The sequence below is a fragment of the Athalia rosae genome, chromosome 8, assembly GCF_917208135.1.
Source record: "Athalia rosae chromosome 8, iyAthRosa1.1, whole genome shotgun sequence".
NCBI lineage: Eukaryota > Metazoa > Arthropoda > Insecta > Hymenoptera > Athaliidae > Athalia > Athalia rosae.
This window is the reverse complement of record NC_064033.1, coordinates 3619273-3691361: the sequence shown is the minus strand read 5'-3', so window position 1 is coordinate 3691361 and position 72089 is coordinate 3619273. Positions and strand designations below refer to the sequence as shown.

Below are 72089 nucleotides of genomic sequence, written 5' to 3'. Positions count from 1 at the left end.
GTCTGACACCGGCGTGAAGAACTTTCTAAAAAATAGCAGTTGAGACGAAGTTTTGAAGAATTTTCACACCTGCGAAAGCGCAATTAATTCTGTATACGAGAATCGGAAAATTGCCCTGCGGTGCCCATTTGCGAAAATTAATACCAGTGTAATTAAACAATGTTATACCGTAATAATTCACTAATATGAACGATTTCAATTCGAGAATACAGATTGATATTGTATGAAGTTACTCACTGTAATCGCTAATCCATAGGTATATGCACGGATTGCGTACAAGGGTAATCAAAACTTTGCGAATTAATCCCTTTTCCCTTGATCATATACTACAATATGGGGTATATAATTGCGATCCACTCTCCTCCCCTTCCCTTCATACTCATTTCATCTCATTTTTGTCTCTTTTATTTTCTATGCGTTTATTTATTCATTCACCCGCGCTATATGTATATTATATGTGTATATTATTATCCGGTAAATAAAAAGTCTGAGTCGCTTGAGCGTATCTTCTTTATCGCACGTATAAGCTACCTGCCTGCGTGCGGACGACGATTATGGGTGGTCCTCATCTCGGAGCACAATTGAAAGGGAAAGTGTAATTACATGGCTCTGAAAATATGAAGATCGTTGCGCCAAAATGAGGTTTCGAGACCATCAGCTGCTGCTTGCTCGCTGGCCGAGTCTTCTTCAGAATTCTCAAGTTGAGTGTTTTCGTAAAAAACATAATTCAAAACTCCGCGGCTTTTGTTGAAAATTTTTCAGACGTAATTTACAATATCATCCGCGGATTATATATGCCCATAAAATTAAAAAAATAATACTAAGGTGCGCGAGTTTTATGTGATTTCAATATAGTATATAAAATATCATTGAAAAACTGATATATTCGATTAAAACTTTCGATTGAAACTTTCACTATGAATTTGCAAAGAAAAAAAAAAAAAGGAACCGATCATTAGAAATTTGTACCAAAGAGGATGTACGCCGATTAATTGCGTTTTATTTTTCATAAGACAAAATTGTGTTTCGAGAAAAAGTACGGCTCATTAACTCATTAATTTTTCATTCACTTCCGCGCCAATTAATTAATCGAGCGAAAAATGTGAATATTTCTCTTGAACCGTATGATTACACGTAGATTTCGGATGATTTAATTACAATAATATACGTTCACCCCTCGCTCGATCTCATACGATGTTGAAAAACATAATTTACGTATTTCCAAGCAGCACCCGACGCTCTGATTATAATAACCATATTATCGTCTTGATCAACTACCGAAACGGTGAAAATAATCAAGGACTGCTTATTAATTAAAACGGCGTTCGGTGCCTAATTAAGGGATTACGAAAAGGGGCCTCAGTTTAATTGCAAGTGCGTAAGGTACGGAATTTCGGCAACTGCGTAGGTATTTTCGCCGCACGAACGACCTACTTCGGAAAAGGGGAGTAAATAACCTCATATTACAGTTACATCATTGACGGACGATGTGATCGGATCACCAAAGCTACGTGAAAAAAATAAATCCAAGTGAAGAAAAAAAAAAAAAAAAAAAAAAAAACCGTGGGAGTGGCTCACATCGATAAAATAAAAGAGATAAAAAAAAAATCTGACACAGTCGCATCAGCTCGCACGATTACGTAACGCGCAGGTGAACGTACCGAACTCCGAATCTGCACCTTTTTTTTTTTTCTACGTACGCATTCGACGAAAAAAAAAATAGGACAATAAATTTTAATGCATAATTGATATAAAATTACGCGCAAATGAGGGCAACCGTGTGCATACGAGGTTGTATACATCGGCTGTAAAATCGTGACTAGTTGCATACGAAAAGTTGGTATATGAAGCATATCTAAAGTACAACTCTGGAACTGCCCTGCACTCCGACGCTTATCTTTCGATGATACAACGAGCAGTGCACCGGTTCGTCTGTGTAGTATAAAGTCTATCTACGTCAGGTTCTAAAGACGAGTGACGTGTCTGCAGGGTTCGTCCAGAAAAGAGAAACGAAGAGAAAAGAAGAACCACGTACTGCACCACCACCACCACCTGCACCGTTACGTACAAAATAATACTTCACTGTACGATGCAGTTCGCAATGGAGGAGGAAGAAAAAAAGATGAGAAAAAGGAGGAGGAGGGGTAGGAAGAGAGTAAAGTTGAGAGCGAACTTTGAACGCGTGTGTTTGAGCTACACGGGCAACCTGCAGTATATAGGTAGTCGAAATGGTCAGAAAGTTGCCCGTGAGAGAGAGAGAGAGTAAAATGAACTCTCCACGGAGTTCTCTTTGAGCCTTCGATACCATCAGGGGTAAATATATATATAAAAAAGAAAAAAAAAAAAAAACGGAAGAAAGAGAAAAACGAAGCATGAGCGGATGGGAAATTGGATTTTTTTTCCCTCTATCCACTTCTTTTTTCTTCATTCATTTTTCCTCTCCTATATCAACAGCTAGTTACAACGCCTAAAAATTACTTCTCCGTTTAGAGGGATGAAATTTTTTAAGCGTACGATAGATGCGGATGGTCGATGTACGTTACAGATAAATAAACAAACGGAAGACAATTCCGCATATAACAATGGCCGCGCGTTCTCCACTTTTTCGAGACTCAGTTTTAGCTCAGCTCCATTCATATTATACTTCCCGACAAAAGAAACTCAGGGTAATGCGAGAAAAGAAAAGAAAAGTAAAGAAAATAAAATAAAATAAAGTAAAAGAACGAAAGATTCTCCTGTAAGCTCAACTTCTCCAATGGCTTGAGAGTTGAACAAAAAAGAACAAATTCAGAAGAGCTTATCTAAGCAAACTCGCGACTCTACCTATATAATACACACGTTTAACCACCATGTGATCAAAACCGTTCCCCCTCGTGCAAAAATCCTCTGCAATTTTCATCCCCTTTCCCATATTTCTCTCTACCCTCGTCTCCTTCCCGTACAGCGAATTTATGAAATTTTTTTGTCATATACTTTTGAACCGCGAAAAAATTAGTGGAAGGGCAATCTTCATTTTCTTTTTTTTCCATTCGGTTTTGCATATCGAAACGTTACCCGCGTTTCTCGTTTTTATTTTTCGTCCGAAGAAACACGTTGGAAAAAAGAGAATCAATTTTTTTTTTTTTTTTCTTTTCATTCTTGCGTACATGCGAAACTGTAAAGTATATTCGCACGACGTAAAGATAATGCAGAGAAAGATTTATTTTCACAAGAGTTGCGAGGATATCCGACCGTTGCGCAGAATTTTATTTCAATTTTTCTTTTTTTCTCCATTGTTTTTAAGCTCTTTTATTTCAATTATAATATGTAGTTTCTTTTGCCGGGACTTTTTAAAATTATTCTTCATGTTATACCCCGGAGCTTTCTTATGTGCATATTGACCTCACCCCCATACTCAGCGTATACCATTTCAACGTCGCTATGTGCACATTATAACAAATATTTGCGAAAGCTGGCTGAAACAGAACAGACTGAATATACAAAAATTCTTTTCTTTTTTTTTCTAGCTCTTGCTTATACACTTTTCCCGCGAACTTCTGCAATTCCGTGTGCAAATTTCTGCTATCGTTGCTGCAGCGGTGCGTCTGTACACACCTCGTGCAACGAACGGGATGAGTCGATAAGGAACTAGAAGAAAAAAAAAAAAAAACCGAAAGGAAACGGCCCGGGAAATATCTTAACGCACGATGCCGGATAGAAAATCTGCAAAGCGTTCGCGGAGCTGAAATTTCAACATTTTTCGGCACGCGGAAATACGTTTGTAAAAGAAATGAGAAGAAAAAAATGTATAAATGAATGGAAGCAAAAGAGATACAGAAGCGGAGGGAAGATGGAAAGAAAAAGTAATGAATATACGTCTACAGAACTGAGATCAGTTAAGGAAGAGAACGTATACTTTTACTAATGGCGAGACCCTGTCTCCACAATGCGTAATCAGAGGCACATTGTCGCCGTGCAGACAGCGTGTCATGTGTACGTGTGAAGTTATTTTACGCGTGTTCGTGTGCAAGTCTGAATAAAAGTGAAGCGCCGCGTGCAAGAGGGTGTGGAAAGGGGATCTATGCGCGGGTGTTGGTACTCCGAGCGCGAGAGGAGCCCACGAACACCTAGCATGCACGTATACGTACGTACATACGTATACGTGCATGCACGTACCGCACCTACATTCATAGATAGCGCGGATAAAAGTGAATACTTTTTACGCGGATGAACGAGAGACCGCTCTCGGAGTAGGAAGGTATTTACTTATACTTCTCTTTTTCACTTCCCTTATACTGCGGAGAAAATTCTGCGCTTGCGTTCGACACTCGTAACGTACAGCGCACCTGTATTTCGAACGCATGCAAATAATCCCATGCAATGTCAAAACCGCAGTTATATATATATAGATGTCCATGTACCTACTCGAGGGATTCCCGATTTATTTCCAACTTATTATCGCGCTCATCTGATGGATGGATCGTTTTTTTCGTTGTACGCATTTTTTAGGGGTAGTCGCGTGGGGGGGGGCGGGGCGGATGTGGAAGTAGCATGTGTAACGGGACGTGTGTATAGTGCAAGGAAATTGAACATTTCCGAAAATTGTGCAGCCCGTTAAACCCGACGGCGAAATTTCTCCCTCACGTTAGATTATGTCAGTTCCAACACCCGCTCCTCCCCCCTGCCTGCCCATCGCCCCGAGGTGATCCACTTCCGCGACGTAATAATTCCACACGCGCGCACAGAAATACGTACGAGTATGCACGTAGATATGTTATATGTAAGTAGGATAGGTATGCGCGAAACTGAACTTCCGGCACCTCGCATTAATCCATATTATGTTATATGTATATACCTACAGTCGTTATGTGAGAAAACTAATTTTGAACGAAAGATATCACGAAGATTCAATGCATCGGCTGCAGGTCGAACTTCCGGCATAGAAAACTGGTACACGTTGCCGATAAATCGGGATCAATGATCGCGTGAAATTTCTATAATAACTTCTCCGGTTTCAAACGCATTAGAGGAATGCAATAAAAAGAAGTGCAACAGCAGTTTCTACGCACTGAATTAATCCGATTCGATCTTTTTTTCCATTCAAATTTCACGTCTCGACGGATACCATTGATGGATCGGAGGAAATTTTCGCCATGGATTTTTGTCGATGGTTGGGAAAATTTGCCGAAAGAGCTTAGGTAACACGCAAAAAATATCGAGGATGACGGTACGAGGGTCTGTCCCACAAATGTCAAAATTATCAATATTACATGATTCGTACCAAATTCCACTCAAATTGGTGCTTCTGTTTTTTTTTTTTTTTATTTTCCTCCATAGAAACGGACACGATTTTTCAGCATCTGATATCTCGAAAGAGGAGAAAATAATTAGCTACGGAGAAAATAACGTCAAGCGGAATCTTAAAGAGACGTTAGAAAAAAAATTTTGTTTTCCTGCCCTGAGCATCTGTAGCATCTTTAGTCGACTTTCTGTGTGTCGTACTTTATGTCGTGAATATTGTACTTATGCACAAATTTTTTTAACGGGTCCCCGAGAATTAAGAAGATTTTTAATTAAAGGACTACGTTACGCTTCTTCTGATTTCATCGTCTGGTGCTCGCCGAGTCTTACATTAACGTTATACCTATGTATCCTAATAAAACCGGAAAACCAACAACATTCGTTTCTCATTTCCTATTTAATTCTTTTATTCCTTACAGTCTCGTCTCGACTGATGTAACATCGTGTAGGAACAATTGAAAGAAAACGGGCGAATGGATTTACAAACAACTGTAGAGCGGATAAAGATCGACCCCATCCTCCCCCGACTATATAGCACAAACCTTTTCAATATAAAAAGATTTTTGTCGACGCTAACGAGTTGCAAAAAAAAAAAAAATTAATAAAATAAAAAATATTCATACACATATACGTCTATATTCGTGTGATACGGTTAATCTTTCACGGAGACACAAAAGATGGATCTTTTATTTTTGTCAGCAGCAACGCACAATTATCTTCAAGTCGTTGTTTGAATGAAAAAGAATGAGAAAAAAAGGGCAAAAAAAAAAGTTACAAATTTCAACTACAGAAAATCATACGAAAAGTGGAGATGCTGTGGTTACTCTTTATAGCTAGCGCTAGATGAAGGTGGATTACTGAATGTCGAGTCGATCCATGTAACGCGAGAACTAAATTTTCACTCGTACGTACGTATACCCGTACCCAACACCATATGCCTTTTCCGTTCGCAGTCATATATTTTTTATTTTTTTTTATGGTCTTGTAATTTTTTTATTTTCATTTTTTTATCCACCTACCCTCCAGGCAGAGCTTTGAATATGCTACTAATTAGCAACTGCATGCAACGAAACGACGCGCGATAGCTGCAGATGTTATCATGGTGGTGGTGCAGCAGAATCACAGCTCGTTCTCATTATCGCTTCACGTCAAATTTCTTTTTTTTTTTTTTTTTCTTTTCTCTTCATTCTTTCTGACAGAGAGAAAAAAAAAAACTCATCTCGCTCGGTACCGAACTCTGAATTCACGCAATTCGGTTCACTTTTCTCTCTTTTTTTATCGCTCATTTTAAGGGGAAGAATTTTTTGGAAACGGTTAAATTTCTGGAGTGACTCTGCAACGAGTTGCATATAATCACTCGTGCGCCATCCGACCCGATCTTTTAATAGGTTGTTTAGAGATTTTTGGAAAACGCGATAAGGATCGACATGGTCAAACTGTGCACGGTGAAGACAGGGTGAGAACTTCGGTGAAGGACCTCATCCTTCATCATCAATGGTGACAGCTTTTTGAGCGATATTATCAAAGATCTGACGACGAACGTACTCAATTTTATGTATGACAACAGGATACGCGGTGCAACAATTTTCATCATTTCAGATAATATCGACGAAGGATTATATGATTGATGAAGAATGAAAACTACATGGAACGTTCTATCGATTTTGAAAATACTTCGTTTCGAGCCCGAAAATCGAAAACATCCAAAGAATAACGAACTGGATAATTTCAAGTGAAAGTACGGAAAAGAACCTATCAAATACGTAATGTTAGCAAAGGAAATAATATCTAGGGAATAATAAAATTTCACCGAGAAATTTACTTATATTTTTTGATTCTCAAATTTGTTGATACTAATAAATGCAGGACTCGGCTAAACTTATCGTATCAAACGTTTTGAAGTTCGTTACGCGATTAATGGATCCCGTAAAAAAAGCGCAAAATTCAGCGAACGTATAAAAGAGCATAGCTAACTTGGTCATCTGATGAAAAAATAAAGTACGGAATTGGGGTGAAGAATTTTACGGGAAATGTCCCATACCGGTATATAGGCATGTATACCGTATAATATCTGCACACAGCGGAGTCCTGAGGGAACTGAACACATGTATACATAGTAGAAGCTAAGAGAAGGGCAGCGACACTAAAGTTGTTGTATTATATGGGTTTATCTGTATATAAATTCGACTATATCCCGAAGACCCGTGGAAATCCCTTGGAAGTAACGGGCGTTTGTAGGATCGCCGACGAAAACCCGAAGGTACTGTCGGTAGTATATGGTGTCCCGAAACAACCTAGGTAACCTGCGGGTACTAGTTGAATCGTATATAGAAGGAAGCTCGCGTGAGTATTAACGCACGAGAAATCGGATTACGTCGTAACCTACGCTAAACTAACTCTAGCATTAGCCCATGCTAATTACATTTGGCCATTACATAAGGTGATCTCGTCGAAATATTCAACGAGACTTTAGGACGCGTATAACGTAACGTGGTTCGGTGTGCGTGTGTACCTATATATCCTGAATTATTTGGCCGATTTATATAGTCCTTGGAATACGTCATTCGCTATTTGATTTAATTTATTATAACTCATACCGTTTTGCACCATTCGATTAATATAATAAACGCTCGTAATAGGCTTAAAAATTTCGCTTCATAACTCAGGAAATTTACCACGGAATGTATTTTACGTTACGGAAATTATCTGTTAAATTCGCTTTTCTTTTATAGTTTATCATCCCTCGCGGTATACTTTTTATTTTAAAGTTACCTTCGCCTCGTAGACGTCACTATCGATTCCCCGTTTGAACGTTTTTGCAAGTTCTCTCAATTCACCCTTTTATTCGTACAACGCTTTGCTGCATGATGCAGGTTTGTTTCATCTTTGCACGTTATCCGTTGAAAAATTGTTCAGATCCATCGAAAATCACGAGAATTTATTCGCCACGTTTTAAAATAATCCAAATTCGACACACGATATTTTTTATAATCAATCGTTAAGCATCGCGAAATCGTAAAGAGTAATATATTTTTAACGTCGCTTGGAATGCATATTGATCCTAAAGCTCTGCAGCCTCGCTCCGAGGAAGAGAAAGAAACTTAGTTCGAGTGGGTATGGGGAGAGTGTAGCGAATAGTTTTTTTTTTTGTTTTTTACTAATTAGTTCCGCCATATTCAGACAAGCTATCGCAATTCAACGAAAAATTTTCGAACACTGATTACAATAAATGACTTCATTCGACCAACGGAGCTTTAGTGAAATGGATATGCGTATAATTGCATTTCGCTATCCACGAGTCCTTCAAAATCTATCGAGTTCGATTGGGGATGAATTTTGCAAGAAAGCAGCTAATCGAGAATATCATACGCCAATAAACCGATATCGACGTACACGAAATATACGACTGACTCCTACGCAAACAATCTTCTCTTTCTACCGCATTTTCGAGGATGATAAATGATAGAAATTATCCCGAATTTCTGCACGAATCTTCTTGTGGAACCGACTAAATATCCTTCTATCCCTAATGTTCGATTTTGCAACCATACTTTTTTTTTTAGATGCTCAAAGAATAATGCATCCAATTTAAACTCACTTGCAGTTAATGCGTTCTGAATCCATTACTTGATCGCCAGCAGCACTTTCGTCATTTTCGATTTGGTTTCTATCCTCGAAGTCTTTTCTAACGTTGGTCATGATACGTTGGTACCATGAAGTAGAAAACCTAGAACATTTAGGCACCTTTAATCACAAAGAAAGACTGCTCTCCGGGCATCCATCAAGTTCGAGGTATTCTCAGAACACCTCGCTCTCTGCGGTGACCTGAAACCAACAGAAGATCATATTAGTGTTGGAATAAAAACGAGGAAAAAATTTGTCTTATCCGAGGACTTCTTCGACAAAGACCCCGCTCACTGGTAGACCTGAAACAGACAGCAATTCAGATTAGTTTCAGAATTCCATGTAATCCAAGTATTTTCTAATTGAAGACTCTGGTAGGCTAAATCCTCTCACTTGAAGATCTGAAACATTTAGCAAGGTGATGTGAGTACATGTTCACAAATATGCAAAGTTCGAGTCCGAGCTCTATTGGCACACTAGCTTCAAGACTCTCAACTACCACACACAGAAGATAAGAAGAGCATTCAAGAATTGAAAAATAGAGAAAGAAGAAAAGGAAAAATAGAAGCAGAGAAAATTGGTAGCATGGCGGTCGGCGATCCTCTTCGGCACGATGGCTTCAGGCTCAGCATCCCATCTTATTCTGTGCCCCACGTTAGCACAGAGATAAGGGGAAGCATATTGCCTAGTCAAACAATCACTTGGCTTTATTTTTTATTTTTCCTTTAAGAGGTCTATGAAAGAAAAGACTAGACTTTTCTCAACAGGAATTGAAGTTTGTTGGATAACTGAGCAAGTTTTATTATTCATAAGACTGAATGTTTGAATAAAAATTACTAGATATCATGAATATTAGATTATGAAGAATCGATTTGATTTTGGGAACAATTGACAGAGATGAAAGCAATGGATGCCAAATATATGTGATTGTTAAACGCTGTAAAACGAAAAAACGCACCGCTTATTAACTACCTGCTTATCCGTTCGCGATTCCTCCCTACTCTCGCCTTGGTTTACCCCCCAACCCAACGAACCGATCTAATCAAACCCCAAGATTGAAACTGACGTTCCCAAGCCAGTCTCAACTCAGGGTTTGTATCGCCAATAGCACACATACTATTCGACCCACATACAACACCCGGCCTGCCCATTCCTACCTATTACCCATATTTAATTACGAATCACATTCTCACCAACACACATATTCTATACGCATCAATCATACAACGTGGTTCAGGACTTACTCTGTTGAGTTTCACTGTAGGGAGAGAACGGGTTAATACATCCTATCCAAAGCTTACTAGATTTTTAGTTTATTTCTAAAAGATCTATGGAAAAGACTCGACTGAATTTGTTAGAAAGATATTTTTTAAAAGATTTGTGATTAATGAATTGATAAATTGATTGAATTGACTTTTTTAATAAATAGGACTCTTGAATTGCAAAAAAAATGATAAACTATTTTGAAAGCTGGAATCGATAAATCAAATTACATAATAGTACATAATACATATAAATAAGAACATTGGTACCGCCATGCTACGCGATAGAAAAGATTGAGGAAAGTTAGACAGCAAATTCAACACACACGACTCACAGACTCTGCCGAAGTTGGGTTTCTTCTTCTGCATTCACTGCTACCGTAGCTGCTTCCCAAATCCATCCTCTTCGTACTTGCATTGCTGTTTTCAAGCAAACATTTCACTAGCACTCAAGTCCAAGTTCTCAGTTCTAATGTCTCAACACTCAAGTCACAGTCTCGACACTCGATTAAGTCTCATCTTTAGTCTCAGCACTACACCGCACCACACATGATCTGTAAATTGACAAAAACCCAATTAATCAATTTGAAATACTTTTGTAACAATCGACAGCTATTAGCCGACATCGATGACTCTTGTTTGAAGATGAATGATGGCTACTAACTCACGTAATAGACTAGATCATGAAAAAGTGACTGTTCACTACTTACCACTTTTAGAACACTGATACACCAGCCAGGGGACCAACTTTGCTGCGAGAGTTGATTTTCTTCTGCTGGATTCACCACCTTGTAACGCCGATTCCTACGTCCATCCTTCGTCCTTCCTTCCATTTTTGCACTGCGTCGCACACTATCTATGAATTTTAGAAATATAAACTACTTGAAGATGTATGTAAAATACTAGAATTTTGCTAGCCACCCTACGCGCTTTGACTCAATCTGTATTTTATTGTAGGATCCATCGAGAAACTATCATCAGTGACTAGAATTCATTCATTAGCAGAAAAAAACTATCGAATGCGAACGAAGCCCCGATCTCATACACCAGATTAATATTTGCAACGCAAATTTGGATTTATTCTCAGCATGGCGATTACCCACGCCAGCAAGGAATTCCGTATATCAAGTTTTCACTTACTTAAACAATACTAGTAGGCCCCCACCCATGACTATTTGATGATAACACTTTCAGGTCGACAATTGTCAACAATTCAGCGTCTATGAATTAATATTTCAACTATACAATTGTAAATATTTGGAGTAACCTTGCTAATTGCGACGTCTCGATCTATCCCCTGGAATTTTGACGATCGCGCGACCGGCGTATGCTTCTCCCTCTCCCACCGCAGCCTAGCAACCGATAAACAACTACGGAAAATCATGACCGTCAACCGTCCTTCGAGACCTATTATTACCCAATGCTCACCAATAGAACGTATAAAGCGAGCGGAAATACATATTATTCCCAAACGAGATGAAATTTCTTGCACTAGATGATTATTCGCGACGAGAATTAAAACTTATTTTCGCACCCGACCGGCTCGGAGCTCGGCATGGCGGCACGGCATGGCGATACCCACGCCAATACGAGCAATGACGAATATCAAGTTTTTACTTACTTAAACGTTGTTGGCAGGCCCACACTCGTCACAATTTGATAATCACACTTTTAGGTCGACAATTAATAACAATTCAGCGTCTGCCAATAAATATTTCAACACTAAAACTGTAAATATATTCGGAGCGAAGTCGCCGTGCGTCGTCTCGTGTAGCCCCCTGAAGATTTGAGGCTCGCGCGATCGTCGTATGTCTCCCCCCTGCCCGGCTCATCTTAGCAACCGGCCTAGCAACCGATAAATAACTACTGAAAATTATGACCCTTATTCCTACAATGAACCATTTATTACCCAATTTTTACCCAATTATCACCAATGGAATGTAGAAGAAGAATCGAAAAATGATATTATTCCGAATCGAGATCTCAATCTGTTGCACTAGATTGATATTTTTTTACGAAAATTCAAATTTATTTTCGCACCCGGCCGACTCGGCGTTGGGCATGGCGACTACCCACGCCAATACGAGCAATTACGAATATCAAGTTTTTACTTACCCAAACATTGCTGGGAGGCCCACTGTTATCGCGATTTGATGTTAGCACTTTTAGGTAGACAATTATTAACAATTTAGCGTCTATCAATAAATATTTCCACAATAAAACTGTAAATATATTCGGAGCGAAGTCGTCGTGCGTCGTCTCGCGTGGTCCCCAGAAGATTCGAGATCGCGCGATCGTCATTTATCCCTGGGCCAATCGCTGAGCGGGACACCCCGTAATCCATTTTGAAATTAAATAAATAAATTATGGCAATTAAATTACGATCGATGTTATAGAACGCCAAAATATAAAAAATCGCCCGTCATATTCGAACCTGACTATAATTTAGATAATTATTCCCACGAGATAAAGCAAACCAAAAGAATCTCAGTTCATTGAAAATTATGATTTTAATTTATAGCCGTCCGTTGTACAGGATACATCCAAAACCAACATTATTTACGACTATCAGCTGAGGGATGGTGTAATGAAAGTAAACGACTTCCCGATACTTACGAGGAAGAAAAAAAGTTCAATGATTTTCCAGGTTGAAAATAGAAAACAGAAGCTTGTTAATGGGGTTGATTATGCGCCCTAGAAACGCTTCGCTTTACTGCGACCGCAAGAGACGTTCTTCGATGCATAAAGTGTGTTACAAAGCCTAGGGCTGGTTTATCATGCAACTCATATTTACCACGCGGGTAATCAACCCTGAACGCTTGTTCAGGACTAACGTAGGGCTGCAGAAAGTTTCCTCAGGTCCAAGTATATATTCTGATCCTACACCCTCCAGAATAAGGGCTATTTCGGCGCCGGTTGCCCTATAAAACATAAACCACCAAATATTCGAGGCAAATGCATCACCTCTACGATAGTTTGGTACATATTTACATTCACCCCCACTTTATTCATACGGGGATATTTTGGTGGATTGATCACACCAATATTTAGCTTTCGCACGCACTCGTGGTGCAGATGTAATCGAATCATGTATTCATAGAGTGATAATGATTGCGGTGAATTAATTCATGGAATCAAGAGAATGATTTAGATCAAGATGGCCTGATTTTTGCTTTAAAATTTTGCTATATTGTCAACTAATTATAATCAAAATCAGAGATTCAGACTATAGTATCAGGTGCAGAACCTCGAGGCATATTTACTTAACCCTGGCAAGAGGGTTTCGTTAATTAAGGTAACAGATTTTGTCGAGAAAATCCTTTCGTTAGCTTGAACAAAAACAAAATAAAAATAAGGAAGAAAAAAAAATTGTGAGTTTGAAGCACCGGCCCTTTTATTATTACCTAACAAATTGGCTCAACTGGCTCGATTTTAACAGCTGTAGCAATCGGGCGATGCCCGTTTACTCGCAATTACTATTAACAGCTGCGCGGCATAAATTCCGCCTGTACACACCTACATGTATACAGTGTAATCACATAAATTAATTAAACAGATAGATAACGCAACGGTTACCGAAAACCAGTGAGTTTCTAACTAATTCACGTAATCTTCTATTCCTTGTGTTATCCATTTATTTTTATTTTTATTCGGCAATGTATCTTTTTTTCCTTTATTTCGATTGCGAGTGGCGTACCATTTTGCCTGCGGGATTTTGATTTCATTTTGATAAAGAGCTTCTAATTTGGAATGTAATTTCCAGGAAAACTGGCGTGGGTGGTATTTTATCGATTGATATGCTGCGGGGTCAGCTGAATACCCCGGGCGAGTAATAATCGCGAGTAGTGATCATTGCGGGAGTACGAGGATGAGGGGTGAACATATATCGGCGAGTGTTGGTACTCGAGGGTTATTATCAATTGGAAATATTGCCGGATCTCTCGAGGTTTTAATTATTCGTTAGGAACAAATAAGTCGATTGGCAGGCGATATTACGCCCCGAGTATACTCCACAATATCGGACGATGGGGGTCATTCCTCGACGCTTTATTACCATTCGAAGAACTATACGCCAGTAGAAAACTGAGGGATTAAAATTTCATGTAAAAGTTATTATGTATAACTCCCCGTCGAAAATATTGGGTGCATTTATATCGGAAGTGGGCGAAATGTCCCTTGGCTGAAAAAGCCACGTGAAAGGAATAGACGACGATTGTTAGAAAAAGAATACCCGTACATCGTCATTTTTACAATCATTTAATTCAATGACAAAATATTTGCTGTAAAAGAATATTAAAACTCCAAATGCAAGACTCATAGGTAATCACAATCTGTGTACACCTGTATACATATGTATGTGCGAATTATATATAGTACATAAATTGATTGAAAAAAAAAAAAAAATAAATCACGCCGATATCTAGCGGCGTTGATAAACGATGACTAAAAGTATGTAATGAAATATAATCATACGTAACTTCACTGTGCGTAAACTCGATTACTCTTTTCATATCAGCCCATTTTTCCGTCAAATCGTTCGTTCAGTACATTGTGCGATAAGAAATATTTTATAGATTTGCGCTGAATCCCTTAAGTTTTCCAAGTTTGTTGAGTCCCTGGATAAGTTGCTTACCGAGGTCGGCGTCCACCTAGAATTTCGAGAAAAAGTAAAAATGTGGACGGACGTGAAGGATCCGAAGCGTCGAGAGAATAATCTTAACTCGATGAAAAAAATTACCTGGGCGAAGTTCCTGACGGCACGTTCGATGATGAAGTTCGAAGCGTGTTGCAAGTTTCCAACCATATTGGAAACGAGTCGCTGCTTTTCCGCGGGGCTGAGAACGTTCCTCCAGAAAGCAGTCGACTGGGAGAAGTCATCGGAACTGTCGTGGTTGTATCTATCGATGTCTCCGGTGGCGCGCATCCTCGGCACTCTGGCAGCAGGACACTCCTGCGGTCCGCTGAAGCTGTTGGGGAAGTAATTCGGAGCTCCGCTACTGTTGTTCAACGCCATAGCACCGTCTCGTTGGTAATTCTGACTGGAGGTCATCATCTAAAAATCACATTCGACGGATCAGGGAAAGTCCTCCGAGCTCCGACGAGTAGAATGAGCTGAATACAAATGATGCAACTACCTTGTAAGGACAGTTTACGGGAAGTTGAAGGTGGTTCGGTCCGATACGGTAACGATGGGTGTCACCGTAGGCGAATAGACGACCCTGCAACATCTTGTCAGGACTGGGTTCGATACCTGGTGGCATATGGGCGGGATTGAAGCCGATTTGTTCGACTTCGCTGAAGTAGTTGTCCGGGTTACGGTTGAGGACGAATTTTCCAACTGGGATGAGAGGGAACTCCTTCTGCGGCCAAATCTGAAGAACGGCGATACTACCGATTACTCACTCGTTCGATCCGATGGAACGAGCGTGCGAAAATTCGAGAATAATCACCTTGGTCATGTCGAATGGATTCCATCTGAAGGTTTCAGCTTCCGCAGGAGTCATCACCTGGATGTAGAATGACCAAGACGGGAAATTGCCAGTGGCTATAGCGTTGTAAAGATCCCTGATCCCGTAGTCAGGATCTGATCCGCTAAGTTCACCGGCTCGGTCTACGTCAAGATTCTTGATTCCCTGATCGGTCTTGAAATGGTATTTCACGTAAAATATTTCATCGCGATCGTTGATGAATTTAAAAGTATGGGAACCGTAACCGTTCATGTGACGGTAGCCATCGGGAATCCCACGGTCAGAAAATAAGAATAGAGTTTGATGCGTGGACTCAGGACGAAGGCTGATAAAGTCCCAGAACATATCGGCATCCTTTGAACAAACAATAACTTCATCAAAAATGATCTCTTTATTATTATTCAAGTAAAACAAAGACACCGACGTACAATGTGTAATCTGATGTGATGTCTGAGATTATCGATAATAAATCATCGGTATGTCAATACGCGTAATATCTGACGTTATCTATTCAAACGCAGCATTACACAATAATGAAAAGTGAAAGTCCAAAATAGGCATTGGTGATCGTTACGTAAGTGATGAGATTAATGCAATACATTTCTAATTAGTCAAGATAAAACAAAGCCGTCGATACAACGTGTTGACAATGTGCAAACAGACGAAAATACGATAATATTTCAACCGTCGAAGAATATTGAAATTGATCTCGATCGAAGACTGCGGGAAAGCATAAAAAAGTCCTCCGATAATTTCGGTATTAAAGATGATAACATTACAGTCTCTTAGCAATAAATAGTTAATTGACTCCGATAAGATCATCTCACCTTAAGATGGGTCACCGGATTTCTCTTTTGCGTATGAATGAAACTTGGGAATAAAGAAGCATCGCTGATAAAGAATATGGGAGTGTTGTTTCCAACCATATCCCATATACCCTCTTCGGTGTAGAATTTCAACGCAAAACCGCGAGGGTCCCTGAAAAAAGTAAAGAAGAATTTCGGTCGAGGCTTATGGTTCAAAATTACATGCAGCTGTTCGAGAGATTGAGAAAAAAAATTATTCAATCAGATATTGCGACGTAATATCTTGCGGGAGTGAAATACGCATTATCTTTTATCGATTTCTGATGTGATTATCGCTGAAGACTTTGCACACACATACAATATTGATTAATTATTTTATCCCGCGGAGATGAAGACTGAAATCTAAATTCGCAAAATAACTGCGACTCTTTTAATTATGCGACGAGGATCTATTGGATTAGGTTTTTTTTTTTTTTCTTTCTGTTGTTTCAGATCGTATCGATTCTCACCTTACGGTATCAGCGGACCCGCTTTCCCCCCCGACTGTGGAGAACCTAACGGCAACCGGAGTTCTTTTGCCAACGTTGGAGAAAAGCTTCGCCTTCGTATACTTTGTGATATTATGAGTTACTTCGAAGTAACCAGACGCACCTGAAGAAAAATGGAAAAGAAAAAAAATAAAAATCATCAAATTGTTCTCAAATAGCGGAAGAAGACTAAATGGACAATAATTTAGCGATCCGTCCTACCAGCTCCTTTTGCGTGGACCACACGCTCGGGAACCCTCTCTCTGGCGAAGTGAGATATTTCATCGAGGAAAATATGATCCTGAAGAAGTACCGGGCCTCTTTCACCAGCTGTGAGGATTGCACTCTTATTCGGAATCGGGATACCGGCCGCAGTCTGCAGGACGGCTGGATGACCCTGCGAAATGAAAAATTAGCCATCATGCGGATAATTTCTGATAATTTTTATAAATTCATATCGTTAGTTGTATTGTGTAAAAATCGTAAATAAATGACACGAATAACGCGACGATGATGCGACATTAGCGAAAATGAATTAACTTTTCCATTACCATTTTACACGATTCGTTGGCACATAACAAGAGGATGATTGTACAAACAATTATAACGAAGTATAATTTCGTGTAATTTTACCACACACATATCCTGTACTTGTTATGTAGCCACGAAGGCATGTAACAGCGCAAACACTTGAATCGTCCATGTTGAGTCATTCATCGACAAACGTTTGATAATTAGCAGGAGTTTATTAACGAAGTGACTTTCTCAGGTGTTCGAGAGTACGCGATATTTTTTTTTGTTCTTCTCTCTCTCTTTTTCATTAGTTCATTTTGGAAATTCTGCAAGTGAAATGTACAGCTGACAGCTGTATAAAAAAAAAACGATACAATATTGATTCTATCGAAGATCTGCAAGCTCACATTTTATTTCCGCATACTAATTGTAAGAAACACGAGATTTTAACAATCGGCTCGACTAGCTAATTACAATGATGACACGCTTTAGTCTTTGAAGATCGAAAAAGTTTTGGTCTCTTGAGAGATTCTTTTACAAATTATCGTAAGATTTTGTAGATTTTTCGAAACGAAAAAATCAAATATAAATGAAGCAATTATTTTTTAAATAATTGTTATTTTATACTCGATTGCAAATATAATTTCAGTCGAAATTGTTCGAAACCGTGCATGAAAATTGTCAGGTTCATTTATACCAAACAGGTTTGGCAAGATTTGAGAAACGAAAAAAAAGAAAGAAGAGAAAAAGACCCTAAAATATACAAATAAATTAACTAAAAATAAAATACAAAACATCCACTGAAAGCGATCAGTATTGATCCTTGAAGAAAATTTCAAGTGCATATAGTACCGCGCAGTTTGTGGTATAATTATATCTGCCTCATCCGTATGTGCTATGCTTTGATTCGAATCGAATCATTTATGTATTTTATTTTTGTCTGATTCGATCATTTTCAAAGATAACGATAATAATGTTTCGTATCGAGGTTAACGAATGATACGGGTTGTCGGATACGTATAATCAGAGCACCTTATATCTACGTACCCACCATTCATTGCCATTTCAATTTCTTTTACAATCGAATATAATTGATCGTGTTTTTTCTCTCCTCAAGTTCTTTCTACAGAATTAACAGAAAGATTAGCAAAGTACATGCCTTTCTGATAAGTTATCTCTCCATAGCCGGCACCAATACACAGACAAAAATAATAGATCTACGAATATACGTATAAATACACATCCACATATACTTTCACTCTCATAGAAATAAAAATGAAAATAATCGCTTGAGGCTTATTTTATACAGCAATATCATACCTATATGGTCACCTACGATCTGTATATAGTATAATCACATTACGCAATACTTTGGCCTACTCTAATTGCAAATATGAAATATATTAATAGACCTCCAACTATCTCACAATCAGTATAGATCACCTCAAATCCTTAACTGATCGAAATGAGGTGTATGTTAATCAAGATTTATAACTATAAAAAAGAATGTGTTTCTTCATTATTCCGCGGATAGAGTTACTCATAATTGTAATTACGGTATAATATATCCTGTATCATTTCTATCGAAAACATGGTACTTATAAGAAATGATCTATTGCACTGACGTATGTAGAATAATTGCTTTGTATACATCGCATTACATAAACTATGGATGAACAATTAAAAAACTTTACATGAACAATTATACGCCGAGTAAAGGATTTTGAAGTTTTTTCTTTCTCCTGATCTCTCTTTTCTTTCTCGATTCTCCATGAAACCAACAGGTAAATTTCATGTACATTTTGAAGTTCAAAGGTGATGTGTGTCACGTGTTTTATATAAATCTATACTGATAATGCATTTATCTACGTACAACAATCTGCGCGTGTGCGATACGATAGCATACGGAGAGTGAAAGAAAAAAAAAAAAAAGTTATCATTTTCAACACGAAATGATCGTATGTGGGACAAGACTAATAAAAAACATTAAATCGATGACGAATTAAGAGGCTCAACCGAAGTGTGCTGTATTCAAGGACAGCGACAAATTCTTTATCTAAATTTTAAAATAGACGATAACCACTTTACATTTTATTATTATATAATCGCGTTGAATAATAACTAAAGATTCACACCGTGAAAACAAATAAGGGATTGTGAATCCGTGGCCAGCAATTTGAGCAATTCTTTTTCTGTTCATTTATTATTGCTATTATTAATGTCTTATTTTTTATCGAGCGATTATGTAAGCATACGTTCATTGAAAATGCACGAGGAATTAGCAAAGTTATTACAATCCCCTTCCTCCTGCTTTCCGGCGCGATGTTGTTGCACCGTCATTTTTGCAAAATTGCGACGTACGTTTCGTAGTAATATGTGACGATAATTTAACCGCTACTTCATTTACGCGAATCAGAGATAAGTGAGGATATAGATGTTCACACATCTTATCATTTAACGCGATTGAGAAAAAAAAAACCTTAAAACGACGATGATGTTGGTAATGATTATGATAATATTGATTGTATTTGAAATTTGGAGAGTGGTTTTTTTTTTTCACCAAGTGGATTAATATCGTCTCCGTTACATAACTAATACGATAATTTGAAATATCTGAGTATTTTGCATTAGGTACATCAAAATGGCATGCCAATTTTATTTTTAGAATATGTATATTGGGTGTGAATTGAAGGAAGTATTTGCCTGAATATTTATCAGTCCACTTGCTCTATTATACAAAATGAATTGGAAATAAGACTTATTAAAATTTTTCGCGATGTACGCTAACAATAAGCTCACAATAATCATCGAATCCAAAGTATCCTTTTGTATCTACATACTTATACATACTGCCCCATGTGCAAATTCTGACCTATGACTATATATAGATGCAATAACGAGAAATAATTATTTTCCATGTAAATATAAGGAATGAAAAAAAAAAAGTATCTACGTTGGACGTACATAAATTGTGAAATTTATTATGTATTTATCGCAAGAGAAACGGAAACCATTTATTTCGGTTGCCCCATAAGCATAGCATTTCATTATCTGCAGTTCAGTCAGCTGCACGCACAACATTTGTTACCTTATTTCGTTTGACATGCTTTGAATTTTCTCTTTATTATTCATGCTAACTGATCGCAACTTCTCTGATTGCAAATGGGTAACAGAATTTATCTGAAATCTGGAAACAACAAAATACACGCTCGTTAAAGTTGAGAGAATATCAGAAAATTGAATCAATGATCACGATGAAATGTATTGCAACTCGGTATTCGGATCACCGAAGAGACAATCAGTATAATTGTTGTTGCGTATACACATGGGTATACGTGATCTTGAGACGATTGATTGATAGAAAAAAAGGCTTTACTCGTTTATCACGTTGCTCGATTCAACGTGTCAAGTCTCTCATATTATGCGCCTCTTTTCAACGCAGGCGCAACTTTAGCGATGCGATCCGATGTGCAGATGCATTTTGGATTTCGAACAGCGATGCTCATTTCTTACTTGTTACAATACAAGATTCCAGCAATAACAGATTCTGCCTATCCATTTCTACGAGTTTCGAAAGACCCGGCTGTTCGTTTTTATTTTTTCATCTACGATAATGTCATCAACAGATTTAGATGTCATAGATGGATAGCTGAGAAATAAATACCTTGAGATTGTTTTTGTATTGGTTGAGTTGTTCCGCTGCCGGGTCTCTCGCCATGATGATTTTTTTCTCGTCAGATAGATGCAATTTATTCGTTTGAAGAAAATTCAGAAATAAAATTAAATGACGTTCAAACTGAGTTTGAAATGTCTATCGAGTATACGTCGCAGCGTATGACACGAATGGTTCTTGCGTAGTAGAGACAGCCTGTTTTTATTATCTCTGCTTGGTCGGAATTGAAAACAGTCATGGAAGGGGAAATTCTACTTGTAAAATGTCCATGTAAATGTAAATGTTATAATACGTATAGTAATGTAGTATAGGTAAGGTCGGCGATCCCGTTCAACATGCACACAACAGTCGGCACCCGAATGCGTACTTCTCGTACAATTTCCCAATAATTTTTGCAGAATTTCAGGTTTCCCTTCGGTAAATTTTGTTTTTTTCTTTTTTTTTTCACAATGCGATCGATGCGTTTCACACGTTTACAGAAAATCCACAATAATTTTCGCTTATTTCTAGAGTTGTTGCAGCTATTGAACTATTCGTCTATTTCTTCTTATGATAAATTATTATCCCCTTATACAAACAATCTTGAATAATTCGTTGGTCTCCTCTTTTTTTTTTCTTTCCCTTGCTTTCTAATTTTCTTGCCTATGACTAGATTATCATTCACTGCAGGTAACTATGTGGGACGCGCAAAAAAAAAAAATAATAATTTCGATATATTCCATGAGATCATGACTACACATTGAGGAACGAATGAAAATGAATTTTTACTGCAGTTATTATTATTATCATTTATTTTTTTCATTAGCGCCAATCAGCTAGCAGTTCATCTTATATAAATAGGTATAACAAGATTCATTCTAAATGAACTTATTTGAACTTAATCGTTTAGCCCGTGCCTTGAAAGTGACATGATAAGCCAAAAATAATCAAGTGTATCAAATAAAAGTATATATAATTTGCGTGATGGTATAATCTAACATGTATATTTCCTTTCAAGCTTTTTTTTTCGCAAAAGCAAAATTTCATGAAAGCTTCGAATTAAAATCTTTCTTTCCAATATCATTTTCGGTTTTTCGTATCTTTGGTAAGAGAAGAGAGTCAGTTTTTCCATGTTAAATTACTGCATCCGATAATAATGATAATAATAAATAAATATAGATTATTCTGTGGTAGATGTAGTAGTAATAGTAATAATGATAATTATTATAATAATTATAACAACAACAACGTTACAGTATTTACAGAATCGAATCCTTCGCTCGAAATTGGTTCATGACCAGGCTCAGAATTTCATGGGGTAGTGGGAATAATTTAAAAGAATTGTCTATAGGTTCATGTCATTCGTAACCCGATACCGCTTGTATTATTTTGATCATTTCAGGCTATCACTAGCGGCCATATACTACGCACTGTTGAATAAAAAGAATTGTGATTCAATATTATGGAATATTCGGATATCGATAAGCCCATACTATAAATATTTATATCATTAATAATTTCAATAAGGGTTTTACATTTCAAACGCAGTTTTTCTACCTTCTCGTAAAAAAAAAAAAAAATGCGACGAAATCCATTAGTTAAAGGCGCAACGTATAATGAATCTTTGTTGGTTATTTAAATCATAAATTTCATGTTTTTCAAATTACAATGATTGCAGAATTTGAGATCACTGATTGTTATAAGTTGTAATAGATTTCTAATTGTTGACGAAAAACCGTTCGCTCGCCATTTAACTCGTGTAAAATGATTAATTTTTTCATATTTTAGCAACGGAGATGAATTTCAACAATTTGAGTGGGACTTATCATTCAGCATAAGTCACAAGTATAAAAGCATACATTTTTTTTTCCAAAATGATTGATCGCATCGCGTTATCATTTTGGTCCGATTAAAATAACGTAATAGAACTGTACATTATAATTTACATCTAAGTTTATTAATTTCTAATATAATTTATTATAAATTAATTATAGACATAGATTGTAGATCCTAGTGCAGATATGATTAAAATTAATTAAGCATGATTCACATTCACTCATAAAAAGCGTCCGATGATGATTGAAAAGCGCACTGCGCGGGAATCAAACAGAATAAACAAAAAAAAATAAATAAATAAAAACGAAGTATCTTCATGCACGGGTAATGACCGTACATATATCATTCTGTATATTGTTATTATCATTATTAATAATTTTACAAATAACTTTGTAAGAATCGATTAGATAAGAAATTAACCCCATCTTAAAACGCGTGTAAGAAGTATACATATGTATACCTTCGTGTATGTATATAACAGGAAAAAAAATTGTTGCTTTCCTTATTCGAGAACTTGATAAATTATCTGAAATTTTTTTTAAATAAAAAATCGTATGCAACCTGCCCGTAATGTAAATATCACAAATAAAATTGCAACAAAATAGACAAGAATCTGAATCGTTAATTATTTTAGTTATTTGTATGTAATAAAATAAATATAATATTCTAAATAATGCCTTTTGATAAATAGACCTAATAATTGTGAACATAATTGAAGATCTAGAATGTTGAGTCAAGTCTCAATAGTTCGGTGTGTCATCGCCTATTTTGACTGTTGTTTTTATTTTTCTTTTGTTTAGTGATGTTAAGTTTTCAATCAGTATATTATTTTAATCACGGAATTTACTAAAATAATAATTAATAACTAAGTTTTGTACCGATATCTAGAATAGTAAGATGAAATCTGTATTCATCTACAGGATTATATTTATCGTAAATTTTTTATTACGCCTCGTTATCAAGGAGAAACACATCTGAAATGAAAGGAGGCAGAGAAGTTTCAAAACTTGCTAAATCCTGTAGGAGATTGAAAATTTTCAATCACCAATTTACAGTATCATTTGAATATTTTTTTCCAAACATTAATTTTCCATGTCTTATCTGGCTTGGATAATTGTAAATCAGCTGCGTTATACCATCGTGGATCCCTCTGAATAATAAGCCAAGCGTCTATGCACATTGGAAATATTTTCAATGAATAATAGTGATTATTTTTACTACGTGAAAAGTTATGCAAAATACGCCGTTACAATTATAACATTCACTCAGATCACAGTTCGTGTTATGTGACGCTGAAGTTGATATATTCAAAGGAATGAAAATCACTCTGCCAAAGACGCTTAACCGTTTGAATCCAATTTTTTTTAAAAAACCTCGTCAGCATCGAATTTTTAGATGATTTTTTGAATTTTAGCAGCGATACGAATTTAATATAATAATCGATAATCGAGCGACTTAAATTCTAGATTTGTCATATTTTTATGCAGTGATTGGTGCTGGTAGAGGGCACTGAACTTGCCAAACAATTAAGTGACTCTGTTCTCCATGCTCCTCAGAGTTTACGGCAAGATTTGACCTTTCAATTCCATCTTCGGTTTCATCTCCGTCACCTGGAAAGTGTATATTATATGCATACACATTAAGTGTTTGTTACGTGTTGATAAAATTCAAAAAGTTGCGGTAACGTGTATGTGTTTGTTTGTGTGTATGTGTCTCTGGATGTGATGTGTATTAGCGAAAGAAAAGTGCAGATGAAGTCAGCTTTGTACAACACGACATATACCAGCTGGAAGCTCCCAGAGAGTGAAGGATACGTATATGGAAATATTTTACAAAGTTCAACTTGGGTGTTTCATTGAACACGGTTCAATTTCGACACCAGCAACAGCATGCTGACAATGAGTGAGCCGGAAGCGCCGTTTGGCATTGCAATCCGATGACAACTGTGTAGCATTGCAGAATGTAAGTACCGCAGTCTTAGCCCCATTAATAGAATATCGATAAAACCAAGTCATGCCACATGAATCACTGTACGTATACATATTTTCAAGATATGCGAATTCCATCACAATCACAGCAGTTGAATAAATCCTATACCCGTAGTCCAATTTGGTGCTGTACAGTATTTGTGTTCAATAGTAATAATGATGTTGGAACGGTCGAGTGAACTTTACTGCCTTTGAATTAATTTAAACTCAAATTTAATCGATCCAAAGTTTTAATTGAACCAGCAGTTCATTAAAACAATGATATAGGTACTCTGATTTGAAATTGAAAGTCCAAGAGGTTTACTATCGAGATTTGAAGTCATTAGTACAATAAGTTAGTCTAAAACAACAAAGTTAATTAAGATATGGGTAATCATTAATTAGTAATAAGATCAAAGTTAAGTTGGCCGTTTCCTATTACTCTCTGGGGGCATACCTGACCAGCTGCCACACAATCAGGTGGGTTGCCACATCACTTTCGTCCTCTGCCTCTTCAACTGAAATTATTAATCACCCCCTAAACTCAGAACTCAAACGTCAACTGAGCTTGTAATTTCTTTTCTCATATTCTTATATGCCTATGTACCACACTTTTCGTAATTCATATCCTACCACTTTTGTACAATATGCATATTAACCGTCAACAACACCTTTGATATGTAAGTAAGAGCTGACTGCTTTGATGACAAACACTCACCGACTCGAAAATCAATGTACCCCTCACCCCCAGATAAAACCAGCATAGCTGGTTGAGAACCATCGGTAACAATACTTTGACCTCCTTGTCCTGAAAAAAAAAAGAATATTCTTCATTGATGATGAATTATTGGCTACCATTCATGTTTCTGGGGTATTTGGCGTCGATTCGTTGCCGCGAATTTAGATAGGGAAAGAGAAATTAGGGCTCATCTGTAGAACACACACCAGGTACAGCGACAAACATCTTAACAGCATCTCGATGGCCATGAAAGCTGAGCTGCGCATGAGCCATGCTGCAGTAGGGTACAAAACTACCAGGTGTTACTCCTTTATCAGAGGCAAATATTCTAATACCGACGCCAGGCGCATCAGCTTTCATTCCTGCTTGCGCCCGTGACACTGCCATAGCACCACCCGCACCTTAAATAGAAACGTATATTACAAGGATGGTCATTGACCGTTTGAAATGAAATTCATAAGCAAAAACTTTCGCTTACTTTCGGATAAAGGCACCGATATTATAACTCCGTTTCCTGTTCCTATCCATAGTCTGTTAGATGAGATTAATAGAGCTGTGATTCTCACAAATGAAAACCCTAGTTTTCCAGTTCCAAGCATCTTGCTGACATAGGGCTCTATATCAACATCCTGGAGATGTTGATAAGTATGAGCATGGTATAGCCTCAATGTAGAATCTAATCTAATGCTGACCCAGACGCCTTCACCCAACCAGGCAAGCTGCCGCACTTGCGACTCTCTGCGTGGATGAGCATCAACTGTGCACTATGATGATAGAATAGTAGATAAATAAATGGATAGCATATTCCAGAGATTCCAATCTCATATTTAAAATCGAGCTTACCTCCAGATTCAGAAGAATAGGATCAACAACGTGTATTTTGTTCCTATATCCACACCATACAGTTCTACCAGTTACGGCAGTCATACATCTAATTGAATGCTGTGGACTACCAAGTGTGATTATATGATGTTGTGAGAGGTCCCACTGACCGTCTGAACCCCTTCTGAATATTGCGACCGTCCCATCAGCTAAAGCTACTAGAACTCTTCCTTGAACATGTCTGTAACAAGTTCATTGCACATACCGATAACACCATACATAACTTTATTTAAAATTTATCAAGACTTTAGATACGATATTATATGAAGAATATATCACAATACTTACACGATGGCTAATGCGGCGTCTTTTAACCTGACAGTATGTAGACAGACAGTCCAATTTGCCACAGCTGAATGAACAAAGACAGCACCATTTTGAGCACCCAACCACATAGTCGGTTGTATAGACGACATTTTTTCTGTCGATGAATTTACATCGTTACTTTGCACAGTTGGTTCTAGCACACTCTTGACGAATTGCACTTTCCCCAAGTTTGCCGTTTCACTATCAATGCTTTCCAAGCTTTGCGGTTCTGTATTACTATTTGGATCTACTTCAATCTTTTCTTGATCCTCGGCCGGATTAGGTTCCTCTAAATTTTGATTGTCAACATCGTTTTTAATTATGTCTTCTGCTTTAGAATCGCTATTTTCTCTGGCGTCACTCAGTTCTAAGGAAACTGGTTCACTGTTACTATTTTGATCACCAGCTCCGTTGGTCTGAACAGAGTTATCGTTCGAACCTAATAGATAATCACTTTCCTTAGCACCTGGAACACTGGCAATGCACAACAAATGACTTTGACAAACATTGAAAGACTCCAAAATATCTGCTGGATTATTCGCGTCAATGACAGTGACTTTTGACATTTTCTGTGTCGATGTACAAATCCAGACCAAAGAACTGAGTTGCTGTTCCAAACGCTCTGCTTCCAAACGTTGCTGTTCATTTTCTTGGAGTTCTTTATCTAAATGTTCAACGGCATCTTCGGCGATCTTAATATTTTTCTCCTGTGCTTCTGCAGCATAAAATACACTGCCACCCACCATGCTACCCCCATCTCGTGTCTTTCCTCCACTCAAGTTAACACCAGCCCCACACCATATCTACCAGGAAACAAAAGTTAATCAATAATATAGTATAGAATGGTAGAATTGCTAATCAAGCATTGAATCTCCTCACCTTCATGCCTGGTTCAGTTTCCTGAAGTGGTCTACAATAGACCGGAACGGGCACAGGTTGTCTAGCAGGAGCACTTGGCTTGCCGGGTAAGCTCCAGCCATATGCTTGCAATCGACCATCTTCTTTTCTTACATGAGCTCGAACTTGCCGATATTGTTCTCTTCGTTCATTAGCTCGTCGAGCGACTAACTTTTCAGAGGACCTGTGAACATATGATTTAAATCCCACATGAGTTTATGACGAAAAAAAGGAAAGAGAATTATTTATTATTGGTAGAAAAAAATCTACATGTATTTGAGCTTAAGATGTGAGAGATGAATGATATTATGATGTTTGAGCAACCTTTTATGTTAGGTATACAACCAGCACATAGGTTCAGATATTTACCTAGATGAAGCCATAGTTTTGGTATTAGGGATAAAATAACAAATAGTTGTAATAATATAAAGTAAAGGTGATGTTTTAGTTATTGTTCGAATATCGAGTTAGATATTAGTTGGACATTGGTCGACAAAGCAAATCTAAAAAAACCAAACAGGTTTACCTGAAATCTGACTTACAAATGGTCCAAAGTTCAAAGCAAGCATTTCTTCAGAAGGCTGATTCCGGGATAGTAAGGAAACCCAAATAAAATAATACCAATAAAACAGTAAAATAAGAACCAAATGTAACATAATTAAAATCTCTTTTATTCACTAATCAATAAACCGTATATACTATATATACTAAAAATAATCCAGAAAATGTACAAACTTTTCATATACAACACAAAAGTGGTGATATGTGTTTTGTATGACTATAAAATGAGTTTAATGATTCTAATGAGTACGTCGGGTATAGTAAAGATGCTTTCAGTCTTCCTAGAATATGTTTTTTTATGCTGGGCTAATGTGTTCAATAACATTGTACCTCTAATTCTTGCAATTGTTTTTATGAATGAATTGAAATGATGACAAATTATCCAATTTATACAGGGAACGTATAATAAAGTAGGACGAAATTTCTAGAGGAAACCTATCATAAGTTACTTCCAAAAGAGTCACATATTTCATTTCAATGTCATGATTGTATGATGGTGAACAACCTATTTGAAGGAGTCTAGCGATAAATATTCCACAGACCACATACCGACATAACTATGACAAGACACCTAGGGAAACCAGCCCCACCAAAATGAAGCACAAGGCAAAAGTTATAAAATTGACTCGATTCATTAAAATATTACAAACATGAGTCTGTAAGACAGATATTAAGAATATTTTCATTGAATAGGCAACATTAAATACATTTTAGAAACGTGTGTTATATACTTGTAGAATCATACAAGGCAAGGTAGCTATTAAAACGCAGATTATGTGTAAGAAACTCACGTCTTTTGACTCGGTCATGATATTAATCGCGAGTTGCGATAAAAGCTATGGGTCCCAACTAACTAAAGATGACTCTAATCTGTAAAGATTTTTAATACCCATTACTCTTAGAAATGAGAAGTCACATATCAGCGTCCATGGGAATGTAGGAATGGCTCCTATAGACTTCCGTTTTCGGTTGTTATCGAATTGCTCTACTTGTGCTAGTTTGAATCCACATAAAGTTATCCAAAACGTCATTGACCTAACAAAACTATGTCACATCACTCGACAGAAATATGATAACGATACAACATAAGCCCATATCATGTAATTAACAAATTAAACGTGCCATCCGAGTTTCACCACAAATGGATTTCAACTCAAATTGAGAAGAAGCTGAGTATTGAAATGGCAGTAGTGCAGAGATTTTACTAATGAGAATTGTTAATCCAATAAAATGATGCAAAAGTGTGCACGTGAGTAAAATGAAAACTAACTAAATAGTGAGCAACATAAGCTAGGTTCAGATCCATAGCTAATAATATAATTTAGAACGGTTTGTTTTCTCACATGGTGTCTCCTTGGTCGAGAAAGTCATGCCGATTCTTCATGGTGCGCCTACGCATTGCATCTAGGGCTGGAGCTGGGGTTATTTGGTTAGTGGGGGCACTGTAGCGCACATGTGGTAACGTGTGTGGACCTCGAGCAAGTCCCCCTCGGTCTGCCGGGCCTGTGAAGAGATTACTAAAACTGAAACAAAAAGTTAGCAATCAATTAGCAATCTATTCTAGATAATGTATCTTCTGTACTAATGTTCTTATAGATTTGTTACTTACAACTTCCATACTGATTGTTTTCCACTTGATATACTGGCTGGAACAGTCCTGGAGGCTCTAAGCATCTCAGTCCACCTAACAGCTTCTTGAAGTTCCATAAATCTCTCTTTGTACTGATTTCTTTCCATGAGTACTCGAGCCATTTCCACCCTAGTGAATCTCTTTCTTTGAGCTAATGGTACATCTTCTTCATCGTCACTCTTTGTTGCCTTTGCTGCTGTTTCTGCCTCTTCTCTGGTTTTTTTAAGCTCTTCTTCCAGTACAGAAACCTTTTGCCTAAGACGTTCTCTAGCCTGTTGTAAAGCTCTAACTTCTTCTCTTAATATTTCTTGCTCACTGGATAGTTATCATAGAACAGAATTAATTTATGGTTTCACCACACTTATGTATCAGACATAATTCCTTATGACTTACCTAGTCAACTCATCTACTTTTACTATCAGATCATCTTTGACAATGTTTAGCGCATTTCTGTAATGGGGATGTTACGGTATTATAAAACAGTTCAAACTCTGTGTAAGAATGATGATCAAAGTAAATATACAGTTCATACTTAGTAGCCAAAAGTTCATTGTTCTCCATGATAAGGTTCTCCACTTCTTTTCCCATGCCTAAAAGTTTTATTGTATTCCATCAGAATTATTAAATAATAGTATCTTGAAAGACGTCTACAATGGCAAAATAGGAAAGAAAGTTTTGCATATATGTATAGACAGAAGACTCAATACAGCAAAGTATAATACATACAGAGCAACTTAGAATACCAAAGCACTGCAATGAAGGCTTTCACATTTATGCTCTAGTATTAACAATGAAAGTCTTGAAAAATTTTGAAACCGATTTCTTTATTCACCATCACATCATATGAAATATTGTCTTTAATTTCATTTGAGCAAGCAAATTGATATGATTGAAGACGTAAATTTTGTGCCCAAAGAAACGTGCTTCCCACTAAAGATAAGGTATTTATTGAATAGATGAATAGATTGGACAGAGATTAGGTAGAAAATAGACAGTTATTGAAAGGCTCTTACCAAAAAAGTTGTCATTGACTGCAGATGGGTAGGTTATTCATCACATGCATCGTTCAATGAAGATTTGACGTGGACAGATGGGCAGCAAAAGAGCAAACATTACAAACATACATAGGTGTTAGTAGTCATTTTACTTAATTTTCATTTTTTTTGTAATGTTTGAATGAGAAACTTGTGATATTTCAATGCTTAAACGTATATGATTTTGTACAATTGCTCGAAGACTTCTGGATTCTTCAAATTTAACTGATCGTTTATGGGAACAAAAATAATTTCAATCGGATCAATGATTCAAATTTTATTACTTCGTGGAAGTAAATTATACCTTGTACTGCATGAAAAATTTTTCATCTCGCTTGTAAACGTAATTAGAATAAAGCAACTATATTTTGTGTAATAAGCCAGTGCAGTACAATCTAAATAGACCTATCTTGAATTGGCTCTGAGATTTAATAATATTGGGTACATATTATTACTTTCATCTCATAGATAAAGCTTTTTTTTCATAGAAGAGCTTTATGAAATTTCAAATAAGGTGTTCAATTTGATTCAGAAGTTCGATTTACATCTATAATCTAAAATTATAGCCTGCAACTCGAATAACATTTCAATATCAGATATTTTTAATAATACAACGTTATACATACCCGATGACGCATATTCCCCAGGATGTACCCAGCTCCCTACAAAAATAATAGTTCTCATTGGATCGCGTGTTAGAGTGGAGAATACATCTCAATAATATACTCTTGTAGCAAAATCTTACCCGTGATGTCTGCACCTTCATCCATTTCACCAAGAGCATCTGCATCCTGAAAACTAAGCTCTTGATACAAAGTATTTCCACTACGTTGTTCCTTATCCGTTCTAGTTCGACCACTTGGAGTTGTAGCAATTTTTTCAGGAGCACTTGGTGTCGTTGGTGTTATAACCACAGGAGGTAGTTCCGTTTCTGGACTTTCTTCTGTGGGTATGAATTTTTCAAAAATAAAATTGCATTTCAATCTCTCAATAGCTTGATGCTTGACTGCATGGATTGTAATTACACAGATGATATCAATATCCAACGTTCACGTCTAAAATTGCTCAGAACATTTAGGTAAACAATGTGCACATGAATAATTTATCCCTATATTGTATATACTAGCCCGATAATCAAGGATGATGAAATGATACTGCACAAAGTCAATTATCGATCTACCTTGTGAACGTAGGAGCCAAATTAAGTAATCTATAATCTTCAAGCTACGACTCGCAAAAAAGCATTTTTTGGGCTGTTAATATCGATGGTCGAATATTAGAAGGAAAGTTAATTCCGAAAAAATAGTACAAAAATAAGTGCGATCAAAGGAAGAAGACAAAAACACCATAAAACCCTGGCAAGTTATTACCTGAGAGTATGATTAAAAGAAAACAATGGAAATGATATTCCCGAAAAGTTTTTCTTCATACCATCTTCAACTTACGTCTCGAAATTGCAGTAGTCTTATTTTCTTGTGCAGGATGATCAGTGAGCTGACTTTTGTCAGAAGTTTCAATAGCTGCTTCACTACTGCTGTCTAACATTTCAGCTCTGAGGCTAGCTCCGTTAGGCGGACTTTCTTCCTGGCCATCATCAGCATTTATACTTGCTTCCAAACTTTGGAACCCATAGCTCAGGGGACCAGAGCTTCTTGACATATGAGCTAATCCTAGAGAAGGTAGACGTGAAGGACCTCTTCCCCCTGTTGTGCTCTCTAATCTTTCCGTACTCCCAACTAACATTTTCGTACGTTCCATGTAATCTACATGCGTCTTGAATAACTCTGTATATCGTTCGTGCAATCGAGAGTATTCACGCTTCATCTCAGATTCCTTTTCTTCTAGGCGGACCACTAAAAGTAGGAACGAAAGGCGACGATGCAAAATTTTTATTGCTTTGATAAACCTATGATAATTATTCTTATATTATGAGTTGACATTGTTACAGACATCTAAGTATTTTCCTTTTTTTTTTTTTTTTTGAAGCCACATTACTGGTCTATATTTGTGAAACACAGTCCATACAGATGTACCAATGATAACATTGACGACAATTGTAATGACCATTTGACAAGAACCAAAATTATGAAGTAGGTAATTATCAGTTTTGGTTCATTAGTTGGGGAAGGGAGTAATAGGATGGGAAAGGAGAGTGTATAGCAACTGAAATACTGGCTGGATCTATTCCAAATCTCTTCTAACAGGAAAAAAATTTTCTTTATTTTGGGTTCTCTCAGACATTCATGATAAATTTCATTTAAGAGCGTGTAAGTGAGTTCAATCTAAGGATGTAACAGGAAATGTGAATCAGAGTTTAGTCAGCTGTACTCACCCCAGCTAAACATCAAGTAGGGTAATTTTTCCAATAAATAAATAGTGAAGTGAGGGCACAAAATCACATTACAATATGCAACATCAAATGATATTACTACATCACGTTAAAAAAACGTCAGAACAAACTTTCATCAAAAATTGATAAAATCAATTAGTTGGAAATATCAAAAAGCATGCACATCAAAATAATTGTTTAAAATAGCTGAAATAAAGCATCTTGTGTGAATTGACAAACATAAAAGCACCCATCAAATGATGCCCATAAACCAGACACAAAAAAAGACGAACAAAATCGAGTAATATCTAAATAAAATCAAAACAGAAAACATTCTACTCTACTGTAAAGGTGAGTTCTGTGAGGGAATGGACTGGAGATGACATTGTCTTTTGTACCGTGGTCGTGAGAGTTTTTGGTCTTCAACTCCAACATTCGGACAATTGACTCTAGGCTATCAATCTTTGACAGCAGTTCTTTCCTCTCATCCTCAGCTACATCCTCCAATTCCAATAGTTTCTGAGAGAATATTTAAATTCATTTGTAATTTTATAGCCACTGAATTAATATAATGTATAATCAACTAAAATGTAAAGTGTTACAAGTATAGATTTCAATACCTGATCTGAAGTTTTTCTCAGCTGCTTTTCCCTTTCATATTGCGTGACAAGCTGTTCATTATCTTCGCGCAATAGTTCTAGTTCAACTTCGTGTTCTTGATTCTCTGTATAAGCTAGATCTAAGCATTCCAAAACATTGACTAGAAGTGGCATCAGTTCTTTGACTACATCTTCGTCATATCTTGCTATCATACGTTCAAATTCCTGATAAATACTCCCTGCCAGAGACTGTACTTTCTCTGACATGACAACATGACTATCCTCGTGCGTGCCATATACTGTTTCTTGATCCATTCTCAAGCTGGTTACCCTAACGAGTCCTAAAATTAAATTATTACAACAGAATATTAATCTGTTGCTGTGTTGCTAAAAAAGGCTTTCTGGTATTTGTATTTTATTTCTTGAGAATGAGAATTGTAAATCACATTACAAAGGAGAGTTTCTCATTTGATAATCAAAACTGAACAAAGAATTGGCTATTTTGATACACCTTTGATAAAATGCCAGCGATCCAAACAGAATAGGCAGAGTAATGCTCATCATTTATGTAAATTACAAGCAGTTAACTGTTAACTGAAGATGAATTAAAAAACCTCTAATTAATTGCTTGAAGAAACTCAACAGCCTCATCGGGATTTAAAGAAACGTAAAATACATGTTGATTCATAGTCTCTAGTGTTATACAGTTTCATAGTTCTTGTCATAGAAAATGTCGTATATCAGTGAAACCTCAATCAAGTGTCAGAAACTTAACCTTACTCAACAGAATGAAGAGTAAAAAACAGAGAAAAATTTAATCACAGTATATTTATGGCAACAAACAGAAAATTATCACGTTTATTCTGATCACGCGAAGTGAATATCTGGTCGTATCATTTGTCAAGGCGAAAGATGAAGAATAATCTACGTCAAACGTGTACTTGCCTTGTATGGGTTGTTCTGTGACGTTTCGCAACCACCAGTTCCGAGTTTTTGGTACTTTTAAATCGGAATATTTCACCACTCACAAGATCACCGTTCACCCACTCAAATACGCTGGCGGTGGCACGCACAACTCATTTTTGTTATTTATAACTATAACCGAATTCGAGTCATTTGTTGATTATCAGATGTCACTATTATTGACGATCCTCCTCCTCAGCAGTGACACAGGTCATCGCCATTTTTTGCCCACTTCCACTACGCTCACAAATCAGCAGGGTACTCCTATACATATGTATAACTCTTCTCAATGCTCTACTCCAAGCCAGATGGTGCCAGTGAGCATGATAAAACTAACAAAATGAGGATTGCATTGGTAAAATTGCATCAATAATTACTGAAGTTAGGGGATATCTCGGGGGATATGGTTCAATAGGACTATACCCGCAGGATTAAGAAAAAATGAATAAAAATTTACTGAATTATTCATCAAATTAGTCGCTTCCAATTTTTTTAGCTCGATAGATTTATTTATTATTTGATCATTGATGGTCTCATTGCTAAACAAATTAAAACTAAAATCATGAGTTGACATAGTTGAATTCGAATAGATTATTGATGACTGTAATGTAGATAACAGCATTGCATAATTGTAAATGACATATTAACAATTGAAAGTTTAATAATATCTGCCACTATATCCGCCACTGTAATTGCTGTTTCCTCTACGTATGAAACCACCGCCACTATTATAGGCACTTCGCCCAGGAGAATTGAATCGTCCACCCCTCAAGTTGTTTCCTCCAAACCCAAAACCTCTTCCGCCCTGATTATTATTGTCCCGAAACATTTTATGTGGCGGTCCGTTACCACCTGAATTAAAACCGGTTGAGTGACCTCTTGGTGGTCTCTGAGACTGAAAACCTCCTCCAGTTATTGGGTCCATTTCGTATCGGCAGGCATTCATACCACAGATTGCCTTGATCACTGCTAATACCTGTAATATTAGTGAAACAAAAGTTCACTTTCTCTCTGTTACACTGGTACAGTTAGATTTTCGCACCATTCTAGTGCAGTACCTTTTCATCTAGTGGACTCAGTTCCAAAATCGTTTCTGGATCTTTACTAGCTCTAATAACTAAGCCTTCCAAGGCTGGTCTGAGAGCCACAATTGCAGCAGCTGTTGTCGGTTTCATATCTAAGTTAATCCAATTGTCTAGCCTAACTACACCGTCGATATATTCGACTCTGCGAGACCCAAATAAGAGCAAATGAATTGGTGACACCATAGTCATTTGCTTGCAGGAAACAGCCCGAGTTCGAATCTGAAAATATTTGGTCAAAGGTCAGAGGTGTAATGAATTATCTATTCTTTAATCTAATTATTATTTCTTACCTTTTCACCAAATACGAAAAATGGGAATGGAAAATTTTGCTCAAAGTTACTACAGTTAACTGATGTTTTATGGATCAACGCTGACTTAAATTCTGTGGTCAGGACCTTGCGTTTTTCTTTGTGAAAACAGACGTTCGGATATAGACCCATGCACAACAATGCAGTTATTGTGTCGAGTCGTACATCTGCTCCAGCTTGATAGTTCAGAGGTGTAGGGCAGAGTGTTTCCTCAGGGAATCCAGTGCTCTGTAGAAGACTTTGCAGTTGATTCTGAAATTAAAGAAATTGAAAACTTGTAGATGGGTCATTTGCAGATTACTTTTGGATTCTCAGAATTGTTGATGTATGCTAATAACTTGGCACCTTAGCTTCCCAAGTTACTCTGAGTGTTGGAAGGCTAAGATTTTTGGAGTCACAGAAAGTCTGTTCTGCATATTCTCCACCACCCCTGGTCTCTTCCCAAGCTTGAAATGCATGAAGCATAGCGACGTGGTCGCTGTATCTGGCCCCAGCAAACCACTTTTGCTGGTAGGATAATCTTCTCATGTCTGGCCCCATGTTATAAACTTCTGGGAGAGTAGTGCTGTTAGCTGCCATGGTCGATAACGCATCACCAACTCTGAATATGCACCCAAGAATCATCATTTTACCCAAACGTGGTTCGATTGGAAGTCGAGCCAATATTTTACCAAGGGGAGTCAATTCATCATTGGAGTCCAAGCATTTCATCTCTGAATATGAAGAATTATTAGTCAATTGCAGAGAAAACGAATAATGATATACCTCATTGAGTCACTCGCGTTGTACCTCGCAAAAGAACTTCAGCCTCAATGACGGCATCAATTGGTGGAGGTTCAATTGCTTTGGATAAAAATTGTCCAATGCTTCCTAGTCTCAAGAGTTTAATACTGAGTGCTAACTCGTGCAAAGGCGTTCTGAACATTTCTGGAGTAACGTGTTCATCCATTTTTTCATATCGAGCACGAGAGCAGAGATGAAAGCAGAATCCAGGTTTAACCCGACCGGCTCGGCCTTTACGCTGTTCCAAATTAGTTCTGCTTGCCCATACGGTAGCGTAATTAGTCATATTATTGTGCGATGTAAATAGCTTCATCTTGGCTTTACAAGAGTCGATAACGTAAACCACATCATTGATTGTGATGGAAGTTTCAGCTATATTTGTTGCCAAAATTATTTTCGTTACACCATCTGGCACTGGATCGAATACTTTACGTTGGTCTTCCCTGGGCAGCTGAGAATGTAATGGAATAATTATGTAGCCTGAGCCACCCAACAACGGATGTTGCTGCAAGTGTTTCATCAGGGCGAATATTAGATTCCAACCTGGTAGAAATATTAGCACAGCCCCGGGAATTTCTTGATTTTTAATGTATTCTAAAATGGCTTCAATGAGTTCAAAACTGATCTCTTTTTCGCTTATCTGTGCCATTGCATTCTTCGTCTGGATTGAATAATTGGCGCCGATCATTCTATTGCAATTCTCTTCCTGCTCGCCCTCAGCTGAGTTATCTTCGGAGTCCCGATTCTTCCTTTTTCGAGTGTCTGCTGGTGGCACAAAATTAGTCATCTGGACACAGTCTTCAAGGAAGTACTGTTGCACTGGATAAGCTCGACCAGGGATTTCAATAACTGGGCATTTATTGAAGTATTCACTGAACAAAGTAGTGTCAATGGTAGCAGACATGAGGATTACTCGCAGATCTGGGTATAGATGAATCATATCTCGGAGAATGACCATTATAAAGTCTGAATTCACATCCCTTTCGTGAATTTCGTCGACGATAACATGCGACACTCCTCTGAGGCCTCCTTCCAATTTTTTTAAGAGTACTCCAACCGTACAAAACATCATACTGGCGTAAGGTCTTGGAAGACAAGATTCAAATCTCACTGAATATCCTACAGCTTGACCTATAGATTCACACCGTTCAGAAGCAACCCGGTCTGCTACAGAGACAGCCGATATTCGTCTTGGCTGTGTGATAGCTATACTGCAATATGCGCCTTGTCCTGAAGCTATGTAATCATCCAGGATGAATTGACACACCTGTGTGGTTTTACCACAGCCCGTGTTACCCCTGATGATAATAACTGGGTTATCATTAATGGCAGCCATAATTTCATTCCTTTTAGCAAAAACCGGCAGTTTTGATCGGTCCTGGATAGAGTTTTGCAAAACAGTGTCTTGTTGCTGCCGGTCTTTGAGATCAAGCATTATATCCTCGGACAATTTGTCCAAGTCTATTGAAGCCAGTGGTCCTTCGTCAATGTTGCAGCCAGTCCATGGATTCCAGTTTTGTTGAGGTGGAGACCAGCTCACTACACCAGCTGGTTGAGGCTTAGATGAAATAAAATCGTCCAAGACCCGATTTGTTATCAATGATACGCCAGCAGCAGGACTTGAATTCTTGTCAGGCTCTGATGTCTCCGTCTGTAGTAAGTGGATGTGATGGTAATTTATCCATAGCTGCAGTATCAAGATATCCCAAAAATTTAAGTAAAAATTTATGTACTGGAGAATTGAAATTACTGATGGGTGTAATTTCTAGACCCTGTAGAACCTCGTGAACCTGCGCTTCCAATTCAGGTGAAACTTTGACAGGATAAGGTTTCATGATTTCACCTTCCTTATTTTTTTTCATCGTACCACTGAATGCCTCAATGATACCAAGATGATATAGCTGGCGAATAAGGGATAAAGCACAACTTTTGGATGCTGTTTGTTTGTTGGACCCAGTTTCGCGGCCCGTGACATCTGAAAATATTTTTTCATTGCCACAACGTTCAGAAATTTCAATATAACCAACTTGTTTTGCTTGAACAATTGCATCTGATACATACTTCGCCCAAGTTGTTTCACATAAATCGACATTTCAGCCAGAAAGCTCCTGGATAATGAAGAAAGGGATTATTTAAGTGCGAAATGCTACAAGACAATAGTTGAACCAAGTGAATTCTAGCATCATTCTTACCACTCAATTTATTCAGAAACCAAATCGGAGCACATTGTTCAAGCTGCAACAGTTGACAGCACCAGAACCATCATTTTAGTATTCAAATAATGGATTTGGTTATATTCTGTCTGGTGGCCTACTCATAAGTATTGTATTCAATGCTTATGAACTGGCCTTCATTACTAAATGTGAATAGTGTGCTCCGAAATAGCCTCTAAGTATTATAGATTAGCATAATGAATGAAATATCGTTTCACAAAGTATCATTAAGAATGGATTGAAAATACTTTGTTGAATCTGTGTTCACAGCAAGTCCTATAAATCCTTGACAAATTAGAGCCAAAAACTTGTCTGACTTGCTCTGAATGTATAAATTTCATCAGAATTGTTACGATATTCAAGTAATGATAATAATACCTCGTGTGATCTGGCCCAACAGGGGTATATTTATAGTCAGCATTAATTTTATTAGTTTGCATAAACTGATGGAGCTTAGACTTTGCATTTTCTATTGTCCAATTTCCATGGATTGCAGCATTAACGTCCAAATCTTCAGCTTCCTCAACTTTCTTCTGCTCTGCAATCCTATCAATATACGTATAATTTCTTTGTCCACTTCCATTGTATGGTCTGTATGCTTGACCCATTTCATTGGGTCCCATTCCATCTTGAAAAACTGGCCTCATAGGCACTGGGGAAGCTGAGGTTGCTTCAATAGGCCCTGACGTCTGAGCAGGAGCGGCAGTATCCACAGGTATATCCTTGGAGTTGACAATTGCCATGCGAACGAGATAGTTGACAAAATCACGAGCCGCGTTACCCTGGGCATCTTTTTTATTTGTTGAGTTACCTGCCCCGACATAATTATAGCCAGTAACCCGAAGCTCACACAAGAATCGTTGTCGATTTTTGGGACCTTTAAATATTATCCAAAACGAAAAGGATTAAAAAGGGTATAGTAATCGTCTGTTTATCAAATTACATTTCAATTACCTGTCGGTCTAACGTCAAATTGCGGATCATGCCCGTTTTTAGCACACCACTGATGCAAAAATGCTTTTATGTCACCCATGATCAACTTTCAATTGAAAGCAATTATTGAATTCATACAAAAAGAGAGCTTATGATAACGCTTTGGATTGTTTTAAAGTACTCGCAATCTTGTGAGATTTGAGAATCACTGTTGCTTGATATTATTATCCTCGAAATCTCACAAACCAAGGTTCGTGCTTGAGTTCTTTGTTGCCATTCTCATAAGTAGTCTAGTGCGACCCATCGGTGTTGAGTCGAAGCTCTGAGGGATAGAATAATTATGGCTACATATATCTATGGTTGTAATGTCATAAAAATCATCTCTTTGGTTTTGATCGTAGTCATTCGTGTTGAGGTTAAAAATAGTATTTATTAATAACTGTTAAATAGGATAAGTCATTGTTCGGAGAGTAACCAGTGAACAGAGATATTGAAATATTTGAAAATGGATAATAATCAAGAAATGACAAGTGGGTTTGAGAAGTGCCTGCGTATGATCTTGTCAGATACAACAGAAGAGATTGATGTAGGCTGGTCAAAGCTGACCGAGTTTGAAAGGGCGTCTCACGATTTGAAGTATTTACTAAGAGACGGAGTTATTCTGCGAAAAATATTGAACGGTCAAGTATGGGTGTCAAACTACTACGAAATCTCGCGTGTCATGAATTGGTTCGCAAAATATTTCACCGAGGATACATTCGAACGAGATTCACTGACAAACGATGTAGCAGTGTTTATCAAAACTGCCGCAACAACGGATATCAACCTCTTGGTATCAATCATCGAAGTACTCCTAGCCCATGATTGCTATTTACCGATGTCTGCCAATCACATAAAACTTTGTGAAGCAATTGTCATATGTCTCGCTACCCTGCGGATGCCAACCGAACCGAAGAAAATATTAGAATTTAATGAAAATGCTGCCAAGATACAAAATTTTCTCATGCATTTATGCTCAAACGAAAAATGCCCTGAACGAGTCAATTTGATAATCGCATGCTTCGCTGTCTTTTATGATATCATATCTGATACGGCTAGAACTGAGGAGCCAGGAACAGCACTGGTCATCATACTACAACTGGTGGATGCTTCCGTAATCCCACAAGCCGTTCAATGTATCTTATCCGAATCAAGAGGAGATCAGCAACTTGTTCAAGCGTTAAAAGTACTTTGTTCATGGTCAACGAAATGGCTTCGAGGCGATCGACTTGGTATCTGGGTCATGGCATTCATACAAGAACTAGAAGCAAAACGAAAGTATTCCATATTAAAAGAAGTAACAGATGCTACTTTAGAACGACTTTTCATTGCATTACTTTTGCCAATGGGAAGGCAAAATTTATCATCAATTGTGTTCTATATTTTGGAGAGACAAAGTACACCACGCTTATTTCATAAAATATCAAAAAGAATCAAGACCATGATGCTGCACCTCATGAAAGATGACTCAGATTTAGGAAAGGAATGTGTCCAGAATATCGTTGACGTTTCTACTGCTCTTATGATTCGGTTTCCTGGTTATGCATTCTACAATTGTCTGCAGGATAGCCTGCCAGTCAAACCTCGTATACTTACTGTTCATGAGATAGTTAGTGGTCCTGTATGGATGGATGAGCTTGAAGAAATTGAACCAGTTAGCATTAAATCAAATTCTGGTAAAGTTGGTCTCACTAATTTGGGAAATACATGCTATATGAACAGCGTCCTCCAAGCATTGCTCATGACTAGACAATTCTGCCATGAGGTGCTCAATCGCAAGGTGGAAAATTCTGAGGAACTTGCAGACCAACCTGTTCTTAAAAAACTTGAGAATCTATTCGCGCTGCTTCTGTACTCAAAGAGAGTCTCATTGGCACCCAATGAAATATTACTTGCATCCCGACCTACATACTTCATGCCTGGACAACAGCAGGATAGCTCTGAATTTTTATGGTAACTTATTTTCTGACTCACATTTTGGTATTTGTTGCTTTCCTTGGGTAAAAAATGAGTCACTATCTTAGGAATTGCATTAATTGTTTGCTTATGCCCTCTAAAAGATCCTAATTCAGACAGTGATTAATGTTTGTTTATATTTATGTTTTGATAGTCACCTCTTGGACGTTTTGTACGAGCAAGAGAAAACATCAACCATCCGGTGTGCTGGCAGTGAGATGAACAATGAAGAAAAATCTAAGGATGAAGAACAGATGAGTGGGGAAACAGAAGAAACAGGAAATGGTGGGCCAGTTATCAAACGTTGGACGACTGAAGAAGATCTAACCGAAGGAATTGTCTTGCAACGAAAGACGCAGTCATTAGCTGATTTCAGCCAGGGTAAATAGATATCATTTTTGCTTAAATTTACCTGAAGATGATGAACTTGCAAACTACGGAAGCATTTTCTAAAAATACGCAGTGATCTATTTGTTGTTGCTTTTGTCTCTTTAGGTGAAGATTTGGCCCAAACTCAGCAGCTCAGTGACTCTCACTCCGATTCTACAGATAGTGGGATTCAGTCTGTCGGGGGTGAGGAGGGAAGTTTGCAAGTATTTCTCGTTCACAGGGTATTTGGCGGAGAGTCAAAGATTACGTATCAATGTGCTCAATGCGATACAAGCTCCCACAATACGGATAAATTCCGAGACTTGCAACTTTGTTTTCCGGCAGAGGTACCTGAGAACCAAGAGGTTTCGGTACAGGATCTGATAAATTATTATCTGACGCCAGAGAAGCTGACAGGAGAAAACAAATACCGTTGCGACAAATGTATGAAGCTTTGCGACGCTCAGAGAATGATAAAAATCCTGCAGGCTCCCTCGCACTTGATACTTACTTTGAAACATTTTCACTATGACCTTGAAAGTCGTTTGCGTACTAAACTGAGACACAAAGTTATGTACAATGAGAGTATACAGTTACCAGTGTTGTCGCAGTCCGGTATTACAACAGAAACGTATAATTTATACGCTGCAGTTGTACATTCGGGCTACAGCATGGATTACGGTCATTACTTTACGTATGCCTGTGATTCCAAAAACACCTGGTACAAATTCAACGACAGTTTTGTACTGCACAGTACATTGGAAGACTTCAAATCCTTGGAGCCTCCTGACACACCTTACATATTATTCTATGCGAAAAGTCCGTCCGTGGACAGCGTACAGCTCGAAGACCTTCCAGAATTATCGACTTTGAACAAACGTGTACAGGATTTGATAGCTATGGATACGATTGCCTACATGGATGAGTTGAAGCATCAAGCTGAGCGGAAACGAAGTCAGCATAATCGGCAACCGATGCCACTCCTCGGACGGCAGGACAATTCTGATGACGAAAACCCACCTCCAAGCAGTTGTCGAAGCGCTGTTGGTATTCCAACCAACCGTTTTCTATTTTGAGGTAAGTTTATTATCCAATCAATAGTCGTTGTTCTTCCAGCATTATAACGTGGTGGGAAACATAATAAATTGGGCATAGCATTGTAAATTATATTACTTATGAATTGAGGGCTCGTATAAATTTGCAGAGCCTCAAGCTGAGCTGATGGCTCTTAGGTAAATCATGTCCAGTTTTAAAATTGTCACAATTCAATTTAGTTGAAAGATAAAATTTTATTTCGTACTTACGTATTAGGAGTGAAAGGTGACTGTAATTTGTATCTGGAGTAATAGTTTTGAGCGTCGCTATATTGGTATGCAAATTGCTGACTGCTCGCAACCAAGAGTTTATAACTTAGCTAGGATTATTAAAAAGTATGTATAGTAAAATAAGAATCAAGGCTGACAGGCTGCTGCTACCTTACATTATGAGAAAAGAAGTAAGAGTTTTTCATTCAGTACAAGTAATTTTGAACCATCTTCATAATACATCTGCCTGAGCAATCTCTCTTAATTGGCTGTGGCTTAATTTATGCATAATGTGAATGGCAGAGTAGGTATTAAGGTCCCATAGAGATTATCTACTGGCATTGTATACTAAATTTGTTCATGAAAGGAAATTCAATATTGATAATTCCTTATCAGTACTCAATGCCATTAATATTTAGGAGAAAAATTATTCTTTTATTCTGTGGTTTTATGAACATAGAATTAAAGGAGTCCCAGTTAGTCCGCGATGATGATCAGATGAAATTTCGAATAGTAATAATAATTACAAATAACATTGATTATAACGACAACTATGAGAAATGTCATAGGTACTGTGCAAGGAATTTCCCCTTGCAAACAATCATAAATTAAAATCTACTTATCACTGTAAATAGCTGCATTTTATATGTAGTTACAATATTATTGTAATGATAAAACACGAAGTCGAATGAAAGAAAGAGAATGGAAAAAAAATCTGTGATAAATTTATACTGTCTGATGGACAATATTTGTTTTTTATTGCAGTATTCGATCCAATAGAAGGAAAATACAAACAACAACAAAAATATAAACTATTAATAATTTTTACTTATAAACACCCAATTCGCGCACTGTATAACTGTAATGTTAAGTCTTGTATATTTGATAGATATCCGTAAAACTTATGAATAAATTATTCGAAAGTACAAATTACTCGACAAGGATTTTTTTTCTCTCAGACATACACTACCGGCAGAAATTCTGGCTAAACCTGTCGAAATTTCTTGGCGCACTAAAAGTTGGACGGCCGAATAAAAAAACAAGATAATCGGATTTTTGGAACGGCGTTCTCAAAAGCATAGATTCAACTTCATTTCGGTATTTTTTTTTTTCGAATTCACGATTTTTTCCGGTCACGGTACGATTTTTCCAATGTGGCCATTTTCCGAAGTTTATTGCGCTTTAAATTTTTTCCGCATATTCCGTGGAGAAAAATTTCATTACTTTTTTTATGAAAAATTATAATTGGTTAATAATTATAACAGGTGTGTCAAGAGCTTCTTTTTCATTATTAAAAAAGTGTCCTGCGATTTTTTTCGCGCCGTTATTGTATTTTTTACGAAAAAAGATGAGTTTTCGAAATTGTGGCATAATCTAAGAACTTTGGGGTTTTGGAGAAAATGACAAGGAGATGAAAAGTTGCACGGGTTTACACTGGGATGCCCGGAGTTTTTTCACAATTTTTTGCGCAATTTTTATTTTTTCTTATTGTTGGTCGGGACCCCGATGATTGAAGGGGCTTCATTGAAAATGATGGAGTTGAGCATAATTTAGTAAGAAAGAAAATTTATTCATTGTTTTAATTTTTATTTTTTTCTAGAGTTTTTGCCAAAATTATTGTAATAATTCTTATATAATTTTTCGGAAAATAATCATCACAATTTATCGAATGAAGCTCGGAGAATTATCGTAAGTTGAGTTGAAGATCAAGAGCTAACGGACTGGAGACAAAAAAATACTCGGCTAATAGAAAAAAAATAGTCTTCCAAGTCTCTCACCGAGCATATAATTCATCGATATATTCATTATTTCAAGACAATGTCAGAGATGGGCTTTCGGACGGAAAACTTGTATCAAAATGAAATGAAAGACTTGCAGATTGACAATTTTTTTCATCCAACCAAGTTTTTTTCTTCTTAAATCCGATAACCCTCATAAGACTGAAGAACTGAACTGACGAAGATTTGAGTTGAATTCAGAATTCCATTCGATAAATTTTGATAATCATATCCCAAAGAATTATACGAGAATTGTTGCAGTAATTCTAGCAATACCTAATTAAAAAAAAATCATAATTGATCAAAATTCGAATAATGAACAAATTTTCTGTCTGACTGAATCGTCCTCGACCCCATCATTCTCAAATGGAGTACCTCCAATCAACAGACTTCCGACCAAGAATAAAAGAAATTAGCGTGACAAATTCTGAAGAAACTCCGGGCCATCCCAGCGTGAACCCGTGCTACAACTTTTCATCTCTTTGTCATTTTCGCTCAAGCCCCATAGTTCTTAGATTATGCCATAATTTCTTAAACTCACTTTTTTCGCCAAAAATGGAATGAAGAGTAGAAAAAGATCGCAGGGAACTTTTAAAAATATGAGAAAAAAATCTTGAAAAACCCGTTTAGTTTTTCATAAAAAAAGTTTACGAAATTTGTTTCCAATCAATATGCGGCAAATTTTCAGAGGGCGATAAACTTTGGGAAGTGATCACATTGGAAGAATCGTACCGAGACCAAAAAAATCGTAAAGTAAGATAAACAAATAGCGAAATGGAGCTGAATCCTTCCGATTAATCTTAAAACAGTCAATTGCCGAAGCGTAATTCGGTATTCGGTTACCGGAGCGCCGCAACATCTGAAGCGACGTCGTCAGGAGCGACATCGATGGCAGCATGCACATCCTTGGAGAAAAGAGAAAAGGAGCTAGCAAGGAGGAAGAGAGAGTCATACATCGGGGTAAGGATCAACGAATTTTGAATCCGTTGGTAAGGATTAGTAAGAAGTAACGTCTTCCGAATCCTTTAGAGTTCAGTTTCCAGTTTTAATTGAGTAATAACTCGGGAAGTAGTGTTCGGTTTGATCCACATATTTTGGAGAGGTGCTTAATAATCAGAAGCTACCGGAGGACCTATGACATTGGGAATTTCGTGGATTCCGGAACTCGGGAATTTTTTCATAAGCAGTGGTGAGCAATGTCTTTCTCGTGACCATCTTGTGTTGATGCTTCCCATCGGTCGGCGCTTTCTTCTCATCAAATTTGAAGTGATGGTTAATATGAAAGTATGAGAATCAAATTCTTTCAGCAGAGATCGCTTCGAATTAGCGCGTACAATGTGAAAATAAGTTTTTTTTATAACTCGTTCCTTGAACCCAAGGAAAATTGACTCTTTTTTTGATTTTCTGATGATCGAACTTTTTTGTTTCTGGAGATAATTGGATTTTTCCGGAGGGAATCGCTTTTTTATCGTACATACAATACTCGCCGATTAAAATTGTCGGAATTCGGTACAAATTCAAGGAAAATCTGAGACCACAGGTTTGGCGTTATCTCGGGATGAAAAGAGAGGTATTGGCAGAGATAATCTCTGTACGCTTTTTGCATACCTATATCCTTACCTAAGAAACGCACAAGTTTAAGCCCCATCGGAGTATGTCATCAGTTTTGACCAGATGTCGCAATGTTAATGATAATTCATCACGCAATGGTTCCACGCTGCAGTTGTATCTCATTTATTAACTTCTTTTTCTTTCGTTACAGATGGGATATTGGCATCTCCGGAGAATCTCTCTCCTGCATTAAGGAATTGAGACTCATTGCTGCCTCTGCATGATTGTTCACTAGAGTACCAAACAAAAAACCAAATATTATTCATGATACAGACATAGATCACATACTTTGTGAATTTCTTAGAATTGTCATCCGATAAAAAACCTCTTCGAATTTTCATTGTAACATATTTATTGTAAACGCATATTTTTCTATTTGAATGAGTCACAATTATTCCTAATAATGTGTTAAAATTCATTGACAATCCATCACCGTGGAGCCCCTGGGAAGTTGTAGTCTAATCGACGTTGAATGCAACTAAGTAATGTCTCCATCATGAGTTGTAAGAGTAGAATTGGATATATAGGATTAAAGGCTTGCACATGATGAGGCACCAAGTTTCGGACCACCTCCTCGGGTTTTCTGTTCTCCTGATACAAATCTCCACTTTCGGTCGAATATTCAATTTTCAGGGCCGGCATTCCAGAGCTCTGCATTATCGGTTCCGGTTTGAAGCATGATTGAACGATCAAAGACACAGGCATGCATGCAGTCAGTCCTGCAATGCATCAGTTGCTCTCTCTTTCATACGAGGAATAAATAGACAGGGTGGAACGCATGCACATGATGAGGCACCAGGTCTCGGAATACCTCCTCGGTTTTCCTGTTTTCCTGATACCCGGAAAATTTTTTGGCTTAAATTCTAAATTCCGAAAAGCCTCCTCGGTTTTCCTGTTCTCCTGATACTCAGAAAATTTTTTTGGTTCAAATTCTAAACTTCGAAAACGCTGATCTCAGGCTAGAAATTATTCTTTTCCTCTGGTATCTACGATTTATCGAATGAATGAATACATCAGCAGGCATATAGTTAGTCTTGCAGAGAATCAGTCGCTCTCTTCATCAGACTAAAAATAATCATGAAGGATTCAATGCATGCACATGATGAGGCACCGAGTTTTGGACCACCTTCTCGGGTTTTCTGTTCTCCTGATACGAATCTCCAGTTTTGGGCAAACTTTTAATTTTCAGGGCCGGTATTCCAGAGCTCTGCATTATCTTCACCGGTTCGAGTAGAAGCATCATTGAATTATTAAATACACAGGCATACATATGCTTAGTCCTCCAAGGAACCAGTCGCTTTTCTTATCATACTAGGAGATGGGTGGATTTGAATGTAGGGGAGTAGGGGTGTGATTGATAGTGATTGCTTGGCACATTTTCGGACGCAAGAAACACCAAAGACTAAAGCCTTTGCGTATTTTTGGACAAGAAAAACACCAAAGACTATAGTCTTTGCACATTTTTGAACGCGGAAAACACCGAAGACTATACTCTTTGCACATTTTTGGACGCGGAAAACACCAAAGACTATAGTCTTTGCACATTTTTAGACGCGAAAAACACCAAAGACTATAGTCTTTGCACATTTTTGAACGCAAAAAACACCAAAGACTATAGTCTTTGCGGATTTTCGGACGCGAAAAACACCGAAGACTATAGTCTTTGCACATTTTTGGACGCGAAAAACACCAAAGACTATAGTCTTTGCACATTTTTGGACGCAAAAAAAACCAAAGACTATAGCCTTTTCACATTTTTGGACGCAAAAAACACCAAAGACTATAGCCTTCGAACATTTTTGGACGCGAAAAACACCAAAGACTATAGTCTTTGCACATTTTTGGACGCGAAAAACACCAAAGACTATAGTCTTTGCACATTTTTGGACGCGAAAAACACCAAAGACTATAGTCTTTGCACATTTTTGGACCGGAAAAACACCAAAGACTATAGTCTTTGCACATTTTTGGACGCGAAAAACACCAAAGACTATAGCCTTTGCACATTTTTGGACGTGAAAGACACCAAAGACTATAGTCTTTGCACATTTTTGGACTGGAAAAACACCAAAGACTATAGTCTTTGCACATTTTTGGACGCGAAAAACACCAAAGACTATAGCCTTTGCACATTTTTGGACGCGGAAAACACCAAAGACTATAGTCTTTGCACATTTTTTGACGCGAAAAACACCAAAGACTATAGTCTTTGCACATTTTTGGACGCGAAAAACACCAAAGACTATAGTCTTTGCACATTTTTGGACGCAAAAAACACCGAGGACTATAGTCTTTGCACATTTTTGGACGCAAAAAACACCAAAGACTATAGTCTTTGCACATTTTTGGACGCGAAAAACACCAAAGACTATAGTCTTTGCACATTTTTGGACGCGAAAAACACCAAAGACTGAAGTCTTTGCACATTTTTGGACGCAAAAAACACCAAAGACTATAGTCTTTGCACATTTTTGGACGCGAGAAAAGCAAAAAATGAAAGCTTGGCACATTTTCGGACGCAAGAAACACCAAAGACTATAGCCTTTGCACAGTTTCAGAAGCGAAAAACACCAAAGACTATACTCTTTGCACATTTTTGGACGCGAAAAACACCAAAGACTATAGCCTTTGCACATTTTTGGACTTGAAAAACACCAAAGACTATAGTCTTTGCACATTTTTGGACGCGAAAAACACCAAAGACTATAGTCTTTGCACATTTTTGGACCGGAAAAACACCAAAGACTATAGTCTTTGCACATTTTTGGACGCGAAAAACACCAAAGACTATAGTCTTTGCACATTTTTGGACCGGAAAAACACCAAAGACTATAGTCTTTGCACATTTTTGGACGCAAAAAACACCAAAGACTATAGTCTTTGCACATTTTTGGACCGGTAAGACACCAAAGACTATAGTCTTTGCACATTTTTGGACGCGAAAAACACCAAAGACTATAGCCTTTGCACATTTTTGGACCGGAAAAACACCAAAGACTATAGTCTTTGCACATTTTTGGACGCGAAAAACACCAAAGACTATAGTCTTTGCACATTTTTGGACCAGAAAAACACCAAAGACTATAGTCTTTGCACATTTTTGGACCGGAAAAACACCGAAGACTATAGTCTTTGCACATTTTTGGACGCGAAAAACACCAAAGACTATAGTCTTTGCGAATTTTTGGACCGGAAAAACACCAAAGACTATAGTCTTTGCACATTTTTGGACGCAAAAAACACCAAAGACTATAGTCTTTGCACATTTTTGGACCGGAAAAACACCAAAGACTATAGTCTTTGCACATTTTTGGACGCGAAAAACACCAAAGACTATAGCCTTCGCACATTTTTGGACTTGAAAAACACCAAAGACTATAGTCTTTGCACATTTTTGGACGCGAAAAACACCAAAGACTATAGTCTTTGCACATTTTTGGACCGGAAAAACACCAAAGACTATAGTCTTTGCACATTTTTGGACGCGAAAAACACCGGAGACTATAGCCTTTGCACATTTTTGGACGTGAAAGACACTAAAGACTATAGTCTTTGCACATTTTTGGACCGGAAAAACACCAAAGACTATAGTCTTTGCACATTTTTGGACGCGAAAAACACCAAAGACTATAGTCTTTGCACATTTTTGGACGCGAAAAACACCAAAGACTGAAGTCTTTGCACATTTTTGGACGCAAAAAACACCAAAGACTATAGTCTTTGCACATTTTTGGACGCGAGAAAAGCAAAAAATGAGAGCTTGGCACATTTTCGGACGCAAGAAACACCAAAGACTATAGCCTTTGCACAGTTTCAGAAGCGAAAAACACCAAAGACTATACTCTTTGCACATTTTTGGACGCGAAAAACACCAAAGACTATAGCCTTTGCACATTTTTGGACTTGAAAAACACCAAAGACTATAGTCTTTGCACATTTTTGGACCAGAAAAACACCAAAGACTATAGTCTTCGCACATTTTTGGACGCGAAAAACACCAAAGACTATAGCCTTTGCACATTTTTGGACGCGAAAAACACCAAAGACTATAGTCTTTGCACATTTTTGGACCGGAAAAACACCAAAGACTATAGTCTTTGCACATTTTTGGACGCGAAAAACACCAAAGACTATAGCCTTTGCACATTTTTTGACGCGAAAAACACCAAAGACTATAGTCTTTGCACATTTTTGGACTCGAAAAACACCAAAGACTATAGTCTTTGCACATTTTTGGACGCAAAAAACACCGAGGACTATAGTCTTTGCACATTTTTGGACGCAAAAAACACCAAAGACTATAGTCTTTGCACATTTTTGGACGCAAAAACACCAAAGACTATAGTCTTTGCACATTTTTGGACGCGAAAAACACCAAAGACTGAAGTCTTTGCACATTTTTGGACGCAAAAAACACCAAAGACTATAGTCTTTGCACATTTTTGGACGCGAGAAAAGCAAAAAATGAAAGCTTGGCACATTTTCGGACGCAAGAAACACCAAAGACTATAGCCTTTGCACAGTTTCAGAAGCGAAAAACACCAAAGACTATACTCTTTGCACATTTTTGGACGCGAAAAACACCAAAGACTATAGCCTTTGCACATTTTTGGACTTGAAAAACACCAAAGACTATAGTCTTTGCACATTTTTGGACCAGAAAAACACCAAAGACTATAGTCTTCGCACATTTTTGGACGCGAAAAACACCAAAGACTATAGCCTTTGCACAGTTTCAGAAGCGAAAAACACCAAAGACTATACTCTTTGCACATTTTTGGACGCGAAAAACACCAAAGACTATAGCCTTTGCACATTTTTGGACTTGAAAAACACCAAAGACTATAGTCTTTGCACATTTTTGGACCAGAAAAACACCAAAGACTATAGTCTTCGCACATTTTTGGACGCGAAAAACACCAAAGACTATAGCCTTTGCACATTTTTGGACGCGAAAAACACCAAAGACTATAGTCTTTGCACATTTTTGGACCGGAAAAACACCAAAGACTATAGTCTTTGCACATTTTTGGACGCGAAAAACACCAAAGACTATAGCCTTTGTACATTTTTGGACTTGAAAAACACCAAAGACTATAGTCTTTGCACATTTTTGGACGCGAAAAACACCAAAGACTATAGTCTTTGCACATTTTTGGACCGGAAAAACACCAAAGACTATAGTATTTGCACATTTTTGGACGCGAAAAACACCAAAGACTATAGTCTTTGCACATTTTTGGACCGGAAAAACACCAAAGACTATAGTCTTTGCACATTTTTGGACGCAAAAAACACCAAAGACTATAGTCTTTGCACATTTTTGGACCGGTAAAACACCAAAGACTATAGTCTTTGCACATTTTTGGACGCGAAAAACACCAAAGACTATAGCCTTTGTACATTTTTGGACTTGAAAAACACCAAAGACTATAGTCTTTGCACATTTTTGGACGCGAAAAACACCAAAGACTATAGTCTTTGCACATTTTTGGACCGGAAAAACACCAAAGACTATAGTCTTTGCACATTCTTGGACGCGAAAAACACCAAAGACTATAGTCTTTGCACATTTTTGGACCGGAAAAACACCAAAGACTATAGTCTTTGCACATTTTTGGACGCAAAAAACACCAAAGACTATAGTCTTTGCACATTTTTGGACCGGTAAAACACCAAAGACTATAGTCTTTGCACATTTTTGGACGCGAAAAACACCAAAGACTATAGCCTTTGCACATTTTTGGACCGGAAAAACACCAAAGACTATAGTCTTTGCACATTTTTGGACGCGAAAAACACCAAAGACTATAGTCTTTGCACATTTTTGGACCGGAAAAACACCAAAGACTATAGTCTTTGCACATTTTTGGACCAGAAAAACACCAAAGACTATAGTCTTTGCACATTTTTGGACCGGAAAAACACCAAAGACTATAGTCTTTGCACATTTTTGGACGCGAAAAACACCAAAGACTATAGTCTTTGCACATTTTTGGACCGGAAAAACACCAAAGACTATAGTCTTTGCACATTTTTGGACGCAAAAAACACCAAAGACTATAGTCTTTGCACATTTTTGCACCGGAAAAACACCAAAGACTATAGTCATTGCACATTTTTGGACGCGAAAAACACCAAAGACTATAGCCTTTGCACATTTTTGGACTTGAAAAACACCAAAGACTATAGTCTTTGCACATTTTTAGACGCGAAAAACACCAAAGACTATAGTCTTTGCACATTTTTGGACCGGAAAAACACCAAAGACTATAGTCTTTGCACATTTTTGGACGCAAAAAACACCGAAGACTATAGCCTTTGCACATTTTTGGACGTGAAAGACACCAAAGACTATAGTCTTTGCACATTTTTGGACCGGAAAAACACCAAAGACTATAGTCTTTGCACATTTTTGGACGCGAAAAACACCAAAGACTATAGCCTTTGCACATTTTTTGACGCGAAAAACACCAAAGACTATAGTCTTTGCACATTTTTGGACGCGAAAAACACCAAAGACTATAGTCTTTGCACATTTTTGGACGCAAAAAACACCGAGGACTATAGTCTTTGCACATTTTTGGACGCAAAAAACACCAAAGACTATAGTCTTTGCACATTTTTGGACGCAAAAACACCAAAGACTATAGTCTTTGCACATTTTTGGACGCGAAAAACACCAAAGACTGAAGTCTTTGCACATTTTTGGACGCAAAAAACACCAAAGACTATAGTCTTTGCACATTTTTGGACGCGAGAAAAGCAAAAAATGAAAGCTTGGCACATTTTCGGACGCAAGAAACACCAAAGACTATAGCCTTTGCACAGTTTCAGAAGCGAAAAACACCAAAGACTATACTCTTTGCACATTTTTGGACGCGAAAAACACCAAAGACTATAGCCTTTGCACATTTTTGGACTTGAAAAACACCAAAGACTATAGTCTTTGCACATTTTTGGACCAGAAAAACACCAAAGACTATAGTCTTCGCACATTTTTGGACGCGAAAAACACCAAAGACTATAGCCTTTGCACAGTTTCAGAAGCGAAAAACACCAAAGACTATACTCTTTGCACATTTTTGGACGCGAAAAACACCAAAGACTATAGTATTTGCACATTTTTGGACTTGAAAAACACCAAAGACTATAGTCTTTGCACATTTTTGGACCAGAAAAACACCAAAGACTATAGTCTTCGCACATTTTTGGACGCGAAAAACACCAAAGACTAAAGTCTTTGCACATTTTTGGACGCAAAAAACACCAAAGACTATAGTCTTTGCACATTTTTGGACGCGAGAAAAGCAAAAAATGAGAGCTTGGCACATTTTCGGACGCAAGAAACACCAAAGACTATAGCCTTTGCACAGTTTCAGAAGCGAAAAACACCAAAGACTATACTCTTTGCACATTTTTGGACGCGAAAAACACCAAAGACTATAGTCTTTGCACATTTTTGGACCAGAAAAACACCAAAGACTATAGTCTGCGCACATTTTTGGACGCGAAAAACACCAAAGACTATAGCCTTTGCACATTTTTGGACGCGAAAAACACCAAAGACTATAGTCTTTGCACATTTTTGGACCGGAAAAACACCAAAGACTATAGTCTTTGCACATTTTTGGACGCGAAAAACACCAAAGACTATAGCCTTTGCACATTTTTTGACGCGAAAAACACCAAAGACTATAGTCTTTGCACATTTTTGGACGCGAAAAACACCAAAGACTATAGTCTTTGCACATTTTTGGACGCAAAAAACACCGAGGACTATAGTCTGCGCACATTTTTGGACGCGAAAAACACCAAAGACTATAGCCTTTGCACATTTTTGGACGCGAAAAACACCAAAGACTATAGTCTTTGCACATTTTTGGACCGGAAAAACACCAAAGACTATAGTCTTTGCACATTTTTGGACGCGAAAAACACCAAAGACTATAGCCTTTGCACATTTTTTGACGCGAAAAACACCAAAGACTATAGTCTTTGCACATTTTTGGACGCAAAAACACCAAAGACTATAGTCTTTGCACATTTTTGGACGCGAAAAACACCAAAGACTGAAGTCTTTGCACATTTTTGGACGCAAAAAACACCAAAGACTATAGTCTTTGCACATTTTTGGACGCGAGAAAAGCAAAAAATGAAAGCTTGGCACATTTTCGGACGCAAGAAACACCAAAGACTATAGCCTTTGCACAGTTTCAGAAGCGAAAAACACCAAAGACTATACTCTTTGCACATTTTTGGACGCGAAAAACACCAAAGACTATAGCCTTTGCACATTTTTGGACTTGAAAAACACCAAAGACTATAGTCTTTGCACATTTTTGGACCAGAAAAACACCAAAGACTATAGTCTTCGCACATTTTTGGACGCGAAAAACACCAAAGACTATAGCCTTTGCACAGTTTCAGAAGCGAAAAACACCAAAGACTATACTCTTTGCACATTTTTGGACGCGAAAAACACCAAAGACTATAGCCTTTGCACATTTTTGGACTTGAAAAACACCAAAGACTATAGTCTTTGCACATTTTTGGACCAGAAAAACACCAAAGACTATAGTCTTCGCACATTTTTGGACGCGAAAAACACCAAAGACTATAGCCTTTGCACATTTTTGGACGCGAAAAACACCAAAGACTATAGTCTTTGCACATTTTTGGACCGGAAAAACACCAAAGACTATAGTCTTTGCACATTTTTGGACGCGAAAAACACCAAAGACTATAGCCTTTGTACATTTTTGGACTTGAAAAACACCAAAGACTATAGTCTTTGCACATTTTTGGACGCGAAAAACACCAAAGACTATAGTCTTTGCACATTTTTGGACCGGAAAAACACCAAAGACTATAGTCTTTGCACATTTTTGGACGCGAAAAACACCAAAGACTATAGTCTTTGCACATTTTTGGACCGGAAAAACACCAAAGACTATAGTCTTTGCACATTTTTGGACGCAAAAAACACCAAAGACTATAGTCTTTGCACATTTTTGGACCGGTAAGACACCAAAGACTATAGTCTTTGCACATTTTTGGACGCGAAAAACACCAAAGACTATAGCCTTTGCACATTTTTGGACCGGAAAAACACCAAAGACTATAGTCTTTGCACATTTTTGGACGCGAAAAACACCAAAGACTATAGTCTTTGCACATTTTTGGACCAGAAAAACACCAAAGACTATAGTCTTTGCACATTTTTGGACCGGAAAAACACCAAAGACTATAGTCTTTGCACATTTTTGGACGCGAAAAACACCAAAGACTATAGTCTTTGCACATTTTTGGACCGGAAAAACACCAAAGACTATAGTCTTTGCACATTTTTGGACGCAAAAAACACCAAAGACTATAGTCTTTGCACATTTTTGGACCGGAAAAACACCAAAGACTATAGTCTTTGCACATTTTTGGACGCGAAAAACACCAAAGACTATAGCCTTCGCACATTTTTGGACTTGAAAAACACCAAAGACTATAGTCTTTGCACATTTTTGGACGCGGAAAACACCAAAGACTATAGTCTTTGCACATTTTTGGACCGGAAAAACACCAAAGACTATAGTCTTTGCACATTTTTGGACGCGAAAAACACCGGAGACTATAGCCTCTGCACATTTTTGGACGTGAAAGACACTAAAGACTATAGTCTTTGCACATTTTTGGACCGGAAAAACACCAAAGACTATAGTCTTTGCACATTTTTGGACGCGAAAAACACCAAAGACTATAGCCTTTGCACATTTTTGGACGCGAAAAACACCAAAGACTATAGTCTTTGCACATTTTTGGACGCGAAAAACACCAAAGACTATAGTCTTTGCACATTTTTGGACGCAAAAAACACCGAGGACTATAGTCTTTGCACATTTTTGGACGCAAAAAACACCGAAGACTATAGTCTTTGCACATTTTTGGACGCGAAAAACACCAAAGACTATAGTCTTTGCACATTTTTGGACGCGAAAAACACCAAAGACTGAAGTCTTTGCACATTTTTGGACGCAAAAAACACCAAAGACTATAGTCTTTGCACATTTTTGGACGCGAGAAAAGCAAAAAATGAGAGCTTGGCACATTTTCGGACGCAAGAAACACCAAAGACTATAGCCTTTGCACAGTTTCAGAAGCGAAAAACACCAAAGACTATACTCTTTGCACATTTTTGGACGCGAAAAACACCAAAGACTATAGCCTTTGCACATTTTTGGACTTGAAAAACACCAAAGACTATAGTCTTTGCACATTTTTGGACCAGAAAAACACCAAAGACTATAGTCTTCGCACATTTTTGTACGCGAAAAACACCAAAGACTATAGCCTTTGCACATTTTTGGACGCGAAAAACACCAAAGACTATAGTCTTTGCACATTTTTGGACCGGAAAAACACCAAAGACTATAGTCTTTGCGCATTTTTGGACGCGAAAAACACCAAAGACTATAGCCTTTGTACATTTTTGGACTTGAAAAACACCAAAGACTATAGTCTTTGCACATTTTTGGACGCGAAAAACACCAAAGACTATAGTCTTTGCACATTTTTGGACCGGAAAAACACCAAAGACTATAGTCTTTGCACATTTTTGGACGCGAAAAACACCAAAGACTATAGTCTTTGCACATTTTTGGACCGGAAAAACACCAAAGACTATAGTCTTTGCACATTTTTGGACGCGAAAAACACCAAAGACTATAGCCTTTGCACATTTTTGGACGCGGAAAACACCAAAGACTATAGTCTTTGCACATTTTTTGACGCGAAAAACACCAAAGACTATAGTCTTTGCACATTTTTGGACGCGAAAAACACCAAAGACTATAGTCTTTGCACATTTTTGGACGCGAAAAACACCAGAGACTGAAGTCTTTGCACATTTTTGGACGCAAAAAACACCAAAGACTATAGTCTTTGCACATTTTTGGACGCGAGAAAAGCAAAAAATGAAAGCTTGGCACATTTTCGGACGCAAGAAACACCAAAGACTATAGCCTTTGCACAGTTTCAGAAGCGAAAAACACCAAAGACTATACTCTTTGCACATTTTTGGACGCGAAAAACACCAAAGACTATAGCCTTTGCACATTTTTGGACTTGAAAAACACCAAAGACTATAGTCTTCGCACATTTTTGGACCAGAAAAACACCAAAGACTATAGTCTTTGCACATTTTTGGACGCGAAAAACACCGAAGAATATAGTCTTTGCACATTTTCGGACGCGAAAAACACCAAAGACTATACTCTTTGCACATTTTTGGACGCGAAAAACACCGAAGACAATAGTCTTTGCACATTTTTGGACGCAAAAAACACCAAAGACTATAGTCTTTTCACATTTTTGGACCGGAAAAACACCAAAGACTATAGTCTTTGCACATTTTTGGACGCGAAAAACACCAAAGACTATAGCCTTTGCACATTTTTGGACGCAAAAAACACCAAAGACTATAGTCTTTGCACATTTTTGGACGCGAGAAAAGCAAAAAATGAAAGCTTGGCACATTTTCGGACGCAAGAAACACCAAAGACTATAGCCTTTGCACAGTTTCAGAAGCGAAAAACACCAAAGACTATACTCTTTGCACATTTTTGGACGCGAAAAACACCAAAGACTATAGCCTTTGCACATTTTTGGACGCGAAAAACACCAAAGACTATAGCCTTTGCACATTTTTGGACGCGGAAAACACCAAAGACTATAGTCTTTGCACATTTTTGGACGCGAAAAACACCAAAAACTTTAGTCTTTGCACATTTTTGGACGCAAAAAACACCAAAGACTATACTCTTTGCACATTTTCGGACGCAAAAAACACCGAAGAATATAGTCTTTGCACATTTTTGGACGCGAAGAACACCAAAGACTATAGCCTTTGCACATTTTTGGACGCGAAAAACACCAAAAACTATAGTCTTTGCACATTTTTGGACGCGAAAAACACCAAAGACTATAGCCTTTGCACATTTTTGGACGCGAAAAATACCAAAGACTATACTCTTTGCACATTTTCGGACGCAAAAAACACCGAAAAATATAGTCTTTGCACATTTTCGGACGCGAAAAACACCAAAGACTATACTCTTTGCACATTTTTGGACGCGAAAAACACCAAAGACTATAGCCTTTGCACATTTTTGGACGCGAAAAACACCAAAGACTATACTCTTTGCACATTTTCGGACGCAAAAAACACCGAAGAATATAGTCTTTGCACATTTTCAGGCGCGAAAAACACCAAACACTATACTCTTTGCACATTTTCGGACGCGAAAAACACCGAAGACAATAGTCTTTGCACATTTTTGGACGCAAAAAACACCAAAGACCATAGTCTTTGCACATTTTTGGACCGAAAAAACACCAAAGACTATAGTCTTTGCACATTTTTGGACGCGAAAAACACCAAAGACTATAGCCTTTGCACATTTTTGGACGCGAAGAACACCAAAGACTATAGTCTTTGCACATTTTTGGACGCGAAAAACACCAAAGACTAAAGTCTTTGCACATTTTTGGACGCGAAAAACACCAAAGACTATAGCCTTTGCATATTTTTGGACGCGAAAAACACCAAAGACTATGGTCTTTGCACATTTTTGGACCGGAAAAACACCAAAGACTATAGTCTTTGCACATTTTTGGACGCGAAAAACACCAAAGACTAAAGTCTTTGCACATTTTTGGACGCGAAAAACACCAAAGACTATAGCCTTTGCACATTTTTGGAAGCGAAAAACACCAAAGACTATGGTCTTTGCACATTTTTGGACCGGAAAAACACCGAAGACTATAGTCTTTGCACATTTTTGGACGCAAAAAACACCAAAGACTATAGCTTTTGCACATTTTTGGACTCGAGAAAAGCAAAAAATGAAAGCTTGGCACATTTTCGGACGCAAGAAACACCAAAGACTATAGCCTTTGCACATTTTCAGAAGCGAAAAACACCAAAGACTATACTCTTCGCACATTTTTGGACGCGGAAAACACCAAAGACTATAGCCTTTGCACATTTTTGGACGCGAAAAACACCAAAGACTATAGCCTTTGCACATTTTTAGACCGGAAAAACACCAAAGACTATAGTCTTTGCACATTTTTGGACGCGAAAAACACCAAAGACTAAAGTCTTTGCACATTTTTGGACGCGAAAAACACCAAAGACTATAGCCTTTGCACATTTTTGGAAGCGAAAAACACCAAAGACTATGGTCTTTGCACATTTTTGGACCGGAAAAACACCAAAGACTATAGTCTTTGCACATTTTTGGACGCGAAAAACACCAAAGACTATAGCCTTTGCACATTTTTGGACGCGAAAAACACCAAAAACTTTAGTCTTTGCACATTTTTGGACGCGAAAAACACCAAAGACTATAGCCTTTGCACATTTTTGGACGCGAAAAACACCAAAGACTATACTCTTCGCACATTTTCGGACGCAAAAAACACCGAAGAATATAGTCTTTGCACATTTTCGGACGCGAAAAACACCAAAGACTATACTCTTTGCACATTTTCGGACGCGAAAAACACCGAAGATCATAGTCTTTGCACATTTTTAAACGCAAAAAACACCAAAGACTATAGTCTTTGCACATTTTTGGACCGAAAAAACACCAAAGACTATAGTCTTTGCACATTTTTGGACGCGAAAAACACCAAAGACTATAGCCTTTGCACATTTTTGGACTTGAAAAACACCAAAGACTATAGTCTTTGCACATTTTTGGACGCGAAAAACACCAAAGACTATAGTCTTTGCACATTTTTGGACCGGAAAAACACCAAAGACTATAGTCTTTGCACATTTTTGGACGCGAGAAACACCAAAGACTATAGTCTTTGCACATTTTTTGACGCGAAAAACACCAAAGACTATAGTCTTGGCACATTTTTGGACGCGAAAAACACCAAAGACTATAGCCTTTGCACATTTTTGGACTTGAAAAACACCAAAGACTATAGTCTTTGCACATTTTTGGACCAGAAAAACACCAAAGACTATAGTCTTCGCACATTTTTGGACGCGAAAAACACCAAAGACTATAGCCTTTGCACATTTTTGGACGCGAAAAACACCAAAGACTATAGTCTTTGCACATTTTTGGACCGGAAAAACACCAAAGACTATAGTCTTTGCACATTTTTGGACGCGAAAAACACCAAAGACTATAGTCTTTGCACATTTTTGGACCAGAAAAACACCAACGACTATAGTCTTTGCACATTTTTGGACGCGAAAAACACCAAAGACTATAGTCTTTGCACATTTTTGGACGCGAAAAACACCAAAGACTATAGTCTTTGCACATTTTTGGACCAGAAAAACACCAAAGACTATAGGCTTTGCACATTTTTGGACGCGAAAAACACCAAAGACTATAGTCTTTGCACATTTTCGGACCGGAAAAACACCAAAGACTATAGTCTTTGCACATTTTTGGACGCAAAAAACACCAAAGACTATAGTCTTTGCACATTTTTGGACCAGAAAAACACCAAAGACTATAGCCTTTGCACATTTTTGGACGCGGAAAACACCAAAGACTATAGTCTTTGCACATTTTTGGACTCGAGAAAAGCAAAAAATGAAAGCTTGGCACATTTTCGGACGCAAGAAACACCAAAGACTATAGCCTTTGCACATTTTCAGAAGCGAAAAACACCAAAGACTATACTCTTCGCACATTTTTGGACGCGAAAAACACCAAAGACTATAGCCTTTGCACATTTTTGGACGCGAAAAACACCAAAGACTATAGTCTTTGCACATTTTAGGACGCGAAAAACACCAAAGACTATAGCCTTTGCACATTTTTGGACGCGAAAAACACCAAAGACTATAGTCTTTGCACATTTTTGGACCGGAAAAACACCAAAGACTATAGTCTTTGCACATTTTTGGACCGGAAAAACACCAAAGACTATAGTCTTTGCACATTTTTGGACGCGAGAAACACCAAAGACTATAGTCTTTGCACATTTTTTGACGCGAAAAACACCAAAGACTATAGTCTTTGCACATTTTTGGACGCGAAAAACACCAAAGACTATAGCCTTTGCACATTTTTGGACTTGAAAAACACCAAAGACTATAGTCTTTGCACATTTTTGGACCAGAAAAACACCAAAGACTATAGTCTTCGCACATTTTTGGACGCGAAAAACACCAAAGACTATAGCCTTTGCACATTTTTGGACGCGAAAAACACCAAAGACTATAGTCTTTGCACATTTTTGGACCGGAAAAACACCAAAGACTATAGTCTTTGCACATTTTTGGACGCGAAAAACACCAAAGACTATAGCCTTTGTACATTTTTGGACTTGAAAAACACCAAAGACTATAGTCTTTGCACATTTTTGGACGCGAAAAACACCAAAGACTATAGTCTTTGCACATTTTTGGACCGGAAAAACACCAAAGACTATAGTCTTTGCACATTTTTGGACGCGAAAAACACCAAAGACTATAGTCTTTGCACAATTTTGGACCGGAAAAACACCAAAGACTATAGTCTTTGCACATTTTTGGACGCAAAAAACACCAAAGACTATAGTCTTTGCACATTTTTGGACGCGAAAAACACCAAAGACTATAGCCTTTGCACATTTTTGGACGCGGAAAACACCAAAGACTATAGTCTTTGCACATTTTTGGACTCGAGAAAAGCAAAAAATGAAAGCTTGGCACATTTTCGGACGCAAGAAACACCAAAGACTATAGCCTTTGCACATTTTCAGAAGCGAAAAACACCAAAGACTATACTCTTCGCACATTTTTGGACGCGAAAAACACCAAAGACTATAGCCTTTGCACATTTTTGGACGCGAAAAACACCAAAGACTATAGTCTTTGCACATTTTAGGACGCGAAAAACACCAAAGACTATAGCCTTTGCACATTTTTGGACGCGAAAAACACCAAAGACTATAGTCTTTGCACATTTTTGGACCGGAAAAACACCAAAGACTATAGTCTTTGCACATTTTTGGACGCGAAAAACACCAAAGACTATAGCCTTTGCACATTTTTGGACTTGAGAAACACCAAAGACTATAGTCTTTGCACATTTTTGGACGCGAAAAACACCAAAGACTATAGTCTTTGCACATTTTCAGACGCAAAAAACACCAAAGACTATAGTCTTTGCACATTTTTGGACTCGAGAAAAGCAAAAAATGAAAGCTTGGCACATTTTCGGACGCAAGAAACACCAAAGACTATAGCCTTTGCACATTTTCAGAAGCGAAAAACACCAAAGACTATACTCTTCGCACATTTTTGGACGCGAAAAACACCAAAGACTATAGCCTTCGCACATTTTTGGACGCGAAAAACACCAAAGACTATAGTCTTTGCACATTTTTGGACCAGAAAAACACCAAAGACTATAGTCTTCGCACATTTTTGGACGCGAAAAACACCAAAGACTATAGCCTTTGCACATTTTTGGACGCGAAAAACACCAAAGACTATAGTCTTTGCACATTTTTTGACGCGAAAAACACCAAAGACTATAGTCTTTGCACATTCTTGGACCGAAAAAACACCAAAGACTAGTCTTTGCACATTTTTGGACGCGAAAAACACCATAGACTATAGCCTTTGCACATTTTTGGACGCGAAAAACACCAAAGACTATAGTCTTTGCACATTTTTGGACGCGAAAAGCACCAAAGACTAAAGTCTTTGCACATTTTTGGACGCGAAAAACACCAAAGACTATAGCCTTTGCACATTTTTGGGAGCGAAAAACACCAAAGACTATGGTCTTTGCACATTTTTGGACCGGAAAAACACCAAAGACTATAGTCTTTGCACATTTTTGGACGCGAAAAACACCAAAGACTATAGCCTTTGCACATTTTTGGACGCGAAAAACACCAAAAACTTTAGTCTTTGCACATTTTTGGACGCGAAAAACACCAAAGACTATAGCCTTTGCACATTTTTGGACGCGAAAAACACCAAAGACTATAGTCTTTGCACATTTTTGGACCAGAAAAACACCAAAGACTATAGGCTTTGCACATTTTTGGACGCGAAAAACACCAAAGACTATAGTCTTTGCACATTTTCGGACCGGAAAAACACCAAAGACTATAGTCTTTGCACATTTTTGGACGCAAAAAACACCAAAGACTATAGTCTTTGCACATTTTTGGACCAGAAAAACACCAAAGACTATAGTCTTTGCACATTTTTGGACGCGAGAAAAGCAAAAAATGAAAACTTGGCACATTTTTGGACGCAAAAAACACCAAAGACTAAAGTCTTTGCACATTTTTAGACGCAAAAAACACCAAAGACTATAGTCTTTGCACATTTTTGGACTCGAGAAAAGCAAAAAATGAAAGCTTGGCACATTTTCGGACGCAAGAAACACCAAAGACTATAGCCTTTGCACATTTTCAGAAGCGAAAAACACCAAAGACTATACTCTTCGCACATTTTTGGACGCGAAAAACACCAAAGACTATAGCCTTTGCACATTTTTGGACGCGAAAAACACCAAAGACTATAGTCTTTGCACATTTTTGGACCAGAAAAACACCAAAGACTATAGTCTTCGCACATTTTTGGACGCGAAAAACACCAAAGACTATAGCCTTTGGACATTTTTGGACGCGAAAAACACCAAAGACTATAGTCTTTGCACATTTTTTGACGCGAAAAACACCAAAGACTATAGTCTTTGCACATTCTTGGACCGGAAAAAACACCAAAGACTATAGTCTTTGCACATTTTTGGACGCGAAAAACACCAAAGACTATAGCCTTTGCACATTTTTGGACGCGAAAAACACCAAAGACTATAGTCTTTGCACATTTTTGGACGCGAAAAACACCAAAGACTAAAGTCTTTGCACATTTTTGGACGCGAAAAACACCAAAGACTATAGCCTTTGCACATTTTTGGAAGCGAAAAACACCAAAGACTATGGTCTTTGCACATTTTTGGACCGGAAAAACACCAAAGACTATAGTCTTTGCACATTTTTGGACGCGAAAAACACCAAAGACTATAGCCTTTGCACATTTTTGGTCGCGAAAAACACCAAAAACTTTAGTCTTTGCACATTTTTGGACGCGAAAAACACCAAAGACTATACTCTTTGCACATTTTCGGACGCAAAAAACACCGAAGAATATAGTCTTCGCACATTTTTGGACGCGAAGAACACCAAAGACTATAGCCTTTGCACATTTTTGGACGCGAAAAACACCAAAAACTATAGTCTTTGCACATTTTTGGACGCGAAAAACACCAAAGACTATAGCCTTTGCACATTTTTGGACGCGAAAAACACCAAAGACTATACTTTTTGCACATTTTCGGACGCAAAAAACACCGAAAAATATAGTCTTTGCACATTTTCGGGCGCGAAAAACACCAAAGACTATACTCTTTGCACATTTTTGGACGCGAAAAACACCAAAGACTATAGCCTTTGCACATTTTTGGACGCGAAAAACACCAAAGACTATACTCTTTGCACATTTTCGGACGCAAAAAACACCGAAGAATATAGTCTTTGCACATTTTCAGGCGCGAAAAACACCAAACACTATACTCTTTGCACATTTTCGGACGCGAAAAACACCGAAGACAATAGTCTTTGCACATTTTTGGACGCAAAAAACACCAAAGACCATAGTTTTTGCACATTTTTGGACCGAAAAAACACCAAAGACTATAGTCTTTGCACATTTTTGGACGCGAAAAACACCAAAGACTATAGCCTTTGCACATTTTTGGACGCGAAGAACACCAAAGACTATAGTCTTTGCACATTTTTGGACGCGAAAAACACCAAAGACTAAAGTCTTTGCACATTTTTGGACGCGAAAAACACCAAAGACTATAGCCTTTGCATATTTTTGGACGCGAAAAACACCAAAGACTATGGTCTTTGCACATTTTTGGACCGGAAAAACACCAAAGACTATAGTCTTTGCACATTTTTGGACGCGAAAAACACCAAAGACTAAAGTCTTTGCACATTTTCGGACGCGAAAAACACCAAAGACTATAGCCTTTGCATATTTTTGGAAGCGAAAAACACCAAAGACTATGGTCTTTGCACATTTTTGGACCGGAAAAACACCAAAGACTATAGTCTTTGCACATTTTTGGACGCGAAAAACACCAAAGACTATAGCCTTTGCACATTTTTGGACGCGAAAAACACCAAAAACTTTAGTCTTTGCACATTTTTGGACGCGAAAAACACCAAAGACTATAGCCTTTGCACATTTTTGGACGCGAAAAACACCAAAGACTATACTCTTTGCACATTTTCGGACGCAAAAAACACCGAAGAATATAGTCTTTGCACATTTTCGGACGCGAAAAACACCAAAGACTATACTCTTTGCACATTTTCGGACGCGAAAAACACCGAAGATCATAGTCTTTGCACATTTTTAAACGCAAAAAACACCAAAGACTATAGTCTTTGCACATTTTTGGACCAAAAAAACACCAAAGACTATAGTCTTTGCACATTTTTGGACGCGAAAAACACCAAAGACTATAGCCTTTGCACATTTTTGGACTTGAAAAACACCAAAGACTATAGTCTTTGCACATTTTTGGACGCGAAAAACACCAAAGACTATAGTCTTTGCACATTTTTGGACGCGAAAAACACCAAAGACTATAGCCTTTGCACATTTTTTGACTTGAAAAACACCAAAGACTATAGTTTTTGCACATTTTTGGACGCGAAAAACACCAAAGACTATAGTCTTTGCACATTTTTGGACCAGAAAAACACCAACGACTATAGTCTTTGCACATTTTTGGACGCGAAAAACACCAAAGACTATAGTCTTTGCACATTTTCGGACCGGAAAAACACCAAAGACTATAGTCTTTGCACATTTTTGGACGCAAAAAACACCAAAGACTATAGTCTTTGCACATTTTTGGACCGGAAAAACACCAAAGACTATAGTCTTTGCACATTTTTGGACGCGAAAAACACCAAAGACTATAGTCTTTGCACATTTTTGGACGCGAAAATCACCAAAGACTATAGCCTTTGCACATTTTTGGACCAGAAAAACACCAAAGACTATAGTCTTTGCACATTTTTGGACGCGAGAAAAGCAAAAAATGAAAACTTGGCACATTTTTGGACGCAAAAAACACCAAAGACTAAAGTCTTTGCACATTTTTAGACGCAAAAAACACCAAAGACTATAGTCTTTGCACATTTTTGGACTCGAGAAAAGCAAAAAATGAAAGCTTGGCACATTTTCGGACGCAAGAAACACCAAAGACTATAGCCTTTGCACATTTTCAGAAGCGAAAAACACCAAAGACTATACTCTTCGCACATTTTTGGACGCGAAAAACACCAAAGACTATAGCCTTTGCACATTTTTGGACGCGAAAAACACCAAAGACTATAGTCTTTGCACATTTTTGGACCAGAAAAACACCAAAGACTATAGTCTTCGCACATTTTTGGACGCGAAAAACACCAAAGACTATAGCCTTTGCACATTTTCGGACGCGAAAAACACCAAAGACTATAGTCTTTGCACATTTTTTGACGCGAAAAACACCAAAGACTATAGTCTTTGCACATTCTTGGACCGGAAAAACACCAAAGACTATAGTCTTTGCACATTTTTGGACTTGAAAAACACCAAAGACTATAGCCTTTGCACATTTTTGGACGCGAAAAACACCAAAGACTATAGTCTTTGCACATTTTTGGACGCGAAAAACACCAAAGACTATAGTCTTTGCACATTTTTGGACCGGAAAAACACCAAAGACTATAGTCTTTGCACATTTTTGGACGCAAAAAACACCAAAGACTATAGTCTTTGCACATTTTTGGACCAGAAAAACACCAAAGACTATAGTCTTCGCACATTTTTGGACGCGAAAAACACCAAAGACTATAGCCTTTGCACATTTTCGGACGCGAAAAACACCAAAGACTATAGTCTTTGCACATTTTTTGACGCGAAAAACACCAAAGACTATAGTCTTTGCACATTCTTGGACCGGAAAAACACCAAAGACTATAGTCTTTGCACATTTTTGGACGCGAAAAACACCAAAGACTATAGCCTTTGCACATTTTTGGACGCGAAAAACACCAACGACTATAGTCTTTGCACATTTTTGGACGCGAAAAACACCAAAGACTATAGTCTTTTCACATTTTTGGACCGGAAAAACACCAAAGACTATAGTATTTGCACATTTTTGGACGCAAAAAACACCAAAGACTATAGTCTTTGCACATTTTTGGACCGGAAAAACACCAAAGACTATAGTCTTTGCACATTTTTGGACGCGAAAAACACCAAAGACTATAGTCTTTGCACATTTTTGGACCGGAAAAACACCAAAGACTATAGTCTTTGCACATTTTTGGACCAGAAAAACACCAAAGACTATAGTCTTTGCACATTTTTGGACGCGAGAAAAGCAAAAAATGAAAACTTGGCACATTTTTGGACGCAAAAAACACCAAAGACTAAAGTCTTTGCACATTTTTAGACGCAAAAAACACCAAAGACTATAGTCTTTGCACATTTTTGGACTCGAGAAAAGCAAAAAATGAAAGCTTGGCACATTTTCGAACGCAAGAAACACCAAAGACTATAGCCTTTGCACATTTTCAGAAGCGAAAAACACCGAAGACTATACTCTTCGCACATTTTTGGAAGCGAAAAACACCAAAGACTATAGCCTTTGCACATTTTTGGACGCGAAAAACACCAAAGACTATAGTCTTTGCACATTCTTGGACCGGAAAAACACCAAAGACTATAGTCTTTGCACATTTTTGGACGCGAAAAACACCAAAGACTATAGCCTTTGCACATTTTTGGACGCGAAAAACACCAAAGACTATAGTCTTTGCACATTTTTGGACGCGAAAAACACCAAAGACTAAAGTCTTTGCACATTTTTGGACGCGAAAAACACCAAAGACTATAGCCTTTGCACATTTTTGGACGCGAAAAACACCAAAGACTATAGTCTTTGCACATTTTTGGACGCGAAAAACACCAAAGACTAAAGTCTTTGCACATTTTTGGACGCGAAAAACACCAAAGACTATAGCCTTTGCACATTTTTGGAAGCGAAAAACACCAAAGACTATGGTCTTTGCACATTTTTGGACCGGAAAAACACCAAAGACTATAGTCTTTGCACATTTTTGGACGCGAAAAACACCAAAGACTATAGCCTTTGCACATTTTTGGACTTGAAAAACACCAAAAACTTTAGTCTTTGCACATTTTTGGACGCGAAAAACACCAAAGACTATAGCCTTTGCACATTTTTGGACGCGAAAAACACCAAAGACTATACTCTTTGCACATTTTCGGACGCAAAAAACACCGAAGAATATAGTCTTTGCACATTTTCGGACGCGAAAAACACCAAAGACTATACTCTTTGCACATTTTCGGACGCGAAAAACACCGAAGACAATAGTCTTTGCACATTTTTGAACGCAAAAAACACCAAAGACTATAGTCTTTGCACATTTTTGGACCGAAAAAACACCAAAGACTATAGTCTTTGCACATTTTTGGACGCGAAAAACACCAAAGACTATAGCCTTTGCACATTTTTGGACTTGAAAAACACCAAAGACTATAGTCTTTGCACATTTTTGGACGCGAAAAACACCAAAGACTATAGTCTTTGCACATTTTTGGACGCGAAAAACACCAAAGACTATAGCCTTTGCACATTTTTGGACTTGAAAAACACCAAAGACTATAGTCTTTGCACATTTTTGGACGCGAAAAACACCAAAGACTATAGTCTTTGCACATTTTTGGACCGAAAAAACACCAAAGACTATAGTCTTTGCACATTTTTGGACGCGAAAAACACCAAAGACTATAGCCTTTGCACATTTTTGGACTTGAAAAACACCAAAGACTATAGTCTTTGCACATTTTTGGACGCGAAAAACACCAAAGACTATAGTCTTTGCACATTTTTGGACGCGAAAAACACCAAAGACTATAGCCTTTGCACATTTTTGGACTTGAAAAACACCAAAGACTATAGGCTTTGCACATTTTTGGACGCGAAAAACACCAAAGACTATAGTCTTTGCACATTTTTGGACCGGAAAAACACCAAAGACTATAGTCTTTGCACATTTTTGGACGCGAAAAACACCAAAGACTATAGCCTTTGCACATTTTTGGACGCGAAAAACACCAAAGACTATAGTCTTTGCACATTTTTGGACGCGAAAAACACCGAAGACTAAAGTCTTTGCACATTTTTGGACGCGAAAAACACCAAAGACTATAGTCTTTGCACATTTTTGGACGCGAGAAAAGCATATGATGAAAGCTTGGCACATTTTCGGACGCAAGAAACACCAAAGACTATAGTCTTTGCACATTTTCGGACGCGAAAATCACCAAAGACTATAGTCTTTGCACATTTTTGGACGCGAAAAACACCAAAGACTATAGTCTTTGCACATTTTTGGACCGGAAAAACACCAAAGACTATAGTCTTTGCACATTTTTGGACGCAAAAAACACCAAAGACTATAGTCTTTGGACATTTTTGGACCGGAAAAACACCGAAGACTATAGTCTTTGCACATTTTTGGACGCGAAAATCACCAAAGACTATACTCTTTGCACATTTTCGGACGCAAAGAACACCAAAGACTATAGTCTTTGCACATTTTTGGACGCGAAAAACACCAAAGACTATAGTCTTTGCACATTTTTGGACCGGAAAAACACCAAAGACTATAGTCTTTGCACATTTTTGGACGCAAAAAACACCAAAGACTATAGTCTTTGGACATTTTTGGACCGGAAAAACACCAAAGACTATAGTCTTTGCACATTTTTGGACGCGAAAATCACCAAAGACTATAGCCTTTGCACATTTTTGGACTTGAAAAACACCAAAGACTATAGTCTTTGGACATTTTTGGACCGGAAAAACACCAAAGACTATAGTCTTTGCACATTTTCGGACGCGAAAAACACCAAAGACTATACTCTTTGCACATTTTCGGACGCGAAGAACACCAAAGACTATAGTCTTTGCACATTTTTGGACGCGAAAAACACCAAAGACTATAGTTTTTGCACATTTTTGGACCGGAAAAACACCAAAGACCATAGTCTTTGCACATTTTTGGACGCAAAAAACACCAAAGACTATAGTCTTTGGACATTTTTGGACCAGAAAAACACCAAAGACTATAGTCTTTGCACATTTTTGGACGCGAAAATCACCAAAGACTATAGCCTTTGCACATTTTTGGACTTGAAAAACACCAAAGACTATAGTCTTTGCACATTTTTGGACGCGAAAAACACCAAAGACTATAGCCTTTGCACATATTTGGACTTGAAAAACACCAAAGACTATAGTCTTTGCACATTTTTGGACGCGAAAAACACCAAAGACTATGGTCTTTGCACATTTTTGGACCAGAAAAACACCAAAGCTATAGTCTTTGCACATTTTTGGACGCGAAAAACACCAAAGACTATAGCCTTTGCACATTTTTGGACGCGAAAAACACCAAAGACTATACTCTTTGCACATTTTCGGACGCAAAAAACACCGAAGAATATAGTCTTTGCACATTTTCTGACGCGAAAAACACCAAAGACTATACTCTTTGCACATTTTCGGACGCGGAAAACACCGAAGACTATAGTCTTTGCACATTTTTGGACCGGAAAAACACCAAAGACTTTAGTCTTTGCACATTTTTGGACGCGAAAAACACCAAAGACTATAGTCTTTGCACATTTCTG

General features: G+C 37.7%; 4 protein-coding genes and 1 long non-coding RNA gene across 16 annotated transcripts; 1 reads left to right on the top strand and 4 right to left on the bottom strand.

The window, feature by feature from the left end:
- Positions 1–8773: 8773 nt before the first annotated feature.
- Positions 8774–12020, bottom strand: LOC125502081. Its single transcript, XR_007279899.1, has 3 exons — positions 11788–12020; positions 10877–11022; positions 8774–10720 (listed from the first exon to the last, which is right to left on the bottom strand). It is a non-coding gene; the product is annotated as an uncharacterized LOC125502081 (long non-coding RNA).
- A 2387-nt stretch (positions 12021–14407) lies between these two features.
- LOC105685002 (catalase) lies at positions 14408–21334 on the bottom strand. Its single transcript, XM_012398788.3, has 8 exons — positions 21145–21334; positions 17190–17364; positions 16950–17091; positions 16462–16612; positions 15617–15988; positions 15302–15538; positions 14905–15219; positions 14408–14815 (listed from the first exon to the last, which is right to left on the bottom strand). The coding sequence occupies exons 1-8, from the start codon at positions 21196–21198 to the stop codon at positions 14735–14737; spliced, it is 1527 nt and encodes a 508-aa protein (XP_012254211.2). The 5' UTR covers positions 21199–21334; the 3' UTR covers positions 14408–14734.
- A 592-nt stretch (positions 21335–21926) lies between these two features.
- Positions 21927–35199, bottom strand: LOC105684993 (JNK-interacting protein 3). 5 transcript variants are annotated; one of them, XM_048659790.1, is made up of 19 exons: positions 34858–35199; positions 33934–34253; positions 33658–33832; positions 32430–32837; positions 31730–31927; positions 31611–31646; positions 30964–30981; positions 30483–30540; positions 30344–30400; positions 29930–30265; positions 29664–29843; positions 27742–27943; positions 26845–27665; positions 26518–26737; positions 26153–26438; positions 25881–26075; positions 25654–25743; positions 25393–25453; positions 24443–24578 (listed from the first exon to the last, which is right to left on the bottom strand). In XM_048659790.1, the coding sequence occupies exons 2-19, from the start codon at positions 34225–34227 to the stop codon at positions 24575–24577; spliced, it is 3639 nt and encodes a 1212-aa protein (XP_048515747.1). In that variant the 5' UTR covers positions 34228–34253; positions 34858–35199; the 3' UTR covers positions 24443–24574. The 5 variants fall into 5 exon arrangements, with proteins under 5 accessions (XP_048515744.1, XP_020707442.2, XP_048515745.1 ...); XM_048659787.1 differs by lacking the exon at positions 25393–25453 and having other exon boundaries at positions 21927–24578; XM_020851783.2 differs by lacking the exon at positions 25393–25453 and having other exon boundaries at positions 21927–24578; positions 33712–33832.
- Positions 35200–35362: 163 nt separating this feature from the next.
- LOC105684994 (dosage compensation regulator) lies at positions 35363–40465 on the bottom strand. Of its 3 annotated transcripts, XM_012398772.3 has the most exons (9): positions 40219–40465; positions 39643–40141; positions 39113–39159; positions 38785–39026; positions 37058–38702; positions 36614–36981; positions 36251–36520; positions 35934–36179; positions 35363–35851 (listed from the first exon to the last, which is right to left on the bottom strand). In XM_012398772.3, exons 1-9 carry the CDS (start codon positions 40295–40297, stop codon positions 35534–35536), a joined length of 3714 nt encoding a protein of 1237 aa, XP_012254195.2. In that variant the 5' UTR covers positions 40298–40465; the 3' UTR covers positions 35363–35533. The 3 variants fall into 3 exon arrangements, with proteins under 3 accessions (XP_012254195.2, XP_048515743.1, XP_048515742.1); XM_048659786.1 differs by lacking the exons at positions 39643–40141; positions 40219–40465 and adding an exon at positions 39244–39474; XM_048659785.1 differs by lacking the exons at positions 39113–39159; positions 40219–40465 and having other exon boundaries at positions 39643–39876.
- Positions 40466–40539: 74 nt separating this feature from the next.
- LOC105684995 (ubiquitin carboxyl-terminal hydrolase 35-like) lies at positions 40540–47594 on the top strand. Of its 6 annotated transcripts, none has more exons than XR_007279936.1 (6): positions 40540–42189; positions 42347–42573; positions 42688–43638; positions 44825–44963; positions 46453–46603; positions 47406–47594. XR_007279936.1 is itself a non-coding variant. In XM_020851782.2 (4 exons), exons 1-3 carry the CDS (start codon positions 40703–40705, stop codon positions 43635–43637), a joined length of 2664 nt encoding a protein of 887 aa, XP_020707441.2. In that variant the 5' UTR covers positions 40540–40702; the 3' UTR covers position 43638; positions 47406–47594. The 6 variants fall into 6 exon arrangements, 2 of the variants coding, with proteins under 2 accessions (XP_020707441.2, XP_012254196.2); XR_007279935.1 differs by adding an exon at positions 46673–46832 and having other exon boundaries at positions 44825–46603; XR_007279934.1 differs by adding an exon at positions 46673–47213 and having other exon boundaries at positions 44825–46603.
- The last annotated feature ends 24495 nt before the right edge of the window (positions 47595–72089 follow it).

Excerpts from the sequence above, each read along its gene's own strand:
- LOC105685002 (XM_012398788.3), bottom strand. The coding sequence starts at position 21,198 with ATGGCGAGAGACCCGGCAGCGGAACAACTCAACCAATACAAAAACAAT. Across the intron at positions 15,539-15,616 it reads ATCCATTCGACATGACCAAG|ATTTGGCCGCAGAAGGAGTT; the intron begins GTGATTATTCTC and ends GCCGTTCTTCAG. Across the intron at positions 15,220-15,301 it reads CCGTAAACTGTCCTTACAAG|ATGATGACCTCCAGTCAGAA; the intron begins GTAGTTGCATCA and ends TGTGATTTTTAG.
- LOC105684993 (XM_048659787.1), bottom strand. The coding sequence starts at position 34,227 with ATGGATCAAGAAACAGTATATGGCACGCACGAGGATAGTCATGTTGTC. Across the intron at positions 33,833-33,933 it reads TGAGAAAAACTTCAGATCAG|AAACTATTGGAATTGGAGGA; the intron begins GTATTGAAATCT and ends ATATTCTCTCAG. Across the intron at positions 26,076-26,152 it reads ATCGGTGCCTTTATCCGAAA|GTGCGGGTGGTGCTATGGCA; the intron begins GTAAGCGAAAGT and ends TTTCTATTTAAG.
- LOC105684994 (XM_012398772.3), bottom strand. The coding sequence starts at position 40,297 with ATGGGTGACATAAAAGCATTTTTGCATCAGTGGTGTGCTAAAAACGGG. Across the intron at positions 36,982-37,057 it reads GGCTGAAGTTCTTTTGCGAG|AGATGAAATGCTTGGACTCC; the intron begins GTACAACGCGAG and ends CTTCATATTCAG. Across the intron at positions 36,180-36,250 it reads TTTTCGTATTTGGTGAAAAG|ATTCGAACTCGGGCTGTTTC; the intron begins GTAAGAAATAAT and ends AAATATTTTCAG.
- LOC105684995 (XM_020851782.2), top strand. The coding sequence starts at position 40,703 with ATGGATAATAATCAAGAAATGACAAGTGGGTTTGAGAAGTGCCTGCGT. Across the intron at positions 42,190-42,346 it reads GATAGCTCTGAATTTTTATG|TCACCTCTTGGACGTTTTGT; the intron begins GTAACTTATTTT and ends ATGTTTTGATAG. Across the intron at positions 42,574-42,687 it reads ATTAGCTGATTTCAGCCAGG|GTGAAGATTTGGCCCAAACT; the intron begins GTAAATAGATAT and ends TTGTCTCTTTAG.